Here is a 69005-nt window from a genome sequence, read left to right as displayed (position 1 = left end):
ACATTTCTTGCTTGTTGTATCTTGGAAGGCCATCCCTAGTGCAGAGGATCAATCTTGAGTGCTCTATCTCAGATTGTAAATTACTTGGAATTCTGGTGGTGATGGTCATCTCCCAGGAACTGGAGCAAGGGAACAGAACTCATGCTAGCAGACCACTGGAATGCCACCAGATTATGTCTCTTGGTTACTTACACGGCCTTTGAGTTGTGACTCCTGCCTTACTTACACAGGAAGGTTGAGCTGCTCACTTGCACCAGTATCATTACTCAGATAAAAATAGCTTGAACATTCTGTCAGGTATGAGGAGGTTTCTCCCAGTCAAGCATGAATCCCTTTCCAAATGAGGTAACACAAACTGAAAACAAAAAAAAAGTTTTTCCATATCAGAAAGAGACAGTTGTGGGTTGTTTGAGTTTAGCTAAATCAAAGTAATTTGACACATTCAGCAGTGTCCATGTGGACACAGTTTAGCAGTGAAGGACTCTGGCCTACAATTACTACTCCTCTTGACAGTTCCCAGTCTTCTGTCCTAAACAATTTTTCCCCAGCTGATCTGAATTTAGGCAAGGTAAAAATGTATCCTAGCAGTATCAAGGCATTCAGACAAATTTTGCAGGCAATACTTTTGAAAATTGACATAATGCAGTTTTGTAATAGCTTTGAATAATTTTAGAAAGTCCTTCAAGTTTAATCTGCTTTGCAGAGAAATTATTTGAATAAAATAAGTTATACCCTTCCTAGATTATACCACAGGAAGAATTTCTTTACTCTGTTCATTCTGTATCTTTTTACACACAGATAATGTGAAAATTTTGGATGGGCAACACCAATAGTCAGATAATTCTTCAGTAATTGTGCTCTGAATTTTTATTTTACTTCAAGGTACACATCAGTGTGTGCCTGTCATCAACCACATGAAAAAAATCAAGGAGTTTGGAGTTATTTGTTGTTCGTATCATTGCTGATCCTGTGAACAATCCTAGACCCTTTCAGTGCAATACTGAAGAGGCTAACTACTAACTAAACCAGTCTGAGCCTGGATTGAGCTAAACTGTTTGACTTCATAACAGAGTGCTTATTTATTTAGTTACCAAGCCTCACCTAGGAATAGCAGCTAAGAGTAAATTTATCCCAAGTTTTTTGTTAGAAAAATATGGCAGATAGAAAATCAGGTCTTAGGAGTGTAAGAGCAGACTGTAAAAATACTCTGGGCAAGACCTAAGAGTGATCTAGCTCAGTATTCAACATCTGCTTTGGCCACTAGCAAATGAGGGGTCTCTCAATTTGAAACCACCTGATGGATCCATCCTGTGATGATTTGACTGATCTCTTTTAATTAATCTATATTTTTACTTTCTTGCTGTCCTATAGCACTGGTTTTGCCACAGTGCACTTGGACATCACATGGAAAAAATATTCTCCTTCTCTTAGGCCTGCTGTCTGACCATTTTATGGAGTGGCTCAAGTCCTTATGTTGCAAGAAATAGAAATAAAAAACAAGAAAGCGTTTACTAAATGTAAAATAATTTTATTGTATCATATTAAATATATGATACATATAAATTAAATATAGTGTTGTTTACTTATAAATCAGTCCAAATGTCCAAGTCCCTACTGAATTTTCCAGTTGGGAAAATGCATGTAGACCTGGCAGTTTATGCCATTTCGGTTACACTACGGAGATCAACGCTTTTCTGATTCCTATAGGGACATCTGTTCATTAGCACACAGGGTGGCCAATATTGCTTTAGGTAAAGATCAGCTAGTTCCTCTGTTCTACACACTTTAGAAGAATAGCTTTGCTTATAAAATGTAACAAATGTTTCTTGGACTCTAGCCAATATATTTTTGATCCTTTCTTGATCTTCATTTTCACTAATCCTTTTCTTTTTGTATTCTTGCCTTTTGTTGACATGCCAAAATTCTGTCAGTCTTGTTTCCTCTTTCAAAAAACGTATTTTTGTTAAGTTGAATTAAGCATTCTACCCTGTTGCCAAGAGCAAATTAAGTTCCCCCACACTGAAATCAAATTTCGTAAAGTGTCCGGGCAATTAGCTCTAATATGTGGTTGCTGTAACTCTTAATTTTCCCCTTTTAAGGGTTTTCTTTTTTCTCTCTTTGTTTCTGAACAGAAGACATGAGATTCCTTCTTTTCCCTCTGGTTGTCGCCTTTTAGTTCCCCAGGATCCAGCAACCATCCACTGATACTTAGCCAAACCTCACTTTTAATCTGTAACCCAAAGGTATTTAAGTAACAAATTGTTCATTCTTCAACCAGAAAGCTGAGCTGGTGGACCAGCCTGCTGGAACTGGAACAGGAACAAAACTTGAAGAACAGACTTCTGAAGAGCTCTCCCAAGCACCACATTTAAGCACATCGTATGCACATCCAGAGATTTCCCATGACAATTTAAAACTGGCACAGCTCACCCACATAACAACAGAAGTCTTTTACATCAGAACGTATCTTCTGTGCATTTGTTGTCAGGGGTTTGATTCCAAGAGGTTTGAGGACAAAATAAGAGCACATATTTATTCCAAGTAGATGGGAAAGGAAAGACCCAGTTTCGGAAGGATCATGACAACATTGTGACTGTTGTTGTATGATGGAATGGCCCAGCTCTAGCCTAAGCTTCTTGCAAAGCTTTAGCATTCTCACATCTGCATCAGCCTACCATATGCTTTCTTCTTCAGGCTGCCTTCAGCAAAGAGTTTTTTCTTATCCTATTCCTCAAACCCTTTGTCTTGATGCACAGGCAGGATGCATAAGAATAAGACTTCTCTCTGCTTGCCCTACCAAGAACTCTGTGGTGAGGAAGGATGTAATCAGAGCCAAGGAAGAGTTGTTTCAGTTCCAATAAAAAGTCATCTTATATCAAAAAGCCCAAATAATGAAAAAAATCCTGGATGGTTTCCCAATGTCAACTAGATTAGAATCAGCTAATTTGTTCATGAGAAATTTGACAGTTTGAACATTACTCAGTCAGCCACCGTCCCTCTCTTTCCTTTACATCCCCATTTATTTTGGCAGACTGAAATAGTGCCCATGATAAAGCTGTATTATAGTAACAGCCATCATGCTATTTTAAACATAACACCAGAAGTCAGAGAAAAGCTGTGTGGACTCCCAAGGACATAATATATATATGTATACACCTATATATTTACATACCTGCAAATTGACCAACCACGCTGCAAACGCTCTAATGAAGCAACAACTGATTTCAACACATGAAACCTGCAATTACGTGAAATACTCTTTTGTTTAAAAAAATTACTTCTATCCACAAATGCACATAGAAGTGCTTTCCTGTGTCCATAATTCCTGCTGCTGATTCCCAACCCCTGTCAATGTAATAGTCCTTTAAGCCAAAGACATGGGTATGCTCTGCTGTTGCTTTTCCCCTTTCTTATTCCTACTCACCCCTGCAACACTCCTTAGTCTACCTCTTCCCTGATTTAGCTTTCTGTCAGCCCCGTAAGTGATGCAGAAGGGAAGTGCAGCTGAGAGTCAAGTGTTTGGTCCTCACTGATGTTCTCTGGGGACTAGTCACTAACTGCCCTTCAGTGTTTTGAAAATTCCCTTATGAATAGTAACATGCTAATTCGGTCTCTGCTTCAAGTTAATGTGGCCAGAACAGCACCCAGAAATTCATAGCTAGCCTTTGCCCTCAGTTGTATGATACCCACCTACTGCACCCAATTCTTCTATTTCTTCCAGGCCACTTAAGATAATCTCCTTGTAGCCAAGGGCAAGAAGGTCAGCATGTATCTCCAGAGAACAGGCAGAGGGATCCTGGGGGAGGATGTGGTGACAGGTGGGAGGTGAAGCATCTTTTCCTTCAACTGTAGCATCACTGCCCCATGGAATGGATGGGAAAGGGCTTGGAGTTAGGTCATGAACCTCCTCTCCTTTCACTCTAGGCATCCCTGTACACTTAGGCATTCCAAGCCCACAGGGTCTCACCATAGCAACCACATGTGACCTGCTCCCAGTTTCACGCAGTACAGGAACGCAGACAGCCACCTTTCTCTGTGTAATCAATACCAGAACTGCAGTGCCTGTACTCACAGTGCTGCTAAGAAAAGGCTGGGATGTCTGAAGACAAGACTGATTGTTTCTGAATTCCCACAAAATTCACTAATTTCATTCTTCTCCTCTATTTCATAAACCACCCCCTACTCTTCCCTCTTCATCGTTTCGTTTCCCATCTGGCAGACCTGATTCATGCTCTATTCTGTCCCACATGCTTCAGCTTCTTAATCCTTCTTGATTCTTACCCTGATAAGACTGACTTCTTTGTTATCAATGTTATCAAAAGGATGAATTAAAATTAATGCAAGACTTCTAATTCAGCTGCATTGTTGAAGTGAAGAGTCAAGCCAGTCAAAACAGCAGATGAAACATGCTCAAAGGCATATCACAGCTGCTTTTAAAAGAAAACACAGACTCTTTATAAAAGCCTAGGCTTCTAAACAGAGGAGAGAAAGGTGCATGACCATACAAGAGGCAATATGTACTCACAGAAGCTATTTGTGAAGTACATATGATACTTTTCAAAGATTTTAGGTCAGTTACATGATAAGCACAACCCATCTCATAATACAGCTACAGTGTCCCTATGTCAAACCTAAAATACAATCTATAGGAAAAAAAATAGAACTTTTATATTGTAATCTTGATGCTATTTTCCTAATAACACCTGTCACCTTTTCTCTATATTTCCCTTATATTACAAATATTTGATCCAATATATTTGAGTTAGTTCATTATGCCATATAATATGCAGCTACTAGTTTTAAGCTTTGAGTGAAAAGAAGAAGTCCCTTTCTTTTTGAAAAATGATTGCAGCCTGTTTCTCAGTCACTTTAATTCTCATTCTTGTGGAACTTTATTTTGCAAGCTAAGTACTTAAACTTGTATTTCCTGGCCTTTATGTTAGGATTTCCACTTCTACAACAAGCAGTCTTGAAAGGCATAGTATTTTATAAGCATTATCTCCAAGTATGATCAAGTGGGGAAAAATCTCAGATTGAAGATATATTTAAATTATTGTGAGGCTTAAAAGGAAAGGAAAAAAGTAGCTATTAATATATTAGAAAAAGGAGGAAAACAATGTATAGATCCATTCCATAATGTAGGAGCAAACAAGCATGGCTTCACATACACACAAACATGAAAAATACATTGCAATCAGACACTTGGAAGAAAATATATTTTAAGAAGAACAGAAGAGTACCAGTCAGAGTACAGAAAAAGCAGGTTAAAGAACAAATTTACAAATACAAACAAAAAAAAACAAATGTTTTAGCCAGCAGAGGTAGGTGAAATTTACTCTAGACAAAACTAGCAAAAGTTCAAAGTAGCCAAAGTAGCTGATTTTGGAACTAACCAAGATACTTTCCCAAATATTAGTGATGGCATGTGGGAACCTGGGGAGGAAAAACGAAGCTCTAGAAAATGAGAAAAGGCAGAAGTCTTTTACAGAAGGAGAAAGAAAGATGTGAAGATGCCGAGCATCATAAACTAATCAGTCCATAAAAATACTGTAATGAATTACTGAACAATCCATGTCAACAGCCTTAAAGATAATAAAGTGATAAAAAAAAGCAACAAGAGTGTGTCAAGAACAGCTCACTTCATACCAAACTAATTCATTTCTTTGACAGGTAATAGACATAAGAAGCACAGAAAGAAGAATCAGAGCAAGGCTGTATTTCTACTGCAGTAAAGGTTTGTCATTGTCCACGTGGTATTCTCAGAGGGAAGCAGAATCTTGATAGGGTCACCATCAGGTAGATAAGGTTGGCTGAATTGGTTTCAAATCTGCTTATCAGTGATTTCCCACCAAACAAAAAAGTATCTCAAGTGGATGTGATTCTGCCTTGGGTTTACTGAATCCAGTTGTATTTAATGTTTCCGTAGTGACTTGCACAGTACAGCAGAAATTGCCCAGTACAGCAGAGAGATGACATATCACATGGCTAGGAAAAAAAAGGAAAAACTAGTTTATTCTGAGCTGGGGAGATTTCTGATGGTGCCTTCACTAGGGCCCACTGTGTTAATACTGTGGGCCCCCAAAAGCATTCTAGTCACATCTATATTGCATATTAGATGTATTCTGCTTCTCAACCCTCTTGCCAAGCCTGGGATCCATCCTGGTTCTCCTGCTAAATCAGAGGTGGAAGGATATTGCTTGTGCTGGGTAGTTTTGAAGAGGCATATAGTATTCTGAAGTTGATAAATGTAACTATGGATTTGACTCAAAGACCACTTCAGATAGTACAAATGATATGCAGATGGGTGATAAAAGCCTTTTGGACAGATTCTGGAAAACTTTACTCACTTTCCTAGAAGAATGACTGAAGTATTTAAAGCTCAGGTTGAATGATAATCTGGCAACTGCACTTGTTTTTATTTTAGTGGCAGTAGCTCCACACTTCCATCATTAATTTACAATAGTACTGATCCTCAGTGAGAGAAAACTGGCTGCAGCACTACTTGGAAAAAGTAAGTTTGTCTGATTTATAAGAGACCATGGATCTGGCCCTACATGTTCAAATGGTTTTATATCTATGTGTTGTGTGAATGAACTGACGCTATTTTACCTGGGAGTATTTTGGGTGTTTATAGGAATTTAAAAAAAAAAACAAAAACCCAAAACATTTCTGGTTTATATGGCATCTTTTATTGTAAAAAAACCCAATTATTCAATAGGATTGGGTTTACTTTTGTTTTTACTGAACATTGGTACATATCCCATACTCAGGATTTTATATCAAAGGCCAATAACCACTAAGGTCAAGTTTAGGGGCAGGATTTCTTTTAGTTACTGAATCATACCTACACCTTTTTTTAACTTCAAAGTCAAATCACCCTTACTTCTTCTCTTTATTTTTCGATCACAGACTGCCCAGAAAAAAGGCCAGGCTTATTTGCAGGCACCAAGGCACAAGAAGGTTTGATCAAACATAGCAAACTAAAATTGCAAGCACAAGCTTTCGGCATCAAAGATTCAAAAGACTGCCCAGGCAAAACACCACCTCTCCATCTTAGATGAGTACAGGAGTTTCCCAAAAAGCAAAAATACTGGCTTTAAGTCCAAGGACAGATGAGCTGAACCTTAAAAATTGGTCTCATTCGCTTTGGCCAAAAGTTTTGGCAGTAGAACAGAACAAGTGAACCCAGATTAACTTCCAGGTTAGATAACTGAGTGTTGTGAATACTCTGCCTCTATGGATATTGTTTCAGAAAATGTAATTTCTTTTTCATAGCAACCTTTTTGATAGGTGCAAGAACTGGATAAAAGGGAGGAAAAAGAAAGCAGTATTTACAGTTGGTCTTTTTTTTCATTTAGCTCTCACACACAGTAGTGATTCATTTTTACCAATAAGGGAAAGTAAGAGCATACCTTTCATGAGTCATACTCTTTTTTCTTGTGGATTTCTCAGTTTTCAATGTCTTGTTTATTGATTATCCTTTTAATTCCTTGTGACAGGGATAAGCTTAGCAGTAAAAAGGTGACAACCAGATGTGCTTTCTGCTCATACTATCTTCCTTTGCATTTTTGAACTAAGTTGCAAATCATGTCTTCTTCTTGAAGTGAGAGGTTCAGCTCAGTCTTAAGTGCCTAAAGTTATGGAATCTAAATACACATTATTTTCCTCTTTGGTGAAGAGATACATCTCATCAAGCAGGCCATATTGCATAGACAGGTATGCAAGTAGACTGAGGACTTACCTTTAGTCTTTATGGTATGAAGATCTTAATCAGCTTTTTGGAAAAAAAGAAACCCCAACAAAAAAGCAACCCCCCAAAAACCCCGACAAACAAACTCAACAAATTTAATACATATAAACATAAATTTTGCAATTTAGCCCTGATATAACTCATCTGGGCCTCCCAAATCATACCAGAAATTATTCAGCCATACAGAGGTGAGGCTGAAAGGGCTCAAAAGTATTCACTGACTTTGCATGCCTCTGTTTACGGTTGTCTGGCTTTAAAGACTTACCAGCAGGTGTCTAATTTAGGCTATCTAAAAAAAAAAGAAGAACTCAAAATGTGGGGGACTTTTTAGAAAAGATTTCCCCAAGTAGCTTGTACAAGGATTTTGAGTGAGCCAGTGCTCAATTCAGAAAGGACAACCAAGGGCCCAGTCCAAAACTGACTGAAGGACACAGTCAGCTTGTATGACTCTCATGCTCTCATGCTCCTGAAAGTAGCAATCACAACATACACCAGATTATGTAGTATGATGCATATTCACAGGATTCTGAGGCACAGAGGTGATCGTTTTCATACTGAAACTATACATTGCTTTTGTACGCACCTGGTATGTGCTCCATATTACAGACCTTGTCTTCTCTAAAACAAAGAAGGAAAAAACAAAGTGAAGGTTGGTTTTGATCCATTTCATTCATGATCTGTGCTACAAGCCTGAAACCAAGGAAAAAACCCAATCTTTAATCTTTCTCATCTAGTCAAGGAGTGCCCAAGGAACCTAATGTAGTAATTTTGACTAGTACATAGAAAGTGTACCTAGCCTTTTTAAGTTTTCTTGAACTTTCTGAAAAATCAGTGTCACTTGGATACAAGCCACTGACATATTCTAGATTTCTGCTTCAGTTTTCATCTCCCTCATAGACCAATTGCACAAGATTTAAAACCTCAAAATATCTTAACCTTTTTTGTGTGTGTTTCTCCATCTCTGGTAAAATTGTTCACCCCTCTTCACTGGCTAATGGGGCTTAAAAACTTCAGTCTTCCTTAAGACTTTGTCAAAGATTAATTAACTTAGCTTGCAATGCATCACTTTTCTTAATGAAAGAAAGCCTGTATTTTAATTCTTTTTCAAGTTACCACCAGGAGAGTCAGGATATGAAAAGAAAAGATTTTAACAGTATAGACAGAAAGACAGTTTGGAGAAGTTAAACTAATCACCTGACAGTGGTGGAGTGCAGAGGGGAGAAAGGAGGTCAAATGTACATCAGTTTCTCACACCTGTGAGAAAGTAGGTGTGGGGAAGAGTTCATTTAAGAAAAAATAGGGAAATGTAAAAGTCTGTAAGACACTGAAAACATGCTGTTGAACTCCCATCCTTCCCAAACCATTCTGTTGAAATAAAAGAGGACAGTATTTGTCTGCCTGTTAGTAAAGGAAATCGGGGCAGATTAAGAGGTTCTCTGATTCTTCTACAAAAACAGAGGAAGAAAATTCCCAGGATCTTGGTTATTATATATATTTAACTAAGTACGGGATTTGGCCTAAAATTTTTCATTCCAAGAAAGTATTTATTTATATTATTTTAAATGAAATCTTTACTCAAGCAAGGTAATACCCACCTTAAAGCAGAGTGTGAAATCCTCTCTTCTGTGTGGGGATCTGTGCTGCAGAGCCCTGGAAGGTGAGGTACAAAAAAGGATGCCATGGAGCATCTCTGCTCTTAATTGCCACTCTTGCATCTGTGTGAGCACATAGAGCAGCCCAACAGGCATGGATGCACTGTGTGGCATGGTTGATGTTGAGGACCCCATGTCCACCCGCTGGATGTTATCTGAGGTTTCAGTTTGTGAGCAGCTGGAGTCTGGCACCAGGTGCTGACAGCTCCTGCCGGGCATTCCCAGTGAAGGCCCTGCATGTCCCCTCACCCGGGGCCCAGCCAGGTGGGATGGCAGCAGAGGCACCTACCTGCCAGGCCCTGTCCCAGCGGGAGGAGCAGGCAGAGAAGCACCAAGGCTCTTTGGCCAGGCAAGCTGAGGCATGAGCCAGGCCCCGAGCTGTTCAGTCATGTCGTCACTGAGGCATTTCTCACACAGGCAGAGAGAAGCAGAAGCTTAGGGGGCTGATGGATTTCAGGCCACAACCATCAGTGGTTTCAAGACTGTGCCTTTTAAAGCATTATTCTGCTGCCTAAGCAACATTTTAGGGACCTGTATAGTACTTCAAGTCATTTGCCTGAAGCCACGACAGCCATTTGTGGCAGAACAAGGAAATACACCATCATCCCCAGAGGCTCTGGCTAACACCATAACCGCACCGATGTCCTTCCTCTTTTCTCCTTCCTCCTGGCTGGTCAGAATCAGCTTGAAATCACGTAAGATATTTTGGTTACAGAGAGATGGGGCTGTGAGAGGCATTGCAATTAGACAGCTCTTCCTGAAATGGAGACACTTCAATCACAAAACGTCCATGTGGCACATAACCGGCTGGACTGAGACCAGTCTGTCAGACGTGAAATGGCTGCAGCCACATAAAATGAGAGATAGCTGTGGGGATGCAAGAGGGAAAAGGCGGTGGTGAGGTGAAGAAAAACACTACGTTATTTATTTAAAAGAAAATAAATCTCTTAGCTGTTATCCTATTTTACACAATGGCAGAATTTCCACTGACTTCAAGACAACGGGCCGGCAAGCCAAGCGCATGACTGCAGAAAGCAGCCACTGGTGTGCAACTCAGCTGTCACTCCCTGCGAGGCTTTGAGATACCAACATATTGTTTCATCACAAATTAGCAGAACAACTTAAAGATTTTATTAATTTTTTCAAACTGAAATAGTCTGTTATGTTCTGAATTATACTTTGTTTTCAGTATGTAACAAGATTTCTTTTAGGCCTTGAGGTTTTGGCTAATGCTATGATAGAAAAAGATGCAATACAAGTATAGAATGCTCTGCCTGTTTACAGAATTACAGAATGCTCAAGGTTGGAAGAGACACTCAAGATCATCAAGTTCAGCCATCAACCCAGCACCACCATAATTACCCCAAAACCATATCCCCAAGTGCCACATCCAGAAACCTCTTGAGCACTTCCAAAGATGGTGACTTCAACACCTCCCTGGGCAATTTAGTCTAGTGCCTGACCACTCTTTCAGTGAAAAATTATTCTTTTAGCATCTAACCTGAGCATCAGTTTAGTATATCAATATATAGAATATGAAAATTGAAATGATAGACCATTTTTGTAATTTCTTGCAAAAGTATTACAAAAACAGGTAATTCACATTATTTTTTTCTTGTTTAAATGAACAAGCACGTCTATTTCCACCCTACTTTCCATTCATTACCTTTTACAGGCTGTACTTGTACGAACAGGAATTTTAATCTCAAAACATAAAGCTTGAATTTTCAAAACTCAGGCAAGTAACCATGCTCAAAATCTTACTCATTCTAATGAAGGAGCCTTGCCAATTAATTTTAATGAAATTGTGATGGTACCTATTACCTTTCACAAGTTTTGGATCAGGCCTTTATTGAAAAATGTTTAATTATATCTCTCATCACACTAAACATCTAAAGATATGGAAATTGATCAAAAGTAACTAATAAATTTTTTTCTTAAGGCTTGTCTCAACTTGTTGCTTAATTTGCTCTAGTCAAATATTTAATATATAACACTTTATTTATTGAGTGCAAAAAGCGGTGAAAACCAATAATGATTAAAAATAAAATTAATGGAATATTTATCTCTATTTCTAATAATCTCTTCAACAATTCATGTTTTCTAAGTTACAGTGCCATTCTTTATGTTTTCATTGCACATACAGAAATAGCAATGTATATGTGAATTGTTATCAAATATTCTGAGATACATTTTCTTGTGGTATGTTTGCAAAATTAATACAAGATGTATTCATCTCCCATTCTGTCCTTTATACTAATAAATCATGGGGGGGAAAAAAAGACAGTATCTTACTAAAAAGATATGGGGTAAGATGTGGCCCTGGTTTTTTCCAACTTGCCAGGTTTATCAGGGTCCCAGAGTCTGAGCTCCTAGAAGAAGGGAAAAATGTCTCAGCTATAGTCCCAGGTGCTTGGGTGAGTGCACAGGGAAGAGGACTAGTGTTGGTTTTATGGCTCTGCCATCAGGGTGGGAATAAGCAGGGACAAGAATGTCTGATTTCATATGGACTCCATGAAAACTGAGAAGAAAATGGTGCTGATGATCAGCTTAGTGCCAAGTAAGGAGAAACTGCATTTCCATATTTGGGGCAAAGTGTCAAAATATTGAGATTTGCTTTGTAAAAAAAAAATCCAAAAGGTTTCTGGAAAAACATCAAAGCAAGTGTATCACAACACTAAACATTGAAATGATTCTGCTACATGATGTCAACTCAGCAGCACAAAGTGTTATTTTTCTCTCTAATATTTAAGAGAGTACAGACATCATAGTAGCACTAATGTAGAAGTTTTAAAAAACTTAAAATACAAACCAAATAAAAACAAAATAGCACAAGAAAAATAAAATAACATATGGAAGCTGATAATGGTCATAAGATTCAAACTACCTAAAAATTAAATTAAATCTTCTGAAATATTTGTATTTTGACAGTGTCTTCTGATAATTTTTCAATATTTAAAAAGATTCTGACAATGAAGATCCTAGGGAAATGATACATTTTAGTCATGCTTGTCCTTTCCTTTTACTTTTTGTAATGTTGGTTTTTGGAAAATAAAATGTGCAACAGAGGATATTAGTATCTAGTTCTGTTTGCATGATGGTGACAGGATATGATAGGTTTCTAAGATCTTTTTCCCCATGAATCATCTTTATTTTGAAATAATGTAAAACAAATGCTCATTGCACTTACAGTCAACACTTCCCAACTGAAATGAAGCACCCTGTAAGAGGAAAGCAAGTTTTGTTGGAAAGTGTGGGAGAAGGCACTCGGAGGAAGACCAAACCCTAGCAAACAGCTCAAGCTGTCCTCTGCTGTGGTAAATGTTTCCTTTTGCAGGGCTGCCAGCATCCCTCCAGAGCCCCACTGCCAGAGATGCTGTGCAAGCTGATATGATTTCATCCATACGCCATAATCTGCAGGGTCTTAATTCCTGTTGCCTCACTGTGGTTTGAAAAGCAGAAGAAAAGGACACCAGGTAGGAAGTTGCTTACAGTCATTCTGCTACATTGTATGAGATTAAATGAGGGGATTTCCCATTAAGGTGAAGGAGAAAGCACACCTGTAAAGACTGAACATCAGCAATAATTTGGCATGGTTTCCTTCCTGCTCCGAAACCTGCTGGAACGTTTTTCACTTTTTTCAAACTCTCTTTTGTGTTACAGATGAAAAACAATATACAATTTTAAAGCTGCAAAGCTGTACTTTCCCACCTGTTCACGTCTTAACATGACTGGACTATTTTTGGTTTAGAAAAACTAAAGAACTGCTTTTATACTTTTCCATGTCTTTGCCTTCCAGTCTTGCTCTATGATTTATTTTGTTTCACTCTCCCTTTCTCTCTCATGTGTCATTGTGTTGAGACTCTTTAAAAACTGCCACACCTTCTGTACTTCACCACTGGGACAGCCTGGACTTTTCTCATGCTTGGATCCCTCACTTGGATGTCACTCTGCTGATAGAAGCCGAGAGTGCAGAGGGGAGATAAACCCCATTTCTCCTATGTGAAATAACGGTTGGACAAGAGTTGACCAAAATACGTTCTGAAAGGGCCTGATCTAATATTCCCTGCAATCAATGGAAGGCCTTAACTGACTTCAGCAGGTCTCAGATAAGGACCCACATTAATATTGCCATTATCATTTGTAACGGAGGCTCTGAGCACTGCTACACAGTATGTTTTGTAAGAGTAGGAAACAACTATGGCACGGCATGTTTGTCTCTGCTGGTTTTGTTTCATGCAAATTTTTGTTTGCTTTGTTTTCTTTGCTGCTTTTATGTATCAGATGTGCCCTTATTAGAGGTCCTTCCTGTGTTTTGAAATCTCTCAAGCCTCAACAGAAAGATAATATTAAAAATCAACAAGGAAGTTTTTCTCACAAACAGTTTAGGCATTTGTGGTGATCAAGCTTTAAGAAAAAAAATACTTTGGAATAATTCAGATGAAAGAAGAAGCCCCACCTTATTTAATCAGGTCTCACTTGTATGGGTGACAGGGATACCATTATCCCTCATGTTGCATTGTGTTCCAGAATGAAACAGACCTTAGTATCTGACAGAAGAACCCAAGCTGAACTTTCTCAGGCCAGAGATGTGGAAGAATTTTAAGGAAGGCATAAATACTGCTTTCCTTTTAGAAAATTGCCTAAATACTGTGTAATAAAAATCTGTAGATATTAGAAAAATTAATGTCTCTGTTGACTTCCAGTGTGTGGGGGAAAAAAAGAAGTGGAGCAGAAAAACTGTTCTAAAAGAGGGATATCTCTCAGAGAGTTCTTTTGCTTCAGTAATTTTCCGTTTGATTTACATCATGATCATTTCAGTGATTCTCATGAACTTTAATGGATTAACTTTTGCAATGTCCTCTAAAGAACAGAAATGTTATTAACCCTTGTAAGAGTCCTTAAGCTGGACCTGCTGAAGCTGGATGATATGCTTTGGATCATGCAGCACATCAGTTGCAGCATGCAGTCCTTTTCTCTTAAGCCCTGGTAAGTGAGCTCAGCAACTCCAAGATTACATTTGAGCACTTGAGGAAGTTGTACCTTTGCAAATTGCTGCTGGCCATTGCTCTTGCAGTCATTACACCTGGGACTGACCTTCACATGTTATGTTCTGGATTTGTCCTTTTCTCATTTAGATGAACAGAAAAATCCTTTTGACTCTGCTGTGAACAGGAGCAGGAACATGACATACAAGGAGCCTGTTCAAGTACCAAATTCAGGGTTGCATCTGAGTAAGTCTGAATTCTGTCTAAATTGACATATATACTTATATTTGTACACATCTTTTTCTATCAATATCTAACCTGTTCCCTAGACCATTTTACATTTTTACCTCCTCTCACTGATTTCTTACCCTCACCCAACCACCTTTGCCAGTCTAAGAGAGCTTGCCAAAAATCATAGTTTGTATGCCCAAACCTCAATAGAAGAATGAAGCAACTAATCAATAAACACTGAGGTCAGCCATGTATTATCTCTAATAATTATCTACTAACTTCTCCAGGAGCTTTGGATTGTAGGTTTTACTAACTCAGTACATCGAGAAGTGTATGTAGCTAGGAAATTTACTTATATGTAAATAGTATTATTTGTATGTCACCAGTGAGGTTTGTCTGTATGAAAAACTATATAGTTTAAAAATACTATTTTCAGTTAAACTGATGAAGTAAAAATAATTGGAATGTGTCATTCATGTAAATTTTATCCCAAATGGATAGTTAAATCTAAATTAATATGAGTCAGGCTGAACAAAAAGAATATGCTTTATACCATGTGTCGCTCTGTTTACCCTCACTTGCTTTCCAGTGTGATTTCAAGATAAACAACCTTAACTTTGGCAAAGATGAAAATCTAAGTCTAGCCTTAGTACTCTGAAGCACTAAAATGCTGATGAAGTTACAGAATAGCCAAAATAGAAGGAGTTCTCACAGGCAGCTACCAAATTTTAACACTGACAGTTAGATGTAAGGGATAGATCCATCAGTTTGCAATAATGTAGGAAGAAAATACTGGTTTGCCAATTATAGCTTTCCTAATCAAGGAAGGAGGAAAAAAAAATGAAAGCCTTGAAAAGTCCCAAGAAAGTTAACTATTGCATTATGTCTAAATACAGCTTTATGAGATGGTAATACAGCCAAAGGGATACTGTAAAGTGCTTCCTAAGATGTAATTCTGTGAAAGTAATTAAATTTTAGACTAACCTAGTAATTGTTGTTTCTGAAAAGGTGGATGGCTTTCTAGTCACATGCCACTGGCACTCAAGGAACACCACTGAGATGACCCTCAGAAATAGGAAGTTGGCCATTTAACAAAGTATTTGAGACAGATGCTACAAAAGTATTTGCAGCTACTGAAAGGACACAGAAAAGCATAGCAAGTACATGTGATCAAAACAATAGGCAGTACTCAAAGAATGATCTTGGTCACAGATGTGCTAGAAATGCAAAATGTAGGAAATGACAGAGGAAGGATCATTTTTCAGTTGTGTGCTGAGCAAAAGGCACCCAGGAGGAGCATGCAGAGCCATTCTTCTCAGGCTCTATTACTTGTGTCACTAAGTGTGATGAACCCTGGAGAACCTGGTTTCCTACTTCATGGCAAGCATATGAGCTTTAAAACAGGCTTGATATTTCTACTGTCAGAGCTAGTATACAATTATCTTCATTGCCAATCCAAGCTAAAATAAGCCAGTGTTGCCCTCAGTAGCTCAGCAGGAAAACGGAAGTGAGAGGGGAGTTTACAGAGGAGACAACACACTGGGGCTGTTGGTTGAGACCCCATGTACAGGACAGACAGAGCTTTGCAGTCTGTTAAGCTGTAGCATCATACCAATGCAGCTGATACAGAAGTGTAAAGGGGATATCTGAAGAATGTGGATCTCTTGAAAGTGTCAAGGAGGATGAAAAACTGGAGAGTGATGCAGCAGGGTTGCAGGGGTCATATCTCATTTCTCGACAAGAAGATGACTGCAAGTGGAGAGCATTTTCTTCATGCAAAAGGAAGTAGCTAGTGGGCTTTGTCCTGTTTTGTGATATGAGACCAGTGGAAGACATTTATTCTACAAATGAATCTTTTGTGAGTTTCACTGCTGCCTACAGTAACCATGAGGTCATTCTGTGCAGTCAGCTCATCTGTATCAGAAAGGAAAGGAATACAGTATGACGGGGCCTTTCCAACACCCATTAAAAAAATTGTGTAGTGTACCAAATTGCCTGAAAATGTTTCTTATAAAACAAAGAATGGTATTGGTCCTTTCCACGTCAAAGTAAAATGGGCCTTCCTTTCTTCCTTCCTTTCTTTCTTCCTTTCTTTCTTGCTTTCTTTCTTTCTCTCTCCTTCTCTCTCTTTCTCTCTTTCTTTCCCTCTTTCTTTCTTCTCTTATATAAAATCATGTGAAGCTTTTGTGACTTGCTCCTTCCACAAAAATTTCTGTTAATATAGTATTGGGGTAAATTACTCCAAAGCTTTTCCTGTGGAAAGATTTGATAACAGTGGAAATCCCAACCTGTCATCCAGTTATAGAAACAAAAATCTTAACATGTTTATGCTGCAGAAGAAAGCACAGACACAGACACAGAGGGTCAGGGAATTCTGCAGGCCATTAATCTTTGGGAAAGCCAAAACCAACAGAACTACATTTGCCTGACCAGTACCTTACAGAGTAGAGTAAACAGTCATCCCTGCCTTTTAAAACAGTAGTGAATTGCTAGCTACAAGCAAAAAAAGCATATTTTTTGTAGGTTTAGGGTAATCCCTAAAACCTGGAGAGGAAACTGAAAATAGAAGACAGGATGGCCCTGAGGCCTTCAGAAACTGCTGAAAAAGCCACTATTTCTAGAGTAGCCTACAGCATGTAAAAAAAAAGCATGAGAATCTCTGAATTCTGACACTTTATTAAGGCAGTAAAAAAAAAAAAAAAAGGTGATTTTCTGATAATACCAGCTTTGTCTGAGGGAGACTAGAAGGGTGGATATCAATCTTTGTGTGCTAGAGGGAGAGAAATAGCCAGCTGGGCTAGAATATTAGCCAAAACACTCATGAACTGTGTGATTGTCAAGTACAACTAAAATGTCACTAGGAAGGTTAAGAGTATGTTTTCTTACTGGGGAATTCCAGAGGAACTATTATTGGGAAAAAAAAAATCAACAAAAAAACAAAAAAAAAAACCAAAAAAAAAAAAACAAACCAAAAAAACCCCAGTGTTTATAGGGCAAGGTTTCAAAGCTTTTTTGGCAAGATATAATTTCTACTGCTTTATCACCAGCCCACAATATCCTCAAGCAAAGGCAGAGACTGGAAGAAATGTGCAGACAAGATGATCCTTCCTTGGCACAGTTACGTACAGATCAGCTCCTGTTATGTCAGCTAAATAAAACAGACTTCACAGAGAAGCACTTGCCATCTCAGTGAGTGACACTCTGTCTATGTATCTACCTACCTATTTACAGGACATAGAGGTTGTACAGACCATGTTGATGATGTCCAGCTGTTTCTGAAACATTTAGATGAGAATATAGGTGATGAGAAAAAAAAAATGGTCTCAGCAAAATCATATGCGTACTTTTCTACAAGAAATGCTGAAGTCTGTTATTATCAGTACTGAAACTGTATATTTAACATAAACAGCAACATTGTCTCTATTTCTTGCAAAGAGGTATCTGAGGTTAAAAAAAATCACATGATTTGCCACCAAAGCAACCTCTGATAGTGTGAAAATAGGTTTAATACGTATTTGCTTCAGTCAAATGTGTTTAACTTGAACAGTATAAACTGGTATGGGATTTATGCTTCTGTTTAAAGCAGTCTGAAGAAGCAGCTCCCATGATAAGCTCATGACATTCATTTGACTGTCTGAAAACTAGAGATGGACCATTTAGGCATTGTCATTGAATACTTAATCATTTATATTGGAAACATTAAAAATGTTTCTCAATTCTGTCCAAACTCCTCTAGGCTTAGATTCCTTCTAACACAGAGTAAATGCCTTCAACTTCATTCTTGACCTCTAGAAGGCACTGGCTCCTTGGAAGACAGAATGTGTGCCTGTGTGTTAGCTTACCACACTGAGATTTAGGGATCTGAGGTTAATTTTAATGCCTCTTCCAGTGTAATCAGATATCTCCTATGTATCTATCTAGATGTCATTTGTTGCACATCCAGAGTGTCACTTAGCTGGTGTGCTGCCATTGTTCAGTTCTAGTGCCTCACCCTAAAGGTTGAGTCCTGCTCTCCAGTTATATTTGAGCAGAGTGGGGCCATAAGTAGATATTGGCCTCCTCGTCAAATTAAAACATCTGACAAGTGATAGATCAGTAAGGACAGATGCTTTATTTATTCATATGAACCCCTCAGCAATTTAGCTGGTTCCCTAACTGTCATTTAAGAAAAGTGAGTTGTCTCCACTTATATTTCAATCCACAAAGCGCTAAGGATCTACCTAATTTTATCATTCTCAGAGCTACTAAAGGGGCCTTTACCTACTTTTTTTTTCCCTTTTATTTTGCATAGCAATTGCCCCCAGTGGAAGACTGCCTCTCTGTTAGTGACCAGTTTAAAGAGCCAGGTATTCAAGAAGATGAAATTGTCCTGTAATTTTGCTTATATAAAGTAGGTGTATTTAAAACAAAAAAACAAACACTCCCAATAGGAACTACAATCCCTTATTTTTCTAACTGAGGAAGGGGAACATCCCTGAAAATTGCAATTCACGTAAAACAAGAATAAAAATTTTTAATGATGGTTCCATGTGAAAACAGAGACAAGGCCCTGAGAAATAATATGTAATTGCAAGAGAACAAAAAATTAACTGAGCATACTAAAATTATTATACTCATGCTTTATTCTTAATGAACCAAGTAGTAAATATTTTATTGCAGAACTAAGACTAATAGGCCACTAAATAAAGGAATATTTTTTCACAAAAGTAATGCTGTATGATAAGCCACTCAGTCAGTTTTCACAGGAAGGAAAGGAAGAAATATCCAACTTTGACCTAAAAGTACAGACCAGAAAAGCTGTATTTGGCTGCATATGATTCTAATCTAGCAATAGTATCTCCATCAGACTGAAGTCCAAACAATTGCCCCGACAGCAAGTTCACCTTTGATAAGAAGTTGAGCACTGTCAATGCTTAGTTTCTGTAGCATCTCCAAAAATAGCTGAGGAATCAGAACCCAACTGCTGACCTGGTGGTACAACAGGCAGATGATGGGCCAGCTCCCCTTTCACGGCTCTTTGTGTTTTACAGTGCTGACAACACTGGAGCTTGTTTTCATCAGTGTACTATCCAGATATGACTCAGAAGACATATGGAGAATGTGTGCTACCAAGATTCAATTTTTAAAGTTAGTTTTCTGTTCAAAACCACACTGAAAAAAAAAGAAGAAAAGCAAAAAAAACCCAAACTAAAACAAAAAAACCCCACAACAAAGATGTGCTAAACTGACAAAAACTGTCACTAATAGCTGCCTATATCAATAGGTGGTCATCTCTTGCCCTCTAACTTCAATGGGGATGGGAAAGGGGAAAGGTGCTCGATGTATAACTATGAAAAATGTTTATTTGAGGAAAAGTTTTAGAGTAGCAAACCAGAACACTGAATACTATCTAGATTACAAAATAAAAAACTTGGTTTATGGCAGATGAACATGGGCCAATTATATTGGTTACTATTCATAAGAATGAGAAAAAGAAATAAGATTTCAGTTTGCTATTGAGACTATTACATCACAGTATGCCTGCAAAATAAGAAGTGCCAATAAACAGGAGAATAGGCACTTGTGAAGCCAAATTTGGAGTTATATGCATGGCATGGCCATTTGCCGGGGGATCTGTAATCCATACTAGAAAGCAACAGTAGATGGCCTACTTTTCACAAAAAGTGAGAGCTAGAGAAAACCACATTGTGCCATAGGGAGGGGAAGCACAGGCATAGCCTTCATTATTAATTGGCATACACAGAAAGAGCAAGCAGAAACAAGACAAGTAAAAGAAAGAAGGGAATTCTCCCCGGAAACATATGGGAAGCACAAAACAGAAGTAATAAAACATTAAAGAACAGGGACACAAACACCAGCATGTCCAGAAAGTGCAGTCATTAGTAATGAACATAATGAAAGCACTGGAAGAGTGAATGAGAAAGGTAATGGCTTCTTTTACATGTGTGAGAGAGTGCACAGCAAAAGAACACGGTATATAATTAAGAAATGTATGAAAGAGTCTTCCAAGTATCAGTTTCTATATAACTCACCAGCCTTCACTAAAGGGAGAAGTAAAGGAAAGCACAGAAAATTCCACTTTGACACCTGTCTTTTAAAGCTGTTTTCATTTTCACAATTTATCTTTGTAGTTACTGCACAGCAGCAGACCCAAAGCCAAGCACTGCCAGCAAGTCATTCTGGCCACAGACCTGGTGTTCTACTCACTTACTTTATGGGTCCACTAAACCAACTCCATTTTATAATTAGCCAGCAAGGATCATTTTCTGGCTAATTTTGCCATGTAAACCCAATAAAGGCTCGAATCCCTAAAGAAAACTAAGCACCCAGCACTGCTGAGGTATCCTCTCTTCAAGAAGCTGAGCACAAGCTTTTTCAATACTTCTGACTATCCTTCTCCTATCTGGTTGAGCTCTCAAAGCACAAGTTGCCTTATGTTGTCAATTGACATTTACAAGATACCTGGGGAAATATTTTACCTCGGGTCCCAGAAGCTATTTTCAGCGCTGAAAAAACAGTGCATGTAAACATACAATTTGAAGAATTATTGCTAAAAAATACTTGGTGAACACATTTTCAAAGTTCATACCCAAACTTTGTTGGACATAAATACTTATTAATAATGTAGTGATTGCTTCAGAATTGTCTAAGTGATAGCAATCACCTATTCAACCACTTGGTCTAAGATCCAGCAAACTTCTTTAAAAGCTAATGGTGTGATGTAGGAGTAACTTAATGGAATTAAATGGCAGCACTTATGGGCACAAGGAAGAAAGGAAAGAGCACTACCATGTTTGTATACACAGCATTACTGCAAACATAATTTGACTACCTCTTAAAAAGCAGTGATTAACAAGGGTTGCAAGATACAGAAATGGAGGTGATTCTGTCTTGGCCTGAAAAAATTACTTTTCTTGCCAATATTTTGGCACCTCCTACTGACTAATACAGAAAGGAGTGACATAGGGCCTGAGGATGTAAAGGTGAAAATGAAAAGCTTTAGTAGCTAGTCTACGTTAGTCTTCCACAGCAATACAGTAAGAGTGTAGGAAAGTGTAAAAAGAAGAGATTGATTCCACTTCACAATATTCAGTTAGTTAAATGATGGGAGACGGTCTGAAAGGGGCAAGGTTATAAGCATATAAAATACTGGATTTTAATAAGATAATAACAGACTACATGGGAAATAGGGCTTTGTGTGAGAAGTGTAAGTGTCCATGACAAAAAAAAAAAAGAGATTAATTTTGGAATTATGGGTTAACATCTAAAAGAAAACATGTAAGAAATTACTGCAACCAGTGAGCTAGAACCACAGAAGGGACAAATCTCCTGTACATATCTTCCAGTAATAGGAGAAATTAATGAATTTTAGAGACAATGGACTTGACAAGAATCTGCCCATGCTTTTATTTAAACTGGTGTAAATCACCTTGTATTTCCTTCCAATTTATCAAGTCAACAGAACAAGAGGGAAGAAAGACTGCTGTAATGGGGAACGAGGCCTTTCCAGCTGCATGACAGTGAAAAAAGGCTAAATGTAATCAGTTGGTGTCTGTAGGATCTTGCTATGTTGTGCATTGCACAAATAAGCGGCTAAACTCATGTACATGGGTTTACTCTCAACTACACTTCTATGGTTTATAGATTAAGCTCTGCTTTCAGGTACAGCCAGGTATATCTACAGAACCTTAAGAAACATCGTCGGAGTTGCTTTGCATTTACAAGAGAGAAGGAATAGACTGAATTCTCTGCTAAGCCGGTGCAAAGGTGCACCTCCCTCAGAGGACCCTTTTAAAAGCAGCCACAGAACAAAAGCCTCTCTGCTTGCCAGCCAGGCATATATTATAGTAACCACACCCTTCTAGGTAAACATGTACATAGAGCAAATCACTTCTTTTGTGAATAGGGTTTACTTTATCGTTTTGAAATGCATATTGCTGTTCCTTGACATATTAGTATGCTTAAAGGAATCATTTAAGAAAATATACTTATTTGCCTATGTTCACACTTATTTATCCTCTCTTCTGTTATTACTCAAATTTGTCTAATACTTTTATCACAGTATATTTTATATAAATAAATAAACAAAAGTCATTATGGCCTTTCAAGTAGTAGTTGCTAGCAATAAAATAAAGTCAAGAAATCACATAGTCTTCTGTGTGATGAGAGTAGTTGGAAAGGCTGTATTGCTCCAGGTATTCTTGTACCATACGATGTCAATATCCCACCATATCGCAAATTTTCTATTGTTTTGAATGTCAGTGCTCTGCTACAGGTTAAAAAGATGAAGCTGCATATGCAATAAATGCTTCTTGTTGCTTGTACTGTTTTATGTGTTTTAAGTGTTTTAAAAAGAAATTAGATTGTTCTGTGTGATGATGTAGGGCATTACATGGAAAGGCTAGTTTTCACAGGAGGCCCTGCACTTGGAACACTACCAAGCCTACCATGCTTGGGCAGCTGACTTGATGAGTGGTTCTGCTGGTGTCCAAAGATCTGGTGCCACTTGCCCCAAGCCTCCTTTTTCACCTTCTGTACCGTGCTGTTTCAGAACAAATGAAAAACAGCTTTTGTACAACATATGTTCAGTTCCTATAGTAAGCTATTTTTGCAGTTGGAAGGCCTCAGGCATTACTCTCCTTCCAAGCCATACACAAACAAAGAGGGTTTACCACAAAAAAGAGCCTCTGCTGAAGAGTCTAAGGCTTACCTTTGCTCCCTCACCCAAGATCCTAATTTCATCAAGTCCTATAAAATTTCAATTGATTCAGTTTCACCTTATCATTGAATTCTTATTGCTACCTGATCTAAGGTCAACTACACTTTCAAAATAAGTAAAGAAAAAGATATAATGCAATCAACTGGTAAGTCTGAACCATTGCTATCTTATTTTTGTTGTACACCAGAACACACTGGATTTTCAGTGTAGGTGCTCTGCTATAATCAGGGTAAGAGTGGTGTAGAGGGCTCTAAACCTGCATGTGCAGAAAACAGAGGTACAAAGTTAAAGATCTAGGCTACACCATCTACACTGCTGGAGTAGGAGCCAGCAGAGCACCTCTTCTTTCTCTAAGCACAGGGACGCATATCCTAGGAGAGAACTTGTTTCCAGCTGCTAAAAGTTTCCAGTCAGCTTCCTACCTGTAGTGGGTTCAGTTCATAAACCGGGCGGAAACACCAATTAAGTGTAGTGGTTTGGTTCAAAATATCCATTACTTGCTGATGGAGCCTTCTTTACCTATGCTAAACCATGACAGTACCCTTTCTCTGGCTTTCCAGCCTGGCTGTAAAAACACATGGGTATGATGGTGTGAGGTAGCTGCATCTCCTGCTGGCCCACAGTTTGCCATTTGTTGCGGCCTTACCCAGGACCAGGCTGCGTCCACTTTCAGCAGGGGAGGTGGTTTCCACTCACACCTAAGTGTTTTCTTGGAGTCCCGGCACACATGCAAATCTGGGTGGTGACACATCCAGCTACCTTTGAGGCAGCTACCCCTCAGGAAGCCAGCATAGGGCCAGACACCAGCCTGGCCCTCACACACTGCACAGTTTATTAGAACAAAAATGTTAATGCACATTGTTGGATGTAATTTGTATCCACAGATAGGGGAATCCGGCTAAATATCTGGCTCGAAGTGACTTGGTATGCAAGAGGCATTAAACCCTGGTCTCCTGCCTCCTTCCCCATAACTTTTAATCACTCTTCTTATCGCCTTTTATGAGGAACTTTTCAGGAAGTCTACATCAAAGGAAAGCATACATTTTTATTTTGCTTCAGATGTATTAACAGTATTCATTAAAAAACATTTCTGGCCAAAATACCAAAAATCACCTGATGTTCAATTGTAAAAATACCACAACTGCATTTGAAACTTTACCATAACTATAGTCTAAAAGTGAAACTAAAAAAGTGAAAGTTGCTTGTTGTTTTATGATGCACAGGCTGAAAGAAATGCAGAAAGTAACCAAAAAAGCACACATAAACATACACTTATAAAAATGCTTCTGGAATTCTAAGATATCTTTGCACCAGAGGGAAAGATGGCAATTTATAAGACTTTTGATAGGAAAAAACATGTGTGATCATGTAAGTTGTTAGACACTGATTTCACAGTATTCCTTGCAGATTCTCTGACAAACTCAGAAAAAATAGGAACACATAGGTAGAGACTGCTGGTGAGATTTTCCAAAGTCTAAAAACAATATATGCAACTATCTCCTGTCCATTTGGGAAATCCTTGTGTTCAGGCTCACTGTTCTTCTCACAGCTAAACTTCCTTCATGATTCCTTTTCTGTACTCAGCCCAAGCCACGCCAGCTGAACAGCAAATCGCAACAGGAAAACAATAAGGAAGAAGACAACATAGCTTGGATTTGATGCTTAACTGGGATTCTTGAAACTTTTTTCACATGCTTTTAAACTTCATTTTGAGGTTTATGTTTATAGTGGAGGTGCAGAAAATCAACTCATTCAACTTGTATTTCCCATTTATATAATTACTTTTATTAAACTACCTATATAATTTGTGTAAGCAAAAAAAAATCACTAGAACATGAAGTTATACTGTTTATAATTACTCTGTCAGTTGATGCAATTACTATAAATAGGCTCAGAGACATCACTAATTAATGAAGTTGGAAGGGTAATGTAAGAAGAAGTCTGCTACTTCACATCTATGGCATATGATATCTAAGTTGAGACGTAGAAGGGTGATTTCTTTTTCTTTTGGGCTTTGGCAAGAATATATTAAAAAGAACCCTCACACATCAAAGTCCCCCAGGCTACAGATGCTTGGAAAATAAAGCAAAATAGTAGAGTTGTGGCTTGTATTTAGCTAAATTTTAAACATTAAGAATGAAGCAACACGAGTGGAGTGCATGCACACACCTTACTGATTTTAGTGGGGTTTATATATGCAGAGTGAGTTGTGGAAGATTGATCTTTAAAGCTGGAGCAGAGGTGTCATTTCCTTCTCTATTTTGAACACAGTAAGATACGTTTTATTTGCAATTTTATGGAATCTTATAAACCAAATGTAGTGGATTCTTTTTTCAGTCTGGGAGGAAAAAATGTGGTTCTTCAGAGTCACTGGAGAAGAAATGTAGTCTTGCAAAAAAACTGTCAGAAGAAAATGGTGCATATTAAGAACTCTCTTGAGAGCAATAATAGACATTCTTTGCATTTATTCAGCAAATTTACATCCAAATCAGGAAGATGTTGGATTTATCTCAGTTAACACTGAAATATTTGCAAAAATCAATAAGGGAAAGTCTTTCCTGCAGAAGAAGGAAGAGATAACCTTGCACAGTTTTGTTTCTGCCTCTCTGGGATTCTGGAGGCAAAATGACCACTTCAGTGAAATGTGCACTTTCAGTCACAGAGTAGTACATATCCTTAACAGAAGATCCAGTGAATCCTGACATATCCTTACAGCCACCCTGATGACAGGCTCAGCTCTGGGCCTCCTGTGTACATAAGCAACACTCACTGGTGGAGCAGTACTCAAGAGAGTACTGCTCTCCTACTTCTAAATAACTTTCTGTAAAGAGTTCAGGAGCATTTTACGCACACAAAATTCATACTCTTGTGGCTTATTATCAGCTTTGATTTTGCAACAGTAATATCCCGAACACCTGGCAACCCTGATGACAGTGAGACATCTTTCTGTATTTTCTCTGGTCTCCTGATTTCCTTCATTGCCCAAAATATCTTTACTGGGGAAAAAAAAAAAAAAACCAACCAACCAAACAACAAAACAACTTAAAAAACCAATGGATATGAGCAGCCTTGTTCTCTGCTGACGCCAAAATGCTTTTTACACAAAGGTGTAGAACACAGCTGAATTGGTCTTCAATTTTCTAGATTAGCATTAACCCCCCCCCCCCCTTCCTCGCAGAGAAATGCTTTGCAGACATGTCACTCTGCACTAACACTGGTCCCCGGTGCAGCAGATCCATGTTACAGGTAGGCAAAAAAAGGCCGGTAGGGACGGCACCTCCTACCGGAGGCTTGGGTAGGGCAAAACAGGAACGACGTGCACGCTCCGGCTAACTTGGCACGAGATCCCAAGAACTGATGCGTCCGCTCGGGGAGACAGCCCCGGCTGTGTGTCCATCTCCCCGCTGCCCGAGCCGGTGACTCCCGTTACGCGGGAGCCTTCGGGACGCAAAGCGCCGCGGCGGAGCGGGGCGGGGCGGGGCGGTGCGGGGCTGCCCGCGGGCTGTGCCCAGCGCCCGGCCCCGGCCCGCGGGACGCCCCGCCTCGCAGCCCGCTACGGCCCTCCGGCAGCGGTGCCGCGGGCTCGGGAGCGGCCCCGCAGCCCCGCTCCGCCCCGGCCCGCCCCGTCGGCAGCTCATTGATGAGCCGCAGGCCTTTGAGGAAAGGACGAGTGCGCCGAAACCGTTGCAAAGCCATGATTTTTCAAGCAGCAGCGCAGCCTGGGAACTTTGCATGTTTCGCCATTTTTCACATCCTGACTCATTTCTGTATCAAAAAACGTGTTCTCTAGAGCTCATCGGACACCCGCCGCCCTTCCCGCCGCCGGGGCGGCAGGCAGCATCCACCGCCGGGTAGCAGCAAGGGGAACTATAGCAGAAATCCCCCGCGGCCAGGGAACCGCAGTCAAGCCCCGGGCAGCCCCGGGCCCCTGAGTCCCCTCCGAGTTCCTTTTCTATTGCCAGCGGGGGTTGTTTGCCCCCGAGGGCCTGCAGCGGCTGCAGCCCGCACGCCACGCGGGGAGCAGAGCAGGTGCACCCGCCAAGGCCCACCCTCCCCCCCGTCGGCGGGAGGCACCTGCGTGGGCCGGGGGTGGTCGCGGGGTCTCGCCCGAGAGCTCTCGCCCCATGGCAAGACTCGCCTTCTCCACCCGCCGTGCACGGGGGACAGGGGCTGCCCCCCGCCCCGACAGCTCCACCAGCGAAAGCCGCAGGGCGCGGGCGCGGGCACGGAGGGGTGCGGACGCGCCGTCGAGGGCCCCCGGAGCGGGAGCGGCGGCGGCGCTGGCGCGGGGGACTCCCGCCGCTGCCGCGCGGGATGGGCGGGGCGGGAGGGCCCCGTGGGGCGCGCGGCCCCGGTCCGCCCGCCCCGCGCCCCGCCGCCGCGGCACGGGCCCGCCAGGCGCCTGCGCACTGCAGGGGCGCCAGATTTGGCGGGAGGGGGAGTGTCCAAGGGCCCTTTGTTTGATGGCATCTCTGTTTACAGAGTTTACTCTTTAATCTCAAACCTGTTTCCTCCTCCTCCTCCCGCGGCTCCTCAGCACTCCTGTGCGCGGCGGCGGAGTGCCCAGGCGCAGCCCGGCAACAGGGCGCGGCGGCGGGCGCGGGCTCCCCCGTCCTCTCCCCCAGCGGCCGGTGCGAGGATGTCCCGGGAGACCCCGGCACAGGTAACCCGCTGTCTGCGGGCGGCGGACGGCCGGCCGCGCTCCGCGCCTGTCAGAAGGGGCGCGGGACGGGAGAGAGGGAAGGCGGCAGCAGGACACCGGCTCGCCCGGCGGACGGGCGGGCAGCCCCCCCGTCCTCCGTGCACCTGGTCTACTCCGCCCCCGATGCCGAGGCGTCCCCCTCCTCCGGAGGCACCGGGGGAGCGGCAGCCCAGCGGGACGCGCCGCAGAGCCGCCGGTGCCGGGGTGCTCGGGCCCCGCGCTGCGCGCCTGCGGGGAGCCGGCGCTCGCCGGCCGCAGGACCCAGCGCGGAGTCCGACGGAGCTGCGTGCCCCGCAGCCGCAAGGCGGGACAATGTCTGGCGGGCTCGGCGGCGGCAGGTAGCGCATCCCGTCCCATTCATTCATTCATTCCCGGCAGGGTGAGGCGGTAGGTGGGCGGCGGGTGCGGGGACTCGGTTCGCTCCCTCGACTTTTTCCTTTATTTCCTGCGGCCCTTTTTTCCTTGGAAGCGCGGCTCTCGCCGGCGGGGCTTAGCTTTTTCCCGGCACACGCCACTCCGCACATGCCGTAGCGCGGCAGCGCGGGCGGAGGGCTGCGGGTCCGACGGAGCGCTCGGCCACAGCTGTCACCCGTGCCCGCCCGCCTGCCGCGCACCCCGGCCCGGGCCATCGCTGCCACCCCGCGCCAGGGGCCGGGGGCGGCGGTGACCCGGCGGCGGCGGACTGGACGTGACGGGGCGGCAGCGCCGCGTGGCCGTGGCCGTGCCGCCGCTGCCGGGCGGGCGCACAGAGCGGGGTTGTTGTCTCATTAGCCGGGGACGGCGGGTCGGACACGTGGAGGCTTTTTTCTCTTTCTTTTTGCAGCCCGGCATCCTCTCCTCCTCCCCTCCCCTTTGGCTGGCTGCGACAGGGGAGAAGGTCGCAGCCCTGTTTGTCGCTTCCCGCGCGCCAGCCCCGTCCGGTGGGACTGGGGGCTTGGTGGGTCCTTCCTAAGGAAGAGGGGCTTGCGGTGCGGGAGGAGGCGGTGAGCCGCTGGGCGAGCGCCGGGCTGTACTTTCAGTGTCAGAGCGGGGCTACGGCTTGCGGGTGAATCACCCGGCCCGTCTCTCCCGAAAGAGGACAGCCACCGCTGCCTCGCAGGCGCCGCCCGCAGGGACACGTCCGCTGCTCGGGGCTGGGAGGCCGGGGCGGCGCGGTGCGGTGTCCGCCTGATCCACGGGCGCGGCGCGGAGCGGCGCCGGTGGGGCCGCCCCGGCGGGAGCGGGCTCTGCCCCACGGGGCTGCTGCCCGAATTCCTTCATTCACTGTAACAGCAGCGAGTCATTTCCTCTACGCCTCCTCTTACTTTTTTTTTTACCTCTCCCTTTTCCCCGTGTATCTTTGCACAAGCCGGTTGCCTCGGCGAACAGCCCAGCGCTGATGGGCGTCCGGGAGACTCCCTCTGTTCCGGCCGGGGGGAGCGCCGCGCCATGCCGTGCCGAGCTGTGCCGCCCAGGGGGGGGAAGCTTCGGGGCTGCGGCCGGAGGTGCAAAATAAAGTTTTAGAGCACCGCTGAGGGCCCGGTTGACTCAAGAAACTACCGAGCGTCCCGGAATCCTAGGGCTCTTTTCTCCTGCTGGAGAACGCAGGTAGTACAGTGGAGTGTGCTCGGCTCTGCGGTGCCAGCGAGGCCCCAGTCATTTAAATAACCCGGTTACAGAACTGGCCCCGCACTGAAGCCCTTTAACGTGTTGGCCGCTGATGCGCTGGCCGCTGCAGAGCGGCGTTTCCCTGCGCTGCCCGGCCCGCACCCCGCGCAGGAAGCGCCGCCAATGGATGCGTACCTGCTGGGTGCCGTCTACGGAAAACTCGTTTTCAAAATGATACTTGGAAACTGCGCCACAAAACTTCCTTTGGCATATGGGCAGTGGCGCAGCTGTCTCTGTGTGTCACTGAGAAAAGTGAATCCACTTTGAGCGGCGGCTGGGGAAGCAGCCGCGCTCGTGGCAGCTGGAGCGTGGGAGCTTTTGCTCAAGCACGGGAGGCTCCAGCTGCCAACGAGGGGTGCGTGCGGAGTGGGAGCTTCAATCGGGGCTTACCCCCAGGGGTTATGCCGTCTAGGGAATAGGGAGTGAACCGTGAGTCTACAGGACTACAGCGCGGTGGGCACGTTGAGGGTGGCAGCGATGGGCTGGGTGTGTGAGTCAGGGGCCACCCGGCAAAGGCTGTGGGAAGACCTTGCACATCACAGCAGGCTGTGGAAAACTTCTTACATGTAGCATGTAAGCATGTTCTTTCATGGCCCATGACACAGGCCAGAAAATAGGGTGGAAGATGTAAGGTGCGATTAGCCCAGTACTTTTAAAGAATGTATGTTCAGCAGCTTGCGTTGTGGAGGTGTTTGCAGCTTGTCTAACAGTCCCTGTGCTTCACTGCAACTTAATTTAATCTCCTGAAAACAGGTTAACAGCATAAGCAACGCTTGTTAATTTTATTACAAAATAACTTTATTTTAATGTCTTAGTCATATTTTAACATACCACAGCATGACATACCATCAGATATATCACAGTTTTTAATCTTGCAGCATGACATTGACTCCTTTCTAACACTCATGGCTAGCATCTCTTAGCTAAAGTACCAGAACTGCTGCTCATACCTTAAAAGTCAGAATACTGTCTACCAGAAAGGCCCCTCTTGTTGCAAAACACTCTCTTTTAGATTTAGTTAGCTAGGTAGAACAAGTACTGTTTTTGAAAAGAGTAATGGAGTCCTTTTAACCCACAGATAGCCTCTGGGGAAATCCCTTAGTCATGAATTAGGTGAGCAGAGTATTTCAAAAACAGTATGAGGGATTTAGAAATAGATTGGAGATAATAAAGTTAGAGAAATGGAGAATATAGAAGGGTTCAGTAATTCATTTGTTACTTGCAGGATATTAAACAAACTTGTCCCCAGTCCTTATCTGTCCAAACCCATAAATGGAGGGCATATTTTATATCAGAGCTTATTGTATGTTAATGCTGCCATTTACTGTCTTTACTTAGTTTCAAAAACTTGTGCCATAAACATTTTCTCAAACAAGATTATTGTTTAGCTTTTTGTTTTGCTACGAAGTCTGTTTTGTTATGGAACAATATATCTGCTGTATTAAACATACAAAATCACTAATATTTTTCAGAATGTATGGCATTCGTTAAAGATCTTAAACATTCACTCATGTACTGGACACAGCCTCTAGTTGTCTTTATTGTCCCAAACATTGTATTTTAATTTGAAACCTTCATTGGTTGAAAGTTTGCCAAATGTGTAATTCACCACTGATCTAACATTAGGAGCAGGTCTAAACATGCACAGTACTACGAAGGTTGCCAGCCTTTTGCTTGTATCTGTGGATACCAAAAACAGCAGAACCAGTTCAGAATACTAGAACAACAGAATGCAGAACAAAATCTTGTTGTGCAAGTTTAAAAACTTTTATCTGTGTAACCTTTGCAAGGATTGGGGGGAGGGGGGGGGGTGTTGAGTTTTGTAATTAAGTAGCTCGAGTCCTCATATTCCACTCTCTCATTGTGTTTCCTTTTGCAGTATATATAGTAGTGATGATGATGAAGAAGATGTTGAGGTGTATGATCATGATTATGATGGTCTGCTTCCTAAGACTGGAAAACGTCACTTAGGAAAAACCAGATGGACCCGTGAAGAGGTAAATCCCAAGTTCATTCACCTCCTGCATGTTAAAAGATAAGAAAGAGCATGGATCACGTTCTTCTCCTAGTTGCTTCATGTTCTTCACCATATTGCTAATCTGCAAATTTACTTCAGTGACAATCCCATATCTGAGGACAACTTTTTTTGACCCGCTAGCTACATTCAGTGTTTTATTTAACTTTGAGCATAGTTCTTACCTTTTCAGTAAAACGTATAAACACAATTTTTAGGTTTCCACCAAGCTCTGTGTTATAGCACGTGATGTGTGAATCTCTGTGTAATCCCTGAGAAGCAGATTCCGAGTCACCTGTAGCAGTGCCTCATTGTTACTGCTTGCCTCTGTCTGAAACTACTGCTGTATGAGAATCGACCTGTGTTCAGTGTCCCACAGCAGCCAACAACTGTGGCAGAAACTGCTGCAGTCCTTCTGTACCATTGGAATTTTGCACTTTAATTGCAGCATTATGATTCCAAGCAGAAATAAATTAAAAGCTGGAGGAGAGAAATCCAGCAGTCCCAAAACCGAGCATTCAAGATGTATTTTGCTTTTCAAGGTCAGAATGTGTTTTAGTCGTGATACCCTTGTGCTGACTTTCTGGGAAAATTGTGGTATCAAACTCCTTTGCCAGGTGGATATCCTTTGGCCATTTAACTGGTTTGAGTTTGTTGTGAAATACATTAATACAGTTCTTGAGTTATGTTTTGACTTTCTCTTCTCTAACAATGTGTATTGATGTAAAAACAGTGGCAGGTCACCTCTTGCAAGCCTTTCATTTATTTATTTTAAATCATATTCTGCCCTTACAAAGGTGGACGTGGTTGTGATGTGGCCAGGGAGAAAAGGATGGCCATGAAGTCCAATGGCCATTGTCCTGTCAGATGAACTGGGAGCATACTGGGAGATGCTAACTGAGGAAGGAGAGAGCTACTCTTCTCTTCTTATCTCCTGGGGCATCTCTGGTTCGTTTTACACTATATCTTTCCCAGTACATAAGATTGGATTCTTCTGTCTTTAGGGTCTATATTTCTGGCCTTGTCACTAAAAAGATTGGGCCAATTTTTTTTGCTATTTGCAAGTATGCAAAACGCCCTCACAGAGAACAGGAGCAAAAAGGAGCTGTTAGTTCTATTGTGCATTTATTGTAGGTGGGTAGGCCGTGAGCAAATCTCTGGAACTCTGATTACTTGTAAGACATATAAATCTTAGGGCGTGATTTTCAGAGGTCCCCAGGTAGCTGAGTGCCTGAGTGTTACTGAATTCCAAGGTTATTCTGATGCTTGGCATCTAAACGCCCATGCCCTCCTGTAAGTCCAATAATAACAGTTACAGTGCTTTGATGAGTAAAATGGGAATGTATATTGTGAGTCAAAGAACTGCACAGAAGTCAGTCTTTCTCCTACAGCACAGTAAAGAACCTACCAAAATCCAAAGGAGTAGAAAAATCTTCTGCTTTAGGCAATTAAAAGCGTGAGAAGTCTACAGACCACCCTCCCTTACACTGAGAAAGCAGAAGTAGATGCATAAGAAGCTAGAAGAACAAATTAAAAAAAAAAAAAAATCATTTGGATTATAAGAGACTGCAATATTAATTATATCTGGGGGGGTTTTTAATGATCCAGGATGAGAAATTGAAGAAGCTTGTGGAGCAGAATGGGACAGAAGACTGGAAAGTCATTGCTAATTTCCTTCCTGTAAGTGGATATTGGTTTCTGTCTCCAGGCCTAGTAGCAACTCTTCGTCAAGAGGTTTCCTTGATAAAGGGGAAGGGGAGTGGTTGCTTTATAGTTACATTTTCAGGGGAGATATAAAACCTCCACAAATGGAGAGCATAAAAATTTGGTTAGATTACTGTGGAAACCCTTACATTTATTTTTCCTTTCACTTCTCAGAAAGGGTTGGAAAAAATCAAACAAGCAAAAATGGGGGATGGTGGGGTCTTGCACAGTAGATGGTCAATGTGACAATGAAACAAAATATCTCAGCACAGCGGAAAAAAGTAACTTTGGTGAATTGTAAGTATGATTTTGATGATAATTGCTTTGTGAACACTTTGGCTGTTGCTGAAATACTGCATGTGAAAGCATGCCAGCTATTGTGCAGATAGGGAAGATAAAGTCTGTGTAGTTTTGGTGATGGAGTCCTCAATGCAGAAGTGATGAAAACCTTATCTATTCTGTGAGCAAATTGATAGTTGAGCACCTTCTTCTCAGACTTACTGTATGACCCCATGTTGTTTAGTAGTCTTAGGTGGCAGTGAAATCCATCGAAACAAGTGTACGTAAATAGGAGCATTCTCACTCTACTTTGATCTTGTCTGAAGAATAATCCACTTTGTGTATTTCACATTTCACTAGAATCGGACTGATGTTCAGTGCCAGCACCGATGGCAGAAGGTACTAAACCCAGAACTTATTAAAGGTCCGTGGACTAAAGAGGAGGATCAAAGGGTAATCAGTTTTCCTTTCTGTCTGATTAATGCCTTACTAGCAGATTTTAGGTGTCGGGGCAAAACTCCTGGAATCTTTGGTGGTCTCAACATTATAATGGCCAGAGGCAGACCGTATTTGTGTAGTGCTTTCTAAGTTTGCTATGCAAGTAAATTAATGCTGCTTTACAGCACTGTAATGTAGAATTGCAGTCTAGCAATGCCTTAACTATTACCAGATTTTTCCTTTTGGGTAAAAATATGAATGGGAAGTGGGGAACCTTAATTGCTTTTAGCTTTACTGTGGCAGTTTTGAGAACTGTTGTTGAAAATACTGCTTCACCAAAGAAAAAAATTTCATTGATTCATTGTGCATCATTAAATACAGGCAGTTTTTATGTCCTTCTTTGAAGGTAATAGAGCTCGTGCAGAAATATGGTCCAAAGCGCTGGTCTGTCATTGCTAAGCATTTGAAGGGAAGGATTGGAAAACAGTGCAGGGAGAGGTGGCACAACCATTTGAATCCAGAAGTGAAGAAAACCTCCTGGACAGAAGAGGAAGATAGAATTATTTACCAGGCACACAAGAGGCTGGGAAACAGATGGGCAGAGATTGCAAAGTTGCTGCCTGGACGGTAATGACATATACCTTTGGCTCTTAAAAAAGGGAAAAAGGAAAAAGCTGCAGGTCTGAGCAGCCTGTTTTGGACGCCGCAGGCTGCACTGTATAAATCAAAAAATTTTGGAACCAAAACCTCAGAAGCCAGTGACACTGATGTGCGTTTTTCTCAGTGGGGAATTTCACTGTTTGGTCAGTACATGGAACAGTATGCTATTTTTATAGGCTTTTAATGTTTGCCACAGGTAAAAAAACCAGTAACTAGAGCAAGACCATAAGAGTTTCCTAAATGTCTGTGCAGTCTTATTTGTGCCTGTGGTGACTGTCAAAATTTAAATTGATTTAACAGGGAAGGGTCAGATTCTGCAAGTGGAACACAATTTACATTCAGCCAAGGATATGCCTTCAATATGAAATCCAGTTTGTTTATTCAGAATTATTTAAGATTCTTCAACTTTTGTAATTGCTCCTGAATCATCCAGATGATTTTGGCCTGTTAAAAATCCATGTGCAAAACAGGAGAGACTTTTTCCTCAAACTCTGGTCCTGGAAATATTTATCTCACTGGAAGCTTTTGCAGTGTCTTATTTGCTGTGATTAAAAGTGATTCAAAGTGTGGGCAAGCAAGTAATGTAAGCAAGGGAGAGGTTTCCCTTCCTACTTTTCTTTCTGCTATTTGGTAAAACGCCTTCAAGATCTAAATATAAGGCCTGAGATCATGACAGCCTTTTAAGCAGTCATTCTCTGTGGTCTTACCTTCTAGAAGATAACAAGAAAGGGATTACCCCTTGGAAATATTTTAGTAGCTTCCACACATCACAGATACTGCTTTGAATGATACCGTGCAGTGGTGATGTTTTTTCCAATAGCAGAGCTGTTTTTAAGCATACCCTTAAAATCTCACAAACTTGATAAGTTTGCTTTTTCTGAGTCATGTATGTGAGGATTTGAATCTCAGTTTTTGTGCATCTAAGAAAAATCCCAACAGTTTTGTTTGCTGAGTTTTTGTGTACAGCATGATGTTGTCGTCGTCTAGGTGACCAGCTGGAAAGTTGCTTGGAAGTTAGTCTATTCACGACTGTTCTCCACAGTCTTTCTTTCCAGCAATGAGGCACAATAAGATTCCTCTGAATTATTAAGATATAGGAAGATGATGTTGGCATTCCTATAGGATAGCCTCAAAGGGATGTTAGCCTTTGTTGTCACCTCACTTCATGGGAATAAGGTGAAGCTGAAGTTAGCAATTTCTTCCAATTTGAGGATTTAAGCCATGAGAGATTGCTTTAAAAAGTACATAAACAACCGTAGCCTGTTTTCCTTTTCCCCTGACTTTTATACTGAGCATCTTTCCTGAGAAGTTGGGAGTAGCATTTGTAATGGTGGGAGAAGGAGGAAGGTCAGAGAAGAGCTCAGGGTTTAAACAGAAATGCCAGCAGCAGTTCCCTGCCTCTTGACCTGTCTGAATTGGAAATGCTCATTTTTGAAACTCCTTGAACATCTGTATTTCTGTTGCAGAACTGATAATGCTATCAAGAACCACTGGAACTCCACCATGCGCCGAAAGGTTGAGCAGGAGGGCTACCTGCAGGAGTCCTCCAAAGCCTGTCACTCCTCAGCAGCTGCTGGCTTTCAGAAGAACAACCACTTGATGGCCTTTGCTCACAACCCATCGCCACCTGCCCAGCTGCCAGTGGCCAGCCAGCCCCCGCTGAGCAGTGACTACCCTTACTACCACATCTCTGAGCCACAGAACGTAAGTGCCTGAAAATGTGAGTGTGGTGGGGGTGCTCGTTTTGTCTTGTTGAATAGATGGGTGCAGTTTAGCCATGCCTGGTTTCAGGAAGCGTGAAGGATTTTCTTCGTCTTGGTGGGCTTGGATGTGTTTGAGGATTTCTTTGACTTTTGCTTCATTCAGTGGTGAAAATATGTACATTTCAAACTGGTGGCATTCAGGTGGTGGAACCGAGTACAGCGGGTTTAATGCCTTGGGAGCAGTTAACATATTTCTTAGAGTTGTGAATATTAAATTTCTTGAATATCAGTTGAATCTCATTAATTCTGTGTTCCATGTCAAAATCTCCCACGTTCTCTTTAGTAATATTCTGTTTGTGGGTTGCCTGTCGGAACCAAGTAAACAAGTATTGGTTTTAATCAGATTTCTTTTCTATTAATGATTAATAATGAAACGGGCTTCTGCTTCAGACAGTTGCATTGTGGAGTTTTAGATGATAATAAATTGCATCTTTTGCTTTTTCACTTCAATTTAGAAAATCCTTACAAATGTGTCTATAATTAATCATCTTTTCTCATTCAGGAAGGGTAAATATTTCATATGTGAATTTTCTTTCTTCCTCTAATGCTCACTGTCATATTCCTAAAAACCTGATTACTTTTCTTGTAAACATTTTTAGTTTTTTTGCTATTTCATCTCCACAGACTACAAATATTAAGTACCTAAAACCAAAGTATGTTTAACACAAATTCACAATGCAAGCAGATAATATGATGGAAATAATCACTTTTTGCTTTTTGGCCTAGGTTCCTGGTCAGATCCCATATCCAGTAGCACTGCATGTAAATATTGTCAATGTACCTCAGCCAGCTGCTGCAGCTATCCAGGTAGATAACTTGAACCTCATTTCAAGAGTCAATTTCTTAAATATTTGATAAATTAAAATGCAGACGACATCATACATTAAGAAAACATTTTAATGTATTAAGTGTGGTGAAAAGAGAAAATGGGGAAGATGGGGGAGTTCTAACATGGCTAATAATTGCTCCTTCTGAAGTGGATTTAAAATGCAGTAGTTGACATCTGGTGTGATGGCTTTCGCTTTCTCCATTTCAAATGTCTATACTGAAATTCAGCAGGGACTTTGGTAGTGGAAAACACAATTGACATTTGTTTCATCTTTGAATCTAATTTGGCTGTTATAACCACAGGTCGGCAAACCATGAGCATTTTAGTTGCTACATCCTATCAGACCTTTATCTTTTCTTTTCCCTTAACTCTTAATTTCAGAGACACTATAATGATGAAGACCCTGAGAAAGAAAAGCGAATAAAGGAATTAGAGTTGCTACTAATGTCGACTGAGAATGAACTGAAAGGGCAGCAGGCATTACCAGTAAGATTGTCACTGTGTGCTTGGATGGAGGGATAGCAGCCTTACCCCAGTGCTTGTCTTTTTAACTTTTTACTCCCCCTCTGCCTTCAGTACTAATCAAGGCTCTATATTTCCGTTTTAAAAGGATGAAACATAGCACATACATAATCTGTATCCACTTTGTAAATTCTTCTATTGAAAAAAAAATCCAAAATATTTGCAGGTATCTTACTTTGCAAAATGGGAGCAGGATTGGGCTCTGTAACGTGATGTAATATTGGAAACATGATGATTGTACAAAAAGTAAAAATCCTGCAGATCTATAATCAATAACGGGATCTGTGTTTCTGAAAGTGTGCCGTGGTTCATGTGATGAAAATACAGTGCCTGTGCATTAGATTTTTCTTCTCTGTTGTATTCTTTCCTTCAGCTGTGTTTATACACTTTGTAAGCTTCAGACTTGGTGCATGTTTGAGAGTTTGTTTTACTCCTCCGAATAATGTTAGATTCTTCATAACTGCATGTGTGGAGCAAGTGCTGGCTATTACTGAATTCTCATACTTTGTGGTATATGCCATTGGATGTTAATGTGTGAAAACCCTTATGTAACTACTTAACACCATCACCAAAGCCAAGAATCCCAAAATCATTTTTGAAGATAGGTGATAGCCAGCAGATTTTTTTTTTGTTTTTGGTTTTTTTTTTTTTTTTTTTTTTTTTTTGGGTAATATTTAAATTAATAGTCAAAGAGCTGCATGCATGATACGTTAGTTTGGCCACTTTTTAACTTTAGTTAATGTTTTGCAATTTCTTCTGTTGCATGATCACACTGGAAAGAAACTTCTGTTAATTTGTTCTTCTGCTTTCCTAACCACGTTGATTTGACAGCCTCTTCATTGCATTGGTGTAAGCTGTAGCATTAGACAGGGATAGCAGAAGAAAAGGAGATCAGCAGACAAAAGCAACTCTAACTCTAAAACCATTTAGCCTTCTACAGTGCTGAGCGCTCAGTAGGGAAATCCTGCCGTTTCTTGCTTCTGACAGAAAAGGACTTTGCAGACACTTTTTGAGCACTTGGAGTAACAAAGTATGAATTGATTATGTGTTAGTAATGACATAGCCTATAATTCTGGAAGTAAGTTATGAGGTAACTTTGGGATAACAAATACAATGCCAGTGTTACTTAAGATCTTGCACTGATGAAAGGAAACATCTTGACAATTGTTTCATAGGCATAAGCTTTTAGATGATGCAACTACTTTTATCTTTCCTCCAGTGGCATCTGACACCTTGTGCAATTTCATTGCTAAGTTCCTTCTGCCTTTCCCCCCTCCCTTTTCTTTTTTTTTTTTCTTCTTCTTCCTTTAGACACAGAACCACACATCAAACTACCCCGGCTGGCACAGCACCACAATTGCTGACAGTACCAGGACCAGTGGTGACAGTGCACCTGTTTCCTGTTTGGGGGAACACCACCACTGTACTCCATCTCCACCGGTGGATCACGGTTGCTTACCTGAGGAAAGTGCATCCCCCGCACGGTGCATGATTGTTCACCAGAGCAACATCCTGGATAATGTTAAGAATCTCTTAGAATTTGCAGAAACACTCCAGTTAATAGACTCCGTAAGTAGACTTGCCGCCTCAAGTGGATTTGTGCGTGGTCAAGGAGTAAGGGGTGAGGAGCTGGGATTGTCCTAAATGTGCTTGTTGGTTTTTTCCCCGAGTAACTTTGAGTTGCTCCAGGATCTGAAGCTTATCTTCTGACATAACAAAATGCAGCTGCTCGTAAATGAAGCCCTCCAGCATGGATGCATATGCTTTTTGTGGGTGTCTCCCTTTCCTGCTATGTCTTGGAATGGGAGTGTGAGTTTTGGCAAGCTGCACAGTAGGAGCTTGAAGCAACCTCTCAACATTAAGTCTCCTTAAAATAAAATCAGAGACACAGTGAAAGATTTTAAGTAATGAAATTATATTTATTGATATTTGAAGTGACACATGCCATAGGTTTATGTGTGGCTGCTCATGTACTGGCATAATTTTCTAGAATTTTTTTGTTGTAGCCTCAATAGCTGCTTCTCAAAGTTTAAGGAGCTTGCCCTGGCACATGTGATGGACTGTAAAAACACATTTGAATGTCATGTATCTGACTGACATTGACATGAACCTGTTCCTGTTGCAGTCTCTGGGATGCTACATGTAAAGAAGTAGCACATTGAATTATGTTTTCTGGTGCAGAGGTGTCTGCTTCATACGGCATCATGTCCTCTTCAGCACATCCAGAGCAGCATTGCATGTTAGGAGGAGGCCAGTCTTGGTCTACAGCACACATTTTTTTTGTAGTAAAAGGCACCATCATCATACCAAGCAGAAAACACTGGGCAAGTAAATAGTAAAGACATAATTCATTAGGGACTCAGTTGCCAGCAACACTACTAGGATGTCAGACAGTTTGATAAGATCAAGGCATGTATTCAAAACACAAATTGTGTTCACAGTGTTGCTGCTCCCATGAACAGGGTCAGGCTGAATTGAACTGGGAAAGACTTTGTTGTTGTTGTTGGTTACAGGCATATCCTAGTGCTGTATTTTCATGAGGTGGCACTATACACTGTCTTATAGCTCCGTGCCTCCCACGTTGTTTCAGGATCCTTCATCATGGGGTGATCTCAGCAGTTCTGAATTCTTTGAAGACACAGACACTCCGGCTAGCAGAGCTCCCTCAGGCACAGTCGCGCAGCTTCAGCAAAGAGGGGCCGGTGCTTGTAGACCTCAAGGACACCCCACCACAAATTTGAGCAAAGTCATGTTGAGTCAGGGCTCTCTTGGCTCACCAAAGACCTTATCTGCCTCACAGGGCAGTGCAGCTCCGTGGGTCCTTCTTCGCAAAAGGAGAGGGCACTGCAGCCCCTTAGCCAGTGGCCACGGTAGCACCTTGGTCCTAGCTGACGTCAGCAGCTCAACTCCTCCTAAGCGCTCCCCTGTCAAAAGCCTGCCCTTCTCTCCCTCGCAGGTAGATGAAGACTTCTGCACAGATGTTACTAATTCTCAAAAGTCACCCCAGTATTAACAATTTAGAAACTAATCCTTTGGAACAAATGACTAATTACCGTTGTGCTTGTTGATTTCACTCCGTGTTTGAATCTTCTCACTGCTCCTAGCCTTCACCACTGAGTTTAGTTAATCAGCAAGCTAACTGTTGGTTCTTGTCTTTTAGATTCATCTGTGGGGCTTGGTTTTTTGTGCTTTGGTTTTTTGCCTCTTTGGATCTTTTTGTAGGGGAGTGTGACTCCTTGCTTTACTCTTGCTGCTAACTCCAACTACTAGAGTTTAACATTTCTGATCATTTTTGATACTTTCCATCTCTGTCCACTTACAGTATGATTCATTGACCTAGAAAACCCCAAACTGCATTTAAATAGCATTCAGGTTGTGAGACAAACTGACAACAACCAGAAAATTCAAATCACAGTCACCATCCTCTGCCCAGGCCATGAGAGTTGGAGTGGAATAGGAATGAGGAGGAAAATGGCCTGTTAAAATGGCCTGGCGTGCATTTTCATATTTCTGATGATGGTTGCTTTGTTTCACAGCTGTAGCACTATTTAAAAGTGTTTTGGATTTTTTGTTTGTCTGTGTTGTTTTGCTTTAGTCTTCGATATCAAAGAAACACTTTTTCATGAAGGATAGTAAAAGATTTCATGTAATGATTTCCCGCTGTATTTCCCGTTACCATATTAGGTATTTTAATCATATTTATCCAGTGAAAGCCAGATTTTCTTACATGCCACATTTTTATAAAGTGACAGATTGAATCTAGAAGGTAATACATGGAATTGTTGTCAGAATAAAGGATACCACTATGCTCACAGATTTGTAGACGCTAGAAATAGAAACAATATTTTAGGTTACTAGGTAGAACACATGCAGGAGCAATTTTCTCCAAACAAATAGTGCTGCCTCCTTTTCAGTCAGCTGTTTCCATTCCAAAGCATTCCATGTACCTGTCACAGGTGGCAGTTTTCATTTTATGCTCTGAAAATGAAGCACTTTCTTTTGAGAGAGATGATAGGAAATTTATTTTCCTGTCATAAACACTTTATTTACTGCCCTAAAAGCCCCTCGATGCCCCATATAAATCTTTGTGGAATTTAACCCCATTTCCTGTGGGTTTGTTTCTGAAACATCCCTTGCTCATTTTCACCCAGTTTCTTGGGCACATTGCTCTTAATTGAAGTTTATTTGGAGAAATCCAAATCAGGCTCTGAAAGTGGTGGAAAGTGTTTCTCATTGGAACAGAGTGTCGTTTCCTTTAGACTTTACCTCGCTAGCTTCCTGAGCCAAACCATTGAGTATTTTTTCACAATGTAGTTAGGTACCCCACATACCCCTACTCGCATCATAGGGTCAGAAGAGCGACTCATGTCAATCAGAAGAAAACAATTTATTTTTCTTCTGTTAAATAATGTCAGCTTAAGAGGTCAACCATGTAATCTGGATGTTCCTGTTAATTTTTTCTTTCCACACCTGCAGTTCTTAAACACCTCATCCAGTCACGAAAACTTGAACCTGGACAACCCTGCACTTACCTCCACGCCGGTATGTGGCCATAAGATGGCAGTTACCGCCCCGTTCCACAGGGACCAGACTTTCAAAGCTCAGAAGGAAAACCACGTGTAAGTCTATTGTCTTGTTGAACTCAGTGAGGGTCCATTTCTTCAGGTTTGCATGCAACCAAAGTGCCGGCTCAGCGTGTGCGTCAGGCTGTAAGAGGGTAGGTTTACAGTAGACACAAGGAAAGAATTCTTCACTGAGAGGGTGGTGAGGCACTGAAACAGGCTGGCCAGAGAAGTTTTGAATGGCCTACCCATGGATGAAGCCCTGGGGAACCTGGTCTTATGGAAGGTGTGCCTGCCTGTGGCAGGTTGGTTGGAACTAGATGATCTGTAAGGACTGTTCCAACCTAAACCATTCTACGATTCTATGCTTCCTGCGAAGTTGTTTGCGCACACATTCAGATTTTTCTTAGTTGGGAGTAAAACTTCCACTTTATGACTATGGAGGTCGGTTACTAATACATAATATTAATACAGAAAACCATGCATGTAGGCTCACCAATTTTTAAAGTCAAGTCATTACACCTTATCACAGTCAAATGGATGTTCTGCTGTGAAAGCAAAATGGATTATAGAATTGCAGGGAAATATTTTCCAAAGTCTTACAACAATACTGCCTGTACGCAAATATTTCTGTAAAGAGGTAGTATTTCCAAGCATCTTCCTTTAAAGTTCCTCTACTTCTTTTTAAAGTTTCAGGACTCCAGCAATCAAGAGGTCGATATTAGAAAGCTCTCCAAGAACACCCACTCCATTCAAAAACGCACTTGCAGCTCAGGAAATCAAATACGGTCCTTTGAAGATGCTGGTAAGAAGGAAACAATGATAAAAGTTGCTTTGATATTAGTGCAGAGGGATGTTCTGGGACTTGGATATAACGTTTCTTTCTTTCAGCCTCAAACTCCAACTCATCTTGTAGAAGATCTGCAGGATGTTATCAAGCAGGAGTCGGAGGAATCTGCAATAGTGGCTGGGCTACATGAAAGTGGACCCCCTTTGCTGAAGAAAATCAAACAAGAGGTAAATCTCAAACTTACCTGAGGCAATTTAATTCAGAACTCTTTGCTGAGAAACTTATACCAATGGCTTTTCTGTTAAATAGCTGTGTCTGTTTTTCTTTCATGTGAGCCCCAAGATCTTAGTGTCGGTTCCATATAGTATACTAGGCATGTCTAATTCATCTCCCATTGATTTCCATAGAAGTCTTTCTCCTGTTTTCAGCAGGGGTTTGCTTGGCCGTTCTAATGCAGTTTTCGTTTGAAACTTAAAAAGAAAAGAAAAATTAGACATGAATTTGGATTGAATCTTTCAAATATTGGTGAAAAGTATAGAAGAACCCCATGGGGACCAAGCTCCATGGAGTGACTTAGAAACCTGAACATTTGAGGACATTGCATTATATTACTTTGTCACTAAAGTTCTAAAAATACATATATTCTCAATCCTTTCTGGGGGATTAAACTCCTGAATGCTGGCAGAACACTGAGTGCAAGTATTCAAAGTTTTATTAGATGGGGATTTTTTGAGAACCTTGAACTTTTTTCCTCTGCAAAGAGCAAGGCTGCTTTAAAAGATAGTACTGTAAACATGCATTATGCACCTCTGTGAAATATATTTGTTCAATTTATTAAGCAACTGACAGAGATCTCCTGGTCAGTTATGTGCTGGTTGAATCATGTCTTTTCTGCTTTCAGGTGGAGTCTCCAACAGATAAAGCTGGAAATTTTTTTTGCTCAAATCACTGGGAAGGAGAAAACCTGAACACTCAGCTCTTTCCACCTGGGTCTACTATGGAAGATGTGCCAGTAAGTACAAGTTTTCACACCATCAAAGGAATTCTTTGTTTTACATCCCCGTTCAGTTCTTAAATGCAAGAGAAAGAATATTTTTTTCTGATTTTCTCCACAAGTAGACTTTATTCCTTATTTCCACGTCATTTTCCTGTACTAAGCATAAAAAGCAAAACGGTACTCTTAATTATCACTGTGGTGCCTATAGAAGGTTGCAGAAGTTGCAGTCATTTTGCAGCCCACAGATTTTGAAGAGCCTACACTAGGAGGATGCCTGCACCTGTGTGTAGAAATGACTAGATCATAGAGTTAAAAACCAGTGAAAAAGAGAGAGAGTCTCTCTTGGTTTTTGCAAAGGAGACCTTGCTTGAGCACAGCTCCCTTTGCATTACCAGGACTCAGGACTATTCAGTGTTACTGTTATTCTTGTACTTGGGATTTTCACTGGATGGAAAACCCTTGCATATGGCAGTGCTCCTGCAAAGCCAAGTCCCAGAGACACAAGGCTGAGGTCTGCTCCTCATCTGTGGCTGTGTCCAGTGTAGCAACTTCTGCACTCAAGCTGTGTTTACTTAAAATGCATTTGAATTCAAATTGTTCTCATGAGTTGCTGAAAATGTTTTTCTGTTTTCTTCTCCTGTTCAGAATCTTCTTACCAGTTCCATTTTAAAGATGCCTGTGTCTGAAGATGATGATAGTTTTCACAAAACAGTTGCGGTACCTAGAAACAGGCCACTAGCCAGTCCTCTGCAGGTAACTATTCTTTGATAAAAGTATCCTCTGTATATAAAATACATATATACATCCATATATATATATTGCTTTCTCACAGACTGATTTTAGGTTTTGAGTATGGAAGAATGACATGTTCAGATGAATGTGGCTGAGGATCTCACTTTGCTTGTGGCTGCAGCAGTGCGAGGAAGCTAAACAGGGCATAGCTCCACATGTGGGGTACTGTAACTCAGCTGGGTGCAGTGTTAAATTGGTAGGACTGAGAATTAACGTGGACCAGAGGCTTTTTTTTTCTATAGACTTCTTGTAGGCAGCACTGCTGTTCCGGAGATTTGAGTGGTGTGGTGGTGGCCAGAACTTGTGACTGGCCTTGGGGTGAGAGGAGAGACTCTAGCACTGCCTGGCTGGCACAGGGGTGGCCAGTATTACCCATCCAGCCCAGCACCATGATGGCCTTTCCCTGGTGTAGGCTGAATGCGTAATTTTTATAACACAAGTCAGATGTGAGGCTGGAGTTTATGGTTTGTGTCTATGCTTTTGCCAAGTGTTGACAAAGACATACATTTGCTGTACTTTAAAATACAGCTGTTACACAGGGACTGATCCAAAGCCCACCAGTCATTAGCAGCCAGTTTGGCAGCTCTTGTATACTTTAGGTGGAACCCACAGCAAGTCATTCAGAAAACAAAACATAATTTCTGTATTTCTGAGGTAGATGAGTGAGTGATTTTGTAGCCCTTCTCCACATGGGAGAACTAAAGGAAAGTGTCTCATTCCCCAGGGTGAGTCACTGTCAGGAAGGAAATTATAACTCCATAGTTCCTGACTTTCAGACAGATAGTCCACATGGCTAATCCTTTCTTTCCTCCCTCTTTCCAGAATTTACATTAGGGCTTATTTACAGTAGGAAGGAATGAATAAAGGCTGGTTTCGATTAAGCACTTCTAGCCAGGCATTAAAAAAGGAGATAGTAGAATTTACACGTCCCCATTTGGTACAGTTTGCCATGGTGTAGGCTTGTATTTTGTGCTGCAGAATCATTTGATGAAAAACAGCTTTGGAGAGCAGGGATTAGGACTCCCTTTGGCATGGGAGTCTGTAGGGGTCAAAGACTGACACTCAGTATTGTTTATCTGCTCTTTCCTCATGAACTGTGTTTCTTGCCTGCACTGTGGTAGACAGCTAAGGGAAGGGTTTGAAGATCACTGCCCCTGGTCTAGGGCAGTATGTAGGGGCTGAATTCAGATCCATCTCATGGCAAAGGAGCCTGGGTCTCCAGCTCTGCAGGGTGTTGCTGGAGCTCCCTGGTGGGTGATTTGGAGGAGGCTGCTGGTCCCCATGAGCTCAGCTCTGCTGCGTCCCAGCACCTGTCTGTGACCCCAGCCAAACTCTGAGCTCCTCCATAGGTTTAGGGCAAGATTTTCAGGTAGCTGAGCAGCATAGGCTGTGTGTTGTCCTGTTAGTGGTAGTTGCCTGCACTCTGGCTGTAATAAAAAAGAAGAATCTGAGAGGTCTGTAAAATAGGATCTTTTGATCTTTGGTGTAACACTGTTATGTTTCCTGCTATCTAAAAATAATTTCTTTACAAGCTGCTGTAAACGAAAGGGCTTGTTTAACCTTTTGTCCTCACTCATGCTGATTTTGTTCAGGAAGTTTACATGAGTCAATTTGTGGATCATTCTGGATTCAATTCTTCAGTCCTTGCTGAGGAAAAACATGTTAAAAGTCAGGTATTCTCATTGTTCGGATAAAGAGGACCTTTTCTTAAGTAGGAACTCAGTTAAAAAGGACTTCCCAACTCCTCTCAGTGTTTAAAGTGTGTTGAACTGAAAGAAAAAGTAGTTGTAAAAAGCCCCAAAATAGTTAGTATGCAGCTTCTTGGTGTACTAGTATGAAGATAAAATTGTTCTCTCTGCTGATGAAACATTGAGCTTTTCAGCTGAAATGTAATCTTACATGAAGAATGAGGCTTGGGGTTTCTGTGATGGTGGCACAGACAGCTTTTTCGTAATGAAGTACAGACTTTTTATAACAATGCAGTATTGTCTGCCAATGGCTGCACTCTGGTTAGGACTTGGTGTCGTGGTTAAAAGTAATGGTAAAGCTGCTTGGCTTCATGTCAGAGGGGAGGAGTTTCACCCCATGCAGCTCAGAAAGGATGTGTAGTCTGGCTCTGTTTCACACCAGAAACTGCCTCTGCTCTGTCCCTAACACTTCCCCTCTTCCACTCCAGTGTAAATGGACTCGTATGACTAGGACACAGCATGTCTAAAGGGTGCATGGAAAACGTTAGCTTTAGTGCTTGTTGTTGACTGGTTGTGTTTTGTACATGACTAGATTTTAGCATGTTGTTGTTCTATGCTTTCTACCCTTCCTGGTTTAGAATTTGGTATCTCACCCTCATACATGAACACATGTATGGACACAAACAAACACTGGACTAAATCCACTGATCCCATGAAAGCAGACATTAAGCATGAGGGAACTCATGTGGGTGAAATTTAATTGTGTCTGCATATGTTGACGTTGCTGTTGTTAATATTTTGGAGCTGATCCAACTGTTCTTACTTAGGCAAATTCTCATTGACTTCAGTCCAAGAAAGAATTACAGCAATCTCTTCACCTTGGGATCTGTGCATGGAGAGGGAAGAGATAAACAAAGACAGCACTAAGCTTAGGGGGGTTTTTGATATGCTTGGTTCTTAAAATTCCAGTTTCTTTTCAATTTGAACTCAGATAAGAGGGAGGCAGTATATTTACCAGCCCACCGTTTTCCATTGCTTTAATAATTTGCATTGTATTTACATAAAGATATTTAGCTAGCGATAAACTGATCAAAATCCTTGATTACTTATTGTTTTGCTGTTAAATTCCAAAGAAGGCAAGAGTAACAAATGTTCAAACAGATCTCTAAGGATATTTTTTACTGCATTTTGGGTACACGACTGATCATATGCCATTTAGTAAATAGCAGCTGATGACCATTTCAGATAGCACGACATGATTCACCATCACTTAGCAGGAGCAGCATGTTGCATCATTTGGCATGTGAGGTCAGCTAGCTCCAAATAACACCACTGGAGTGTGGTGGTGTCAGTGTTGCGTAGACCAAAGGGAGAAGAAGCCTTCATAGACCCAAGAAGAGTTTGGGCTTTATCCTCATTCAATCCCCTGTTAAGTCTCTCTAAGACATTGGATGTAAAGGCACTTATGTGTAAGACCTTTCTGGTAAGGTGTGAGGGTTCAGCCAGTTCTTTTGTCCTACATGACAAATCTCGTGGTTGTGCATTGAATATTGTCTGACTGGCAGGAACAGGAATGTCTCACCAAACCCACATGTTGCCTTGAGGTGGACTTACTCTCTACTGCATGGATCCCAAATATTTCTGCTTTGTATTCCTGGGGTTAGTTAAGACCTGTATTTTTGCACCCTATATTTTTGTCACTTAGTTGGATATCAGGGAGATTTGGGCCTTACTAGAAACTTTTCCAAAGGTTAAGCTTTTGGGATAACATACTCCAGTGCCAAGACAAACAGATGATCTGTACTGAGCATGTGCTTGAATTTTGCCTTGTAAGAGGTTACATAAAAACTCCTCTGTTTCTGGCCCTTCCTATGTAAAAGTTAAATTTTATTTCACATTATGTTCTGTAGCAGTAGCGGTACATAATACAAACTGTCCTAACATAGACATTTTAACAGATAGAAAAGTAGGCTAAATCACAGACCTTCCACCTAACCCTGCAGGCTATCAAAAGACACCATGAAATGGAGCCTTTTAAGAAAATACCACTGCTTTGATATCTTCTTCCCCCAGTAACAAAGGAAACAACACAAGGTAGAAGCCCTGCAAGCTAAAGAGAATGTTCTTCAACCCCTAGCTCCTGTCACTTTCCATTTTTTAACCACAGACTGACACATTTCAGCTCGAATTTCCTGACTTTCGGCGGTTTGTGTAGCCATTTTCTTCAAAGAGTAAGTTTAAAGGATTTTAAAACAGTTGCTTGGTTAACCTTTTTTCAGGTGTTTGAGCTGTCCTGAAGCTTCATTTTCTCAGTTTAAAAAGTGAAATGTTGTTTCATTTGCAGCTGTTCGTAAGACAAAGTCCTGCAGCGGCAGGCTTTCTGTTTTTCCTCCATGGCTTTTTGGGGAAAAGAACGTCCTGAAATCTCATATTCTTCTTCGTTTAATCAAGGGAGAGGGGGAAGCACGCTGTGTTTGAGATTTGCACAGCAAAGGTAGCCCCACAGGTTTCCCTTTCTTGTGTTGCCCCTTCCCTCCCCAGTGACTGATGTGTACAGGAAGCAGCTGTGCTTGGCACAGCTGAGGGAGCCAGAGAAGGTTCAAAGTTACCGGTCAGTCATTGCATGTTTTCCTCCCAGGCTGGCAGAATTTGGGTTGCAAACAGATGCCCTGAACTGGGGTGGTCTCTCAGGAAGAAAAGAAGTGACAGCTTAACTATTAGTCATTTGTAGCAATGTATTCTGATCTGTGGGGGGGAAAAAAAAAAAAAAAAGATAAGGACAAAACTGGAAAGGGGCTGAATATCCTAGTATGAGTTACAGGTGCTTAGCCTACTTCCATACCTCATCCATTGATCCTACTTGGAAAGCTCGTACATCTTGAGCAGGAGTTTTGTCTGACCAAGAGCTTCAGGGTTAAGCTCTTAGAAGTGCCATCAAATAGCTCTTTCTAGCTCTGGTATCATGCTTATAACAGAAGCTGAATAGTTGGACCATGTTACTCTTTCACATTTAGCAAGCTGTATTTCTGAGCAACTCGGAAAGCCCCAGCATTTAGGAAAAGTCTGTCCTGTGCCCCAGAGGAAAGCTACCAAGACAGGTAGAAATAGTGGTCTGTCTTGTCAAATGAGGTAGAAAATTCATTTATGGTCACTTTAGTTTTTAATAGGTCTTTACTGTCTGGTCATGATAAGCAGATGGGTTTCTGCCTGTTCTGCATCCTTACAGAATAGAAAGCCATGTTATTCTATGTGATGTCCAGTGTATTCTGCTAGGAAATTTTTTTATTTAGTGCACTGTTTCACTGTTTCAGGAATGCTGCATTTCTGTTGCAAGCCTTCTTTTTAGTGGCGCATTCTGCAGATGATCCATACCATGTAATCTAAGGGAAAACTGGCAAGAAATCCAGCTTTTTGCAGCAGGGAAACATGATAAGAGACCTTCTAGTAGTCTGAGCCTTGTAAATATTTTAAATACACTAGCTTTTTAAAAATTATTTTTAAATACCATCACAGCTTGGGTAAATTAGTGGGAATGTTTGTAACACCACTGACTTTGCTGGAGTTGCTGAAGCTACCTGCCAGCAGAGTGAAAATTTAAAAATGGTCTTCTAACACAGTTCTTCACCCAAGGTTTTTTACTACACTTTAATCAGTTTGGGAGCTCGGCGCTGCAGGACTGCAGCAGTGTTTGGTTTTGGCATTGGCTCCTAACACAAAAGGTGTCTTAAACACTGGAGCTTTCTTAAGCTATGGAGACAGCACATGTAAAGGCAGTCCAGGCTGCAAGTGCAGAAGGACTAGTTCTGTTAGAAAAGCACCTTTCCACAGTGTTTTCTTCCCTTACTCTGCTCTGTTTTCTCTAGATGGTCCAAGTTTTTAAAGTGCTTTAACTGGATATCCCAGTTACAGCTTTGACAGTTTGTTTACAGTTCACATTTGCCTGAGGGCAGTTGAAGGCATATTAAAGGATAAATAAGGTAGTTTTGCTGCCAGGAGAAGGATGTACTGGTAGGATTACTGAGGTTAAAAAAAAAAAGAGCGAGAGAGAAAAAGAAAAAGGACAGGGAGAATAACATAATGACATAGCTGGAATTGTACCATGGATCTGTAATTTTATCCTATGGGAACTTGTAGTACCATACTTTCTTCTCACCCCCACTCCCTGATTTAACTTAAAGAGAGAAACTGCTGTGGATGGAAGAGTGGATACACGGGAAGTACTGGCTGAAAAGGTTTAAACTCTTTTAACTGACAGCAAAATTAGGACTAGTCTCCTACTCTGAGGCAATGAAAAATTTTGTATATGGAAAAAATTTATTGTGGAAATTGCTTTCACTTCCCACTGGCTAGGAATTTAGGTGCCTCAAACAAACACCTCACTCTTAGATGGCTGAGTTTAAGCTGGATAAATCCACTGGATCGATGAAAACATGTCCATCAATTTTGGTGGGGTTTGGGTCAGGCCTTCTGGCTTCTGATTACAAAGATTTTGTTTCCAGCCATCGATTTGCAGAGTTAGACATGTAAATGTGGTCAGGAGGATGCAATGAGCATTCTGCAACAGGAGTGTTCTGGCTGGGTTTTCTGGTGCTGTTCTCCTGTGTGCCTGTAGCCTTCTGCCTGGCTCTCTTTTCTGTTGATACATTTGCTGAGCACTGCTGTCTGTGGGGCACTGCCACTGTCCTGTGACAGAGCTCTGTCAGTACTTGCTGCGATGTTGGTGTGGAAGGAGGTGTTGTGGCATCCTCTTTACCCTTTTTACTAAGGGATCCCATAGCTGTGTGTGCCCAGGGCCAGCAAGATGCTCTGCCTGGATTGTAGGACCCAGCACTCCCTGCCAAGGAGGGTAGGAAAACTGCTGCCATCAGGATGACTTCCACACGTGCCTCTGGCACTGCTCTGCAGGGCTGGCAAGGTGCAGGCATTGTGCTTTGTTTTGTGTTGGCTGCCCAGAGTCATGGCTTCAGACAGAAAATGTTTATTAAAAATACCCACTTAAATGTTATCTGAGTTCCCCAAGGGTAGAATTGAAAACTGTGTTAGTAAACATGCTGCATCAGAAAACATACTACTTTGGGTCAAATTCTGCTTTCTTCACTGGAGTAAAGCTCTCACCACCATCAGTGAGATGCAAAGTTAGTCTCTTCTTACAAGTTTGTCACAATAGGGGAAAAAAGTGTAAGTAGTCTGATTCTCTGGGAAAATAATACATGGATGAAAACTTTTCTGTCCCTACAGCAAAGCTGAAGCTGTTTCAAGCAGGCTCAAGTGAGGGGTGGAGCTGGTCCTCCTGTGCTTGCTGTGCCTGCTGCCCAGTGCTCCCCAGGGCAGCCAAGCCCAGTGGGAGGGCAGAGGGTTACTGCCTGCCTGAGCAGCTTCTGCCACGCTGACATCAGGTTAAGGATGAAGACCAGGCTTTCCGTGGAATGAGTGACATGTAGCAGCCTGCTGAGATGTTGGTGATACCAGGATACTGATTTTTTTTTTTTCTACTAAGCACATGTCTGTTAATACAAAGAGCTCAGTGTAGATACTAACAATTAAGTCTAATTTTTGAAACAGGGACACTCCGTGCCTGAAGTTACTAATATTTTTTAGAAATTGACATAGTGTGACAAATGGACTTTTCCTTACATGTTTTCATTATTTAATGATGATGATGATCTCTTATTTCTAGACCAGTGCATTGAAGCTTTTGGGGATCACAGGGAAATAATGGTTGGACACATATTTCTGTCCTTGGAAGTGATGGATATTCGGGAACTACCAGCTGCTTTTGAGGTGTACAGAACAAATCCGACTTCTGAGTAAAACCGATGGCGTTGTACCAGGCATTAATTTGGTTCCTCATGCAAATACCTCTAAAACAGCAGGGGGAAAATATGCACAGGTGCCTGAGTCCCACTGAGGATCAATAGGGGGTCATAGGTTCCCAGCTTGTGTAGGTGCCTTTGAAAAAGTTACCCTGGAAGCTATTTAACCAAAACATAAAAGAAGCTGTGGTGTGTTGCATGTGTGTCTGTGGCACGCAGAAAGTGTGTCACACCTGCTCTCTTGCATGTGTCCTAAGCTGAGCCACAGCACAAGGTACACAGCCAGTCCAGGTTGAACTGTTCTAGAAAAGAGGTGTATGGCATGTTTGTTCATTTCTCAGATGCAGCTTTCCCACAAAAACTGCAGAAACTAAATGATTTGAGGCCTGACCTGATTCCCCTTCAGAAAGGGAACTCCTACTGAAGCTCAGCAGTTTTGCTTGCAAAATGGCATCCAGGAGAAGAGGCAGCATTTGGAACTTCTCTACAGAGAAGAGAAAGCCATGTGTTGGGAAGCCCAGCAGAAGTTTGCAGGGGACTAACACACTTGCTTAGTTATTCACTGCATTTGTCCCTTTTGGACTATAAGCCCTCCAAGGCAGGAACCTCGGTCCCTGTGTTTGTTACTGCTGCCCTGATTAGGGCATGTTATGTGAAATTATCTGTATTTCATAGTTGCCCAGCCTTTTACTATCTGTATGTCTCAGATAACACTGTTTACAGTCAGAAGAGCATTCTGTAAACATTTAGGCCAGAGAATAATTTAAGGATCCTTTTGCAAAGTTTGCAATGAGAAGTTGAACTTAGCAAGTAGAAGTTGGCAGAAAGAGCCATGGGCATGCCAGGACAGTTCTGCTCTTAGCAGATGGTTTGCAGTCCACTAATTATGATTCATCCAGTGTCCTAGAAGTTGGGAAGGCTTTGGACATCTCTTTGGGCAATGTAGTTGTTGTACTGGAAAGATGATCCTTTTTTGAATGCAATGGAGAACAGAGAAAGGCTTCTCCTGACTGGTCTTTACTGGTGGATCCTGAGCATACACCTTCTCAATATTCAGCAGTACTGGGATCCCCTTGCGGAAAGATAAGCAGAATTGTGTGCATTTTGGAATGCAGAGTATTTGTACAGCTAACTACATGATAATAGAGGTTTTATTCAGGTCTTAGAGAATATTCCAGTGTGGAAAGGCAGACACACTGGGTAAGTGAAAGAGTTCAATAGAAAAAAAATTGAAGTGTGTATCCTGGTAAATTCCAGGAGCTTTGAAATTTCATTGCTGTTTATAGCTCAAGGCAATGAGAAATGTCTCACATGTGTAGTGAGTAAATAAATACAGTGCACACAGCCCTCTGCAGATATGTTTATCTCAATTTAACATTGTACTAAATGGTGTCTGCAGCCTCCATAAATACCACAAGAAGTGAAATGGCTTACACGATAATTAAAAAGCTGTTTCTGCTGAGAGTCGAGCCTCCCTCCCTTCTCCTTTGCCAGAGGAGCTGAGCTGTTGGGCGGGTGCTGATCGCTGCACACAGGTGAAAGCAGCTTTGAGCACGGGAATCCTTGGCAGCGGTGGTCAGCCTGTCGAGGCTGTCAGGCTCCTTTAGGGAACTCGGGACAGAGCAGCTGCTTTTCTAGAATGGAGGTTTGGCAGGAATTTGTGCATGGTCATAACACTAACGGTGGGCTGTAGCCTGTCCGTGCTGTTGACTGTAAAGTCCGCCTGCCAAGTGCATTCTCCTTTAGGCCTTCCTAAAGGATTAAAGGCAAGGCTATAGATATGGCCTTAGAGAAAAGACACTGTCTGAAAGAGAAGCAGGAAGGTTTGGATCCTGGCTCTTGTGGTGGCCCCTCTGCAGATCATCGGGTGTGTCTGCCCCTGTGGTCGCTAACTGAGAAGTCAGGATGACTTTTTTTTGCCTGTTGTGTTGAGATCTCAATTTCTCGGGGACGGGACAACATCCCGCTGCCTGGATGGAACTGTTCATGGAACAGTTAATTGTGAGCAGGCCTGGCTTTGGCTGGGGCTATGGATAAATCACTCAGCATTCCACCTAAATCTCTCTCTCTCTTCTAAATTAGCATCTAAACAATGCCTGGGAGTCAGCGTCCTGCGGGAAGATCGAGGATCAGATGGCTCTGACGGATCAGGCACGAAAATACATGGCCACCTTCCCCACCAGGACTCTGGTGATGTGAAAGGGTCGACACACAGAGAAGCATTATGGTTTTGAGAACACTTCACCTCCACTGGGAAATTCCTGTTCATCTGCATGAGAACTTGTCATGAATGGGAGAAGAGCCTATCTTTGTTGTGGTACAACAGTTGGGAGCAGCACAAAGTGCATTTAGTCACTCAGCATATATATTCTTGTTGGATTTCACCCAACTTAAGAGTTTGTGTTTTTTTAACGATACTTGCCTAAATTATTAGGTATTGAGTTTGAATCGGTAATTAATGATCTTAAGTGCAGTCTTATAATAAAGATAATTTTTCTTGTACTTTTTGAGATCAAGCAGACTTAGTACACCAGTATTGTTACTTCAGTGATGTGCTAGGCAGGGGTGGGGTTTAGTTTGTTTCTTTTTTTTTATTTTGTTTTCTTAATAATAAAAGAGCAGGTACTCAAACAGATATATTTTAAATCACTGAACAAAATGCATTGGTGTAAAATACCGAAGTGAAAAGCATTACTACAAACGCTTGTCTGGGCAAAAGGGGAAAGCTGATCAAGATCGTGAATGCTCAAACATCCATGGCTCTTGAAATACTCCTTTCTGTTTTGGTTCTAGGCCATTATACATTGTGTGTTGGGGAGGGTGGGTAATTAGCTTGCTTTAAAAAATATTACTGTATGAAACATAGATTTATGAGAAAAATTATATTTTTATTCAGTAATTTAATTTTGTAAATGCCAAATGAATACTGTGTTTTGCTGCTACAGACCTTAGCGTGTAGACATGCTGCTAGTGTAAAAGGAGCAGTAGAGCTTTATATGGAAAAAAAACAAATGTTGTTGTTAGCTAATTGACTATGCACTAGCATTTCAGACCTTTTGTTTTAATTTTTTTTACATCATTTATATTTTTTCCCCTTTTTTTATAAGCAATATTTTTGAACACTGTTATTGGGAGATTTTTTTTTTTGTGTGGATGTGTTGTTTTGTTTCTCATTGGTTTGTAACAGCATGCATTGCACCTTCATATGTTTGGGAGAACACTGTCTTGTTCATGTTGTCTCTTTTGTTCCATGTCTAGCTAGTTGTTCCCTAACTTGGGTCTTGTGTACTGAATCAGGTTCTTAGAAATACATGGTTCTTTGTACTGCCATATCAAATCTTTATTGATATGGCAAAACACTGATTTTATTTTATTTTTTTATTTTTTTGTGTTTTTATAACAGCCTCTGACTTGCTGCCTTAATAGCATTTGGTGCAGCTTTATCTGCACTTAATTTTTTATACAACAATGTACTGCCTTGTAGATAAATAAAGTGTGTTCTTTTTTACTTAAACCTGCATGGCCTCCTACTCTTGTTTGTCTTTAGCTTTTAGGCGGTGGTGTTAAAGGCAACAATCAAGCCAAGAGGGTTTTTCCCAGCACACTTAGATAAGCAAGGAATAGAGTTTTGCACACCATAGCCTCAAAATCCTTGGTTCTCATTGATTGTTAAGGAAGTGGAAGGAACACAGCATTAAACAGTGAGTACTGAGCATGTTGTGGTCTCGGAGCACATCTCTATTGATGCCGAAGTCCAGGTCAGCTTCAGTCAGTGGCAGACTCACTGCACCTTTTGTGCAAAACTGCCCTTCTCCCACAATGCTGGCTAATTTATTTTTTCATCTAAGGACAATCAGGTCAGGAACCAATTGAATAAGAGAAAAATATTCTGAAGTTCTTACAACTGTAGAACAGGCTTTTTTCATGCTTGTCTTGAGAAAACAGAGGTGAGAATATGCTTTGAAACCCTGGTGCATTGTGCTTCACAGCAAATAATTGAACAGACCTGCAAGAGCCTCACACAGCTGACATGCTGAGGGACTTTCAGCCCTAAGAAGACCAGACATAAAAGCAACTCCTGACAAAACAAACAAACAAATAAAAAGGCAACCTGTAAAAAAAAAAAAAAGGTGTTTTATTGAGTAGCTTGAATATAAATGGCTGAAATGTTAGTTGGTGCAAGCACTTTGAAGTCAGACTGATACTCATGAGAGCAGACTTCAGCTCCATGATGGAAGAGTAGCCATGTATGTGCTGAGGCCCGGAGGTGCCTTCCAGTCCTTTTTGCTCCTTACCCAGCACCTGCCTAGTCCTCCCAGCTGAAGCCACATGCTGGCCCTCAAACCACACAGTGCACGGAAAAGGAGGAGCAAAATGGCCTTTTTCACCCTCTGTACAGGTCCCTGCTCGTGTGCTTTTGGCTTTCAGTGTGAGAAGGGACTAGTGCTTGCAGGAGCCCCCTCTAAGTTGTTTCATGTGTTTCATATCCATCCCTCCTGTGCGGTTTGGGCTCTCAACCCAACGCTGGGGCCGGGATGAGCCAGCTCCGAGGCAGTTTCTCAGCGGTTACCACAGGCAGGAGCCCGGGGCCGGGCGTGGATTACGGAGAAGGGGAAGTCTGCAGGAGCCCTTGCCTGTGCCGTAGCTGTGGGCTCACACCATAAAAACACTTGTGCAGGATGAGAGCGCCCTGCAGGACTCGGTGGTGTGCAATGTGGGAAGAGGGAAAGGCCTGCCTTGAGGCATGCCACACAGCTTAGGCAACGTGTTACAGCTTTAAAAGAAAAAAAAAGGAACGCCAAGCTTACAACCAGACCTCAAGGCAAAGATCCTGCCTTGTACAGCTCCAGCGGTAACTGCACCAATCCTGGCTGAGTTTAAACGGACCATTATCCCAGTGCTGGGAACCATGGAAGCTCAGCCTGCAGGTGCCCAGCAAGAGGAGTAGGCTTTTTTTCCCCTACACCCCTCAGTTGCTTTAAAATCCATTTTAAAGATGTAAAACTCTTACAATAATTGTCTTCTTGATGGACACTCTTAGAGCTAATACAGAGGAAAATGTTTCTTTTCCCCCTTTCTCGTTTCACTGAAAATGCAAAACACTCAGTAGATTCAGGCAGATTTGCATATGTTTCTACACACATGTGGTGCCCAGCATGGGCAAAGGAAGAGGCTTTCTTTGGATGCTAGACCCAGGAAGCTGATTATTTTCCCTCCACCAATAGTGTCTACATTTCCTTTACAGCAAAGTGCCACCTCCTACACGTCTTTCTCACGCAAATATCCCCATGTGACCGTGCTCTGCTCACTGTCTGAAATACACACCTTTCAGAGGTCCAAGAGGAGTCCCACCTCTCTGGTAAATTCCGTCTTGAGCTGGTCAGGCAAGAGCTGTCCTGAGATAGGTCTGTGTAAATGGTCTTGATGACAGCAACCTGACCTAGCAGTGGCCCTTTGCACAGCTGTATGGCCATCCTGGATCCATTTAAACCTAGAGTAACCTACCAAAATGAAAGGAAAGCAAGTTCAGTCAAGTTCTCTTTTAATGGAGAGTAGATATTTGGCTCTAAATCCTATTAACCTTTTTCTTCTCTGTAATTGTAACTTAATAATGTTGTCAGTGGGAATTCTTTTGATTTCTGAAAAGAATTTAAATTATCATTTCAGCATATGCCACTAATTAAAAATGAAGGGGCAAAGGAGCCAGGGCAAAAAATAAAGGAAAAAACCAGAGTGTGAGGTGTTTCCCAGCTAGTTCCCTGTCATTCTTCAGCTTTCTGTGCCGGGAATCCTGGGGATTCAACTCCCACAGGTCCATGTGACAGCTATAAGCCTGAACTGAAAAAGGGCCAGAGCTTGAATTGGTTTGGGAAAAAAATATTAGAGCTTGAATGAAAGAGCCAGACTGTAGTTAGGAGCCAAAATAAATCTGCTGAGGGTAAAGCAGAGAGCAAGCACAGCACTGAATATTCTGTAGCATGAGAGTGATCCTTCAAAAAAGCCAGAAGGTTTTTTTCCATATTTGTAATCTTGATCCTTATCTGTGCCAGCTAAGTCAATGGCAATCAGCCCTCCCTCAAGCCCACACAGGCAGGCACATAAGCAAAGGATGTTTCTGTAAGATTGTGACTGGAACATCATAATCATCACCTCTTCTTACTCCTGCCACATTTAATTGTATTTTTACCTCATTCCTGATCGGACACAGGTGTGATGGCAAAGCACAGAACAAAAGGCTTGTTCCTAGAAATCTATTTAAAATATGTTGGGGTTTGGGGTTTTTTTGTTGGTTGTTGATTTGTTTTGTGTTTAAGGAGCATGTTAAAAATATTTCAGTTTGGGAGAGAATGGTTTTGAGGCACTGGTCTGCATTTTGCCTGTGTCCTTGTTTCCTAGCATGGGTGGAGTCAGTCAAGAGCCCAGATGTTGCTCAGGAGCAATGGTGGAGTTCTACGTGGGTGGCCAGGGAAAGACCCTGGTCACATCTTTCAGTCTCCAGTCTAATGTCTTAATTCAAAAGGAAGTCATGTTTCCTGACCAAATGCACTTGTTCCCTTTGTTTGCCTCTCTTCTTTGAACTTGACTTTGATGTCTCAGCAGTTTTCACTGAAGACCCTGCTACCAGCATAAACTTGTTTGTGACTTTTTTGCTCTCAGTGACTGATGGAAGTGAAATAATGAAGGTAGACCAGAGAGGTCCAAATTCTGCCTTCAGCTGTGTTTGCAAGCTGGCATTGGTTACACAGCTCATTGTTAAGGGCTGCAAAATGTATTCGCTCTGCTGTTATTTTTCCATAAATTATCGGTGATCAGGTTGTTGAGCTTGTTTTTGTTTTTTACAATCCCTCTTGATACATGACATTTCTAGAAGGCATTTTTCCAATCCATTTGGGTATCAGAATAATTGCTGACTTTTTAATTGTTTTGTAAAACAGCCTCCACTTCTCAGACCACGCAGATCCACACTTACAGCCTAGCTCAACTCACAGCCAAGGAAATTAGGAAATTTTGTTTCATGGGGAAAACAACTTCTACTGCTTGATTAAATCACTACTCATCACGACAGCTCCAAGATGCGCTCTGTGCACACATCTGTCAGAGAAGCGAAGAAGACAAAGAAGAAAGTTTCAGGAAGCTGTCCCCAGACAGGTTTCTATACTAACCATAGAGACCACCTCTGCATCTCCCAGTTCCTGCCAGCCCAGCTGCAAGCCTGCTGTGGCCCTCCCGATACAGTCAGCCCCCAGAGAGCCTTGAAGGGGTGCCTGCAGGTGTGCTTTCCTGCCCGCCACCTCTCTCATGTTTCATTAACTCTCTCATCAGCGTACATCAGCACAGGAGTTATCTGAAGGTGCAGGGAGGCTATCATTATTTCAGTGATGGGTTTTTGATATCTGTGTTCCTAGCAGCTCAAGGCAGAGACCTCTGAGGTGCTGGCTCAGCCTTCCTGTGCAGATAAAGGTACTGCTAGCCTGTGCTGCCGGCAGGAAAATGGAAATCTGCAAGAGGTTAGAGCTCCTACCTGCCCAGCTAAGCCTTCCTGCACCAAAGAAATAAACTGAGAAACAGCTGCAGTCAAAGGCCTAAAATAACTTCCAGTGAAATAATAAAGAAAAGAGATTATACTTTGCTTTTCTTTTCTGCTCTGCTCATACTGGCCATCCCCTCTGCACCCCTACTTATTTCATCTCTGTTTCCCCAAAGCAGGGTCAGGCCCAAACACTGCTGCAAATGGATTGATAAAAGTCACTGGTCTCCATAACAGCAGCGAACCCAAGCCCACACTTGGCCAGGACTAAGGACATGGATCATTTCCCTGCCTATGGCAGATGTGTTCCTGCCACTCCCACTCACCAGAGGTCTCACACTCACAGTGGTGTTCTTGATGTCCCCAGGTTCGGGATCATCTTCACTGAAAAGCAAGCTCTGGTTGTATCTCAAGTAACATACTCCAGTCAGGGAGGTACACAAAAGCCTTTCTGGAGGCTGATTTGCCCCTGGCTGGAAGGTCCACCAGGAATAGGCGAGACAGGCCATGTTACACCCAGCTTTGGCACCCTCTCAGCAGCTGCCCACCTGTCCAGGAAGGGGATGGGTTCTCTTGCTGCCCCATGAAGGTCCCACAGTGGCAGTCCAGGAGCAGCAATTCACAGGCTCCCCTCCTGAGTTATCAACAACACAGGAACAGCCTTAACTTTCTTTAATCAAAGAGGTTAGAATAATCCTTTCCTTGCCAACCTCTGATTTGTGGCCACATCCTTTAACAGAAAACCCGTAACAAATACGAATTACAAATGAAGTTTGTATGGTGATAAGCTACAGAACCGATGTGATAGACACTCCTCCATCACTGCTCTGAGACCCAGGGCTTTCTAGTACAAGCCTTCATTGCAGCCAGCTGGAGTAGCTACTGTTGGAATCTCAGAGCCAGACCCAGCATGACCGGGGAGGACTGAACCCGGCACACATCTGCACCACAATTTTGCCACAGGCATCACAAAGCAGCAAGGATGATGATTAAAATAAGATGCTGGATTATGCCAGCAGTCCCCCCTCCTTGTTGTCACTTCCAAGTTTTGCTGTGCTGTCTGTCTGACATCCAAAAACTACTTGCTACATCCTGTCTGGCAGTTGATCAATGGAGCAACTTAGTTTTTATGTGACAGCTTGAACAGAGTGAATGTGGAAATTTATTTGATACCTTGGTTTGCCTTCCTATCAGTGATAAAAGCTCTTTTTTCCTCTTTAACACCCATAACTAACTTCTTCCAAAGGATTTCCAATAACAGAAATCCACTTTGTTGTAGAGCACGGGAAGTTTTCCAGAAGGCTTAGTGTTCCAAAGGCGGCCCTGTACTCTCTTGAAGACAATGCTGAGGGTGCTGCAGCTTCAGCCTTGCTGTACCAAAGCAGGTTTCCACACCCTAATCCAACCTTTCCAGTAGAACCAGGCTCTGTGAAAGAAGGAGAGCCCAGATGCTACGAGTGTAGGTTTGGACAGACAAGATTTCTCTTGACTGTACACACAGGCTGGCCAAGGACACTCTCGTTCTGGAGCAGTGTTCAGGTGTTGCAGTGATGAGGATGTTTTGAGAAGATGCATGTAGAATAACACAACCAAGCAACAGAGTGTGCTGCCCTTGCAGTTTCCAAGAACTTGAATCTCCTGAGGAAGTTTGTGTTCATAACAGAGCTGCTGCAAGTCAGCAGAGGACTTCCCTGGGAGGTGATGATTTTCCCTTACATTTACTTAAGTAAGCGCATGCAAATCTCTCTTGGTTATATATATTATGTACATATTATTTATTCTGTTAGAAATAAAGGAAGGTTATTTTACAGAGCAGGCCCAAATCCCAACCAGCAATCTGAATCTATCACAGGCTGTGTGTCATGTGCTTGCATTATGGAGACTCTTGTCCACCAGAACAAAAAGTTGCGAAGGACAGAACTCAGACAAACACCAGACTCGCACTCAGAAAAAGAGAAAACCATCCAAACAAGAGATTGCTGTGAGAACATCTTCTGTGATGAGAACTGAAACTGCAAGTCACTGGTTTTCATTGAAAGCAAAGCAACCAAGAGTCTGAAATCAGTCATGTCCCCCAACTGATGAGTCGTCTGAAATCCGCCACCTTCCAGAACACGCAGATCCTGAGATTTCTCAGCTTCCCTGTTTGTGATCACAGATTTCCGTAAAAGGGTATTTCATTATTAAAATAAAATTAGTAATAGTAATCATAAAGACACCATGGAAAAAAAACATACACAGAAGTTGTCTGACAGGTTGGAGGTTTTTTTCCCAATGAATAACGTGTTAATTTTTCAATTTATGCTGCAAGTGATTTAACAGAAAACCTTTTATCATAGAAAGTTGTCAGAGGTTAGTTCAGATACATCATGGTTTAGAGTGGACTGGACTTAATTTCAGAACCTTATTTTAACCTAATTCTTCCATGCCTGCTGCAAGAGTTTCCAGCCAAGTCAATGGGAGTAATCATGTGAATAACACACGCAGGTTTCAGCCTGAAAATCTCTACCACCCTCATTTGTGGGTCAAGGTTGGTCTGCTTGGGGAAAAGCACAATGCAGTGCCAACAGTGAATGGCCTTTACATGGTCCATTTCCAAGAGATACAATGATACCATCAAACCACCAGGGCTGTATGCACATAATGAAAAGTGACAATGCACTCATTTGTGAAGGATATAAGACAGCCATGGTAGTTAGGGCAACATTTGCATAATCACATTAACTTTAAGGACCTACTTTAAAATTGACCTAACAATGGCTGTCATTGTTTAAAGCCACAGCTGTCCATGCTGATTGGACAACATGCTTGGTCAACTTGTGTCGAAGCCATCTTCTTCAGGAGGACTTAGAAAGTCTGACTGAAAAAATTGTAGGCTCCAGGACATCCTGTGAATGTCTGTCCTCCCACCATGGTTCGAGTACCAGGGAATCCACAGCTTTCAGGGCTGCACAACTGCTGCATTTTCATTGGGACTGATGTAGTCTATGACACAGCTTTATTTTTCAGAATTGTTCATCAAGGTTGAAAAGTGTGAAAAAAGACATACTGATTACTTATTGGCTGCTAAAAATATTACAAAATATGAATAGTCTGAGTCCTGATTATTTTAGGCTCGAGCAAGTTACTACTTAAAGATTTGAAAAAAAATCAGAACTCTTACTCCAGACATGACAATTCAGTCACATGTTTCTTCTACACACAGGGAAGACTGAACAATTTGCATCTCATATGCCTTGCACAATCATCCCCCACCACAAAATTGCTGATATTCAGCCAAAAATGTACCTGGTGAATGTTCTTCAGTAGAAAAATATTTACATACCTTATCACTACATTTCAGTGTAGCTGGTCATGTGCATGGTTCTGATGAAAACCCAGACTCCTCTTAGCTAAGATTTTTTTGTTCTGCTTTTAGAAAGGCAGCCTTGTCCACTTTGAAAAACACGTTTATTTTTAGCTATTTTCAGGATTCTCAGACAACTGAGGTGGTACTGGACTAGCTGGAGGGAACTCAGAGTTTCAGTTACAGTGTGTCTTCTTTGAGTAACACTAACCACAGGTAGGAGAATGACTAGAGCACACACTCTAGAATGGAAAACAAATAAAGAGAAATATCGAAGAAAAAAAAAAAGTTGTAGCAAAAACGGTTCAACCCTTTCTGAGAATGAGGTTGAGGAAAACTCGTTTTTCCTTGCCCTGGTAGGCCTAGTTAGCATAGCATGAGTCTGTGAACTTTAACTGACTTTTTGTTTTGCATTGCATATACTGTGATTAAAAACCCATTTAGGTTCCCCACCGTCATTTTGTCTCAAACCATAATAACCAGTTTAAGTATTTTTATATTAGCTTCAATTAAGAAACTCTCCTGGCTGTACACTGTGGATCAGGGTTTCAAAATTTTAGGCAGGAGTGTAATTTGTGACTCTTATTCCTATGAGGATTCATATAAACTTGACCAAATCATGGCCTCTGAGCATTTCATTCAGCACAGCAGCAGCAGGGGCTCACCACAGTTTGGCAGTTCCCCTCCTGGGCAGGACACACCACCCCTCTGAGGGTAAGGGGCTGCACTTGGTCACCTACTACCCTGCTCTGTACTGTAGGGGCCGGTGCAATGTCACAGGGGCTCAGCTGAGCTGCCTTGGTCTCTCAGGGGCCTCCTGCTGCTCTGCACTAAGCCTGTTGCATGGCAAGGATGAGGTTACCCCACACCAATGCAGAGGGACATAGAGCAAGGTGGGTGTAAAGGCAAGTTGGAAGCAATGGGAATTACTGGCTAGGAGCCAGATGTAAATGTGTGTATGAATGGGTGCACACACATAAATGTGACTGTATAATTAAGATTAGTGTTGTAATGAATATACAGAAAAGTGGGTAGTGAGGGGAGGGTGAATTAATTGCATGTCAAGCCTCAGTTCTGACTCCCCTAACTTTGAAGTACTGTACTCCCAAGCCTTAATGATCTTTTAATTTATACTTTAAATGATAACTTTTACCTTTTGATTATTCAAAAGATGGGCAACATTTGACACCAATAGTTTACATTTAAGCAAAGTAATTGAAAAGATGCAAATGCCTTTACTGAACAGATATGCAGAATGCCCTACTGCGTTAAGCACAGGTAAAGTGAACAAGCATATTAATATAGGCAAAGCTTCACTAACCACACTTATTTATATTTTAGACACTTAGCTCATTATGCAGATCAGCATTTATTCCTCATAGTCATATCTGATCATATTAAGGCTATTGGAACAGTTCAATAGCACTACAAGAGAACTGCAGCTAGAGCAAAGATAGGGATGAGATCTCTGAAACCTCTTCAGAAACACCCATGCTGTTTCAGCACTTCCGTACTGTTTCAGTACTTCAGAAACCTCTGTACTTTGGGACTGAGAGAAAATACAGCTTCATATCACTTAGACACACATACCTTTCCCACATGAAGGAAAGTCTCAGAGGTGAGTACTGTTAAAGGAAAAAAATGTAGTGGTTGTGCACTGCTGTCTTCTGATGGCCAAAACAAACCTTTGGCAGAGAAAGTGATATGACACCTTCATTTAATCTTATTTTAGGATTCAAAGAGCTATGGCAGTCCCTTTATGTTAAGTCAATGTCAAGATTCATTATGTAATTTCTACTTTTGAAAATCGGCATTGTGGCATTCATTCATTCCCATGGATTTGGTTATTACTGTTGAGCACAGTTTTGTTGCAGTATGGTAAGTAGGTATTTCATTACACGAAAAGTCTTGTGTAAGTTTCTGCAGGGATCCAAGACTGAATGGTCCGTTTTCATTTTTCAGTGCGGCAAGGATAGCTCTGGGATTTCTGCCTAGAAAAAAATCTTAATATTTCACAGGAGACACTAAAATGTGTAAAGCACAAAAGGCTGAATTAGGGAATCCATTAATGTGCTCAGTAGGTGGAGTATCAAACCCCGCCTCATCATCAGACATGTCCAGTACCACCTGCCTGCCAAGAACATTTCTGCATTCACACTACGGAACACACGCCATTAGGCGCCATTCCCAGCCCATCCCCATGTACAGCCCCACCCAGTCAGCATGGGCTATATCCAAAGCTTTGGCAAGGGAAAGGCCAACAGCAAAACAACATAGCATCCAGCTCTGGCCTTCTCCACTAACTGTGTCCATCCAAAGCTTGTGCAACTAAAAAGGGAGTTCTCTTCAGGAAATCACACTTGCCTTCAGGCTCAGTCCATTTGAGGTAAAAACTTGCTCATTTGTTCAAGCCATGAGTATTCACTTTCCTGCTACCACTATTTGCTGACAGATTAGAGCATTTCGGGTTTCACCTCCACCATTTTACACAGACTACAGCACTTACACCGAACACGTGTCTGCATTGGAGAACAACTTGAAATAACTTGAAAATTATGTCAAATATGAGCTCACAACAGCATAAAAATGCCTATTTACAAAGAGCACCTCTGGTAAAAAATGCAGACTCTAAACATAACCTTAAATTCATCCTTTTTAAGACAAAATTAACTATTACTGATGTATCTGGATGTAAAACAAGGCATCCTATGAATAGGATCGTAACTGCTTTATGTAACTCTCCCTACCAAAGAGAAATAGTGAATCATTTATCTTAATGATGCCAATATTCTGCCAAACATAAGATAAAACTGAAGAATGTGGATAGAAAGTTCAGAAGCCCATTCAAGCACCAAGCAAATTCTCATCAGCTATCAGGAAAAGTAACTCATTTACTACAGAGTCAGACAAGGTTTACAAGGAGAGCAAAATTTTTATTGGACTACCTGATACAGCTTCTTAGATCAATGGTTGAACTAATGCAAAGATATTACAGGCTTTGATTTTCTCTGCAGCAGAAAGCACAACCTCACTTGCACCCTTGGGCAATCACAGGTACAGGAGCATTCACTAGTTGCATGACACACGTGGGATAAAGTGTTGTCCCATGACTGCATCTGAAAGTGGTAGTGCAAAACGAGTACTGGCAAGACTTCCTACACAAAGCGAAGGGTGGCCTTGACACCGCATGTCGGAAAGCCCAAACAGCACAGAGGCACAGGAGCACACTGTGTATATACTAAAGCAGGTAAGATCCTCCATCCAGCTATTATCCTGTTTTGCCTCACACACACTGCAGGTGGTGGTACCTGGTGCTGTAGGGACAGGCAAAAACTATCTGCAAATCAGGTGAGTATTTTCTGCAGTGGCGGAGAGGAGGCAAAGACATTCTTTTTGGGGTACTGCATGCCCTGACATGTAAGATTTGGTTAATCTTTCTTAATACCAAGTGTTATTTTGTATTTATATGTTATACATATAAATATACACTGTTTAAAGACACATTAGCATTAGAAGGTCATAGGCAGCTCAAAATAAAATTACACAAACCCAACCCAGCTACCTCCTCCAAAGTCCCCACACACTTCATTGCAATATGCATGTGGGTTAATTTCAGCTGCTGTAACTCACTGATCTCCATTTAGCAACTTCTGTATTTTTTCCTCTTCATTTTTTTTCACAGCACTTTGAAGGCGTGGGCTTGCAGAGCAGTGATGTAAAACAACAACCCGAGAAAACAACCTAAGTTAAGCATCTGTTCATATCACTGAAAAAAGGGGGAAAAAATCAGATGTCTTTTCCTTTTGACAGTATTTTCGAAACCCACGCCAACAGTGCATAACTCTTTAACTCTTCCAATGGGTATTTTGGGGTTTTCTCCCTGCTGAAAGCCCTTTCATGGGGACTGCTATCCTGCAAGTCTTATGTTCTGCTGACATTTAAATAGCTCAGATCTTACTACTGCTATTTACCTGTTGTTCATTTCTATCACAGCACCAGTCAAAAACGCCAAGGAAAGCCTGACTGTAGAGACAGCGTAGCACAACACCAGAAAGTTCCTATTGTGTCAGCAGTATTTGCTGCTGGGAGATTTATTTAATAGTGAAATGTTGTTGTTAGAATCCATCTCACACCTTCAGAGAGTCCACGTGTTTTCTGCTGCTCACAACAGGCAGCGAAGGCACCTTCACAGGCAGGAGGGACTACTCATTTTCATCATACACGGGCATATTATGACATAAATCTACAGGGCTTCTGTGAGAACTTCTTTCATAAGCACACATCAAGACATAAGCCAGAGCTCCCAAGCAATCTTTTGCCTTTCTTTGGATTATTGGAGGAGCTGCAACAGCTCCTCTATCGAGGAACTGCTGTAGTGATATTGCAGAGTGTGTGCTATACAGTGGTGGCTTGTCCCTTCAGTCATGGTCAATCACTTTGGGATTCCTTCCATGCTTTCACTGTCTCTTCCAAAAAAATAAAGGGAAAGAAAGAAAGGAGGGAGGCAAAAAGGGAAAAATCTATCTCAGACTATTTCTTTCACGTGGAGACCATGTGCAGCCTGTTTCCTGCTTTGCCATGTTCCGTGGCAATCACTTTGATCCCTGGGGAGGTGAGACGGAAGTTGGTCTTCACAATTTAATTTTTTTATAGATAGCAAAGTCCATCCTTCCACCTGCATCCAAAGCACTGAGGCAGCTGGCAGAACAAAGCAGGAGAGAAAAATAGTTGACCAGAATCTATCTGAAATTGCCAGCATACAGGTGCAGTCTTGTTTTTCATCTCAGTTGCAGCAGTCCCCGGTGACTGTCAATGTTTTACTGAGGCTAATTAACCCTTTTTTGCCTAGAAAGGATCAGAGCAAAAAACAACCAATCAAAAAAACCCCCTGAAAGCTATCTGAACAAGAATAAAATTACATGAGTAGAGAAATGCAAGAATCATGTCTAGTTCAGAACTGTGCTACAAATAAAAAGGTTGCTATGCAAGTAAAAAAACCCAGCAAATCTATGGGGAAAATCTGCATCTTTGGATTGCTGAGACAGCTCCAAGCTTAGCATGTTACTTCCAACACCTGAACAAGGTGGTAAAGATAAACAGAGAAATCACTCAAGAAGCACCGTCAAGAGTAAAGAAGCAATCGTTAAGCAAGGAATAGTAAAACTGAACAATAAACTCGGATAAGCACTGTAGACAGGAAGTCAGCAAATCTAAACAACTGAAATAAAAGATAAGACTTTGAGGATAGATAAGAATTCCCAAAGCTGCAGTTTGGCTGAGCCATCAACATTAAACATTCCTTCAGATCCTCAAGGAGAGTGGTGGCAAAGGAGCCTTATGAGGAAATCCAAGTGCAAAACGCAGGACTGCTCCTTGCAATGTGGTGCCTCGTGCTCCTTCTCTGTCTGGTTGTTCGAGTCCTAAACTACAGGCTTCCACTACTACCCTGAGGAGATGATCCCGTAATCCCAATGTTAAGATTTTTCCATTTACATGTAGCCTAAGTTTTGCTTCTCATTTTCATCTCATTCCTTCTATTTATACCTCCTTCCATTAAAAAGAAAATGTCCATTGGTGTATTATACACATTT

The 69005-nt window shown here is 41.8% G+C and overlaps 1 protein-coding gene across 4 annotated transcripts; it reads left to right on the top strand.

The window, feature by feature from the left end:
* The first annotated feature begins 28052 nt into the window (after nt 1-28052).
* MYB (MYB proto-oncogene, transcription factor) lies at nt 28053-56058 on the top strand. 4 transcript variants are annotated; one of them, XM_039569850.1, is made up of 16 exons: nt 28053-28380; nt 31569-31686; nt 33312-33383; nt 34047-34139; nt 34531-34751; nt 36251-36488; nt 37274-37354; nt 37758-37862; nt 39210-39467; nt 40489-40854; nt 42375-42517; nt 43151-43265; nt 43352-43477; nt 44152-44262; nt 44893-45000; nt 54623-56058. In XM_039569850.1, the coding sequence occupies exons 1-16, from the start codon at nt 28166-28168 to the stop codon at nt 54737-54739; spliced, it is 2487 nt and encodes an 828-aa protein (XP_039425784.1). In that variant the 5' UTR covers nt 28053-28165; the 3' UTR covers nt 54740-56058. The 4 variants fall into 4 exon arrangements, with proteins under 4 accessions (XP_039425784.1, XP_039425785.1, XP_039425787.1 ...); XM_039569851.1 differs by lacking the exon at nt 37758-37862; XM_039569852.1 differs by lacking the exon at nt 40489-40854 and having other exon boundaries at nt 28061-28380.
* The last annotated feature ends 12947 nt before the right edge of the window (nt 56059-69005 follow it).

Source organism: Corvus cornix, chromosome 3 (genome assembly GCF_000738735.6).
Source record: "Corvus cornix cornix isolate S_Up_H32 chromosome 3, ASM73873v5, whole genome shotgun sequence".
In the NCBI taxonomy this organism is placed as follows: domain Eukaryota; kingdom Metazoa; phylum Chordata; class Aves; order Passeriformes; family Corvidae; genus Corvus; species Corvus cornix.
Note: the sequence above shows the minus strand (reverse complement) of the source record. Positions and strands in the feature narration are given on the sequence as shown.

What these genes read in the sequence shown, in the direction of transcription:
- MYB (XM_039569850.1), top strand. Translation starts at nt 28,166, where the DNA reads ATGCCGAGGCGTCCCCCTCCTCCGGAGGCACCGGGGGAGCGGCAGCCC. An exon ending in TCATTGCTAATTTCCTTCCT is followed by an intron (nt 33,384 to 34,046) that starts GTAAGTGGATAT and finishes ACATTTCACTAG; the next exon opens with AATCGGACTGATGTTCAGTG. An exon ending in AAGGGCAGCAGGCATTACCA is followed by an intron (nt 37,863 to 39,209) that starts GTAAGATTGTCA and finishes TTCTTCCTTTAG; the next exon opens with ACACAGAACCACACATCAAA.